The sequence below is a fragment of the Myotis yumanensis genome, unplaced genomic scaffold (genome assembly GCF_028538775.1).
Source record: "Myotis yumanensis isolate MYYU_CA2020_CCGP unplaced genomic scaffold, mMyoYum1.0.hap1 SCAF_16, whole genome shotgun sequence".
Lineage (NCBI taxonomy): Eukaryota > Metazoa > Chordata > Mammalia > Chiroptera > Vespertilionidae > Myotis > Myotis yumanensis.
Window position 1 is genome coordinate 3,483 of NW_027223767.1, and position 72,089 is coordinate 75,571.

Sequence of the window (72,089 nt, forward strand, 5' to 3'; positions counted from 1 at the left end):
TACGGCATTTCAACTGTTTCTTACATGTTTCTAGTCACTTCCTGGACTATCCTAGTGTATTTTAAGAGTTTTTCCAAAATTAGACATTTTTCCAGAAGTAGATACATGAATCTTCAGGATGTAAACTTTGTCATTAAGAAAATGCCAGGCAATTCAGCCTCAATTGTAAATACAAACAGTATTCTCTTCATTGATCAGCCTCATACACATACTCTGAGCTTTAAAAACAGAAATTCCTCATGTTGGAAGCACTTTCTTTGGAAAAAACACCATCTAGAGTAGCCGGAATTGTAAACATTATCATTACTCTCTTCATTTGAGAGTTTTCTACCTCTAATCTCGGTGATTGAACTAGGCCATCAGGATAGAAAGGCTCTATTTGCCCGTATTTAAACTGTTTCTTACATGTCTCTAATCATTTCTGGGACTATCATTGTGTATTTTTAGAGTTTTACCAAAAGTAGACAGTTTTCCCAGAAATATACACATGAATCTTCAAGAGTTAAATTGTGCCATTCAGAAAACGCCAGGCAATTCGGCCTCAGTTGTGAATATAAAAAGTATTCTCTTCATTTCTCAGCTTCATACCCATATTCTCAGCTTTTTAAACGGAAATTCTTAATGTTTGAAAGCACTTTCTTCGGAAATACATCATCTAAAGTAGCCAGAATTGTAAACATTATCTGTACTCTCGTCACTATGCAGCATTCTATCTCTACTCTCCGTGACTGAACATGAACATAAAGATAGAACGGCTCTATGTACCAGCATTTCAACTGTTTCTTACATGTTTCTAGTCATTTCTCGCGACTATCATGGTGTACGTTAAGCGTTTTACCAAAAGTAGACAGTTTTCCTAGAAGTATACACAGGAATCTTCAAGATTTGAAATGAGTCATTCAGAAAACGCCAGTCTAATCAGAATCATGTGTAAATAGAAACAGTATTCTCTTTATTTATCAGCTTCCTACATATTCTGAGCTTTATAAACAGCAATTCTTAATGTTTGAAAGCACATTCTTCGGAAATATGTCATCTAAAGTAGCCAGAATGGTAAACATTATCTGTACTCTCGTCACTATGCAGCATTCTATCTCTAATATCCGTGATTGAATATAAACATAAAGATAGAACGGCTCTATGTACCAGCCTTTCAAGTGTTTCTTACAAGTTTCTAATCATTTCTCGGGACTATCATTGCGTATGTTAAGCGTTTTACCAAAACTAGACAGTTTTTCTAGAAGTATACACAGGAATCTTCAAGGTTTCAAATGAGTCATTCAGAAAACGCCAGTCTAATTACAATCACCTGTAAAAAGAAACAGTATTCTCTTTATTTATCACCTTCCTACATATTCTGAGCTTTATAAACAGCAATTCTTAATGTTTTAAAGCACATTCTTCGAAATATGTCATCTAATGTAGCCAGAATGGTAAATATTATCTGTACTCTCGTCACTATGCAGCATTCTATCTCTAATATCCGTGATTGAACAAAAACATAAAGATAGAACGGCTCTATGTACCAGCATTTCAAGTGTTTCTTACATGTTTCTAATCATTTCTCGGGACTATCATTGCGTATGTTAAGCGTTTTACCAAAAGTAGCGAGTTTTTCTAGAAGTATACACAGCAATCTTCAAGGTTTCAATTGAGTCATTCAGAAAACGCCAGTCTAATCAGAATCACCTGTAAATAGAAACAGTATTCTCTTTATTTATCAGCTTCCTACATATTCTGAGCTTTATAAACAGCAATTCTTAATGTTTGAAAGCACTTTCCTTGGAAAAACAACATCTAGAGTAGCCGCAATTGTAAACTTCATCCTTCCTCTCCTCACTTGAGAGTTTTTTACCTCTAATCTCAGTCATTGAACTAGGCCATAAAGATAGCACGGCTCTATTATACAGCATTTCAAGTGTTTCTTACATGTTTCTAGTCACTTCCTGGACTATCCTAGTGTATTTTAAGAGTTTTTCCAAAATTAGACATTTTTCCAGAAGTAGATACATGAATCTTCAGGATGTAAACTTTGTCATTAAGAAAATGCCAGGCAATTCAGCCTCAATTGTAAATACAAACAGTATTCTCTTCATTGATCAGCCTCATACACATACTCTGAGCTTTAAAAACAGAAATTCCTCATGTTGGAAGCACTTTCTTTGGAAAAACACCATCTAGAGTAGCCAGAATTGTAAACATTATCATTACTCTCTTCATTTGAGAGTTTTCTACCTCTAATCTCGGTGATTGAACTAGGCCATCAGGATAGAAAGGCTCTATTTCCCCGTATTTAAACTGTTTCTTACATGACTCTAATCATTTCTGGGACTATCATTGTGTATTTTTAGAGTTTTACCAAAAGTAGACAGTTTTCCCAGAAGTATACACATGAATCTTCAAGAGTTAAATTGTGCCATTCAGAAAACGCCAGGCAATTCGGCCTCAGTTGTGAATATAAAAAGTATTCTCTTCATTTCTCAGCTTCATACCCATATTCTCAGCTTTTTAAACGGAAATTCTTAATGTTTGAAAGCACTTTCTTCGGAAATACATCATCTAAAGTAGCCAGAATGGTAAACATTATCTGTACTCTCGTCACTATGCAGCATTCTATCTCTACTCTCCGTGACTGAACATGAACATAAAGATAGAACGGCTCTATGTACCAGCATTTCAACTGTTTCTTACATGTTTCTAGTCATTTCTCGCGACTATCATGGTGTACGTTAAGCGTTTTACCAAAAGTAGACAGTTTTCCTAGAAGTATACACAGGAATCTTCAAGATTTGAAATGAGTCATTCAGAAAACGCCAGTCTAATCAGAATCATGTGTAAATAGAAACAGTATTCTCTTTATTTATCAGCTTCCTACATATTCTGAGCTTTATAAACAGCAATTCTTAATGTTTTAAAGCACATTCTTCGGAAATATGTCATCTAAAGTAGCCAGAATGGTAAATATTATCTGTACTCTCGTCACTATGCAGCATTCTATCTCTAATATCCGTGATTGAACATAAACATAAAGATAGAACGGCTCTATGTACCAGCATTTCAAGTGTTTCTTACATGTTTCTAACCATTTCTCGGGACTGTCATGGTGTATGTTAAGCGTTTAACCAAAAGTAGACAGTTTTCCTAGAAGAATACACAGGAATCTTCAAGGTTTCAAATGAGTCATTCAGAAAACGCCAGTCTAATCACAATCACCTGTAAATAGAAACAGTATTCTCTTTATTTATCAGCTTCCTACATATTCTGAGCTTTATAAACACTAATTCTTAATGTTTGACAGCACATTCTTCGGAAATATGTCATCTAAAGTAGCCAGATTGGTAAACATTATCTGTACTCTCGTCACTATGCAGCATTCTATCTCTAATATCCGTGATTGAACATAAACATAAAGATAGAACGGCTCTATGTACCAGCCTTTCAAGTGTTTCTTACAAATTTCTAATCATTTCTCGGGACTATCATTGCGTATGTTAAGCGTTTTACCAAAAGTAGACAGTTTTTCTAGAAGTATACACAGGAATCTTCAAGGTTTCAAGTGAGTCATTCAGAAAACGCCAGTCTAATTACAATCACCTGTAAAAAGAAACAGTATTCTCTTTATTTATCACCTTCTTACATATTCTGAGCTTTATAAACAGCAATTCTTAATGTTTTAAAGCACATTCTTCGGAAATATGTCATCTAAAGTAGCCAGAATGGTAAATATTATCTGTACTCTCGTCACTATGCAGCATTCTATCTCTAATATCCGTGATTGAACATAAACATAAAGATAGAACGGCTCTATGTACCAGCATTTCAAGTGTTTCTTACATGTTTCTAATCATTTCTCGGGACTGTCATGGTGTATGTTAAGCGTTTAACCAAAAGTAGACAGTTTTCCTAGAATAATACACAGGAATCTTCAAGGTTTCAAATGAGTCATTCAGAAAACGCCAGTCTAATCACAATCACCTGTAAATAGAAACAGTATTCTCTTTATTTATCAGCTTCCTACATATTCTGAGCTTTATAAACAGCAATTCTTAATGTTTGAAAGCACATTCTTCGGAAATATGTCATCTAAAGTAGCCAGAATGGTAAACATTATCTGTACTCTCGTCACTATGCAGCATTCTATCTCTAATATCCGTGATTGAATATAAACATAAAGATAGAACGGCTCTATGTACCAGCCTTTCAAGTGTTTCTTACAAGTTTCTAATCATTTCTCGGGACTATCATTGCGTATGTTAAGCGTTTTACCAAAACTAGACAGTTTTTCTAGAAGTATACACAGCAATCTTCAAGGTTTCAATTGAGTCATTCAGAAAACGCCAGTCTAATCAGAATCACCTGTAAATAGAAACAGTATTCTCTTTATTTATCAGCTTCCTACATATTCTGAGCTTTATAAACAGCAATTCTTAATGTTTGAAAGCACTTTCCTTGGAAAAACAACATCTAGAGTAGCCGCAATTGTAAACTTCATCCTTCCTCTCCTCACTTTAGAGTTTTTTACCTCTAATCTCAGTCATTGAACTAGGCCATAAAGATAGCACGGCTCTATTATACGGCATTTCAAGTGTTTCTTACATGATTCTAGTCACTTCCTGGACTATCCTAGTGTATTTTAAGAGTTTTTCCAAAATTAGACATTTTTCCAGAAGTAGATACATGAATCTTCAGGATGTAAACTTTGTCATTAAGAAAATGCCAGGCAATTCAGCCTCAATTGTAAATACAAACAGTATTCTCTTCATTGATCAGCCTCATACACATACTCTGAGCTTTAAAAACAGAAATTCCTCATGTTGGAAGCACTTTCTTTGGAAAAACACCATCTAGAGTAGCCGGAATTGTAAACATTATCATTACTCTCTTCATTTGAGAGTTTTCTACCTCTAATCTCGGTGATTGAACTAGGCCATCAGGATAGAAAGGCTCTATTTGCCCGTATTTAAACTGTTTCTTACATGTCTCTAATCATTTCTGAGACTATCATTGTGTATTTTTAGAGTTTTACCAAAAGTAGACAGTTTTCCCAGAAGTATACACATGAATCTTCAAGAGTTAAATTGTGCCATTCAGAAAACGCCAGGCAATTCGGCCTCAGTTGTGAATATAAAAAGTATTCTCTTCATTTCTCAGCTTCATACCCATATTCTCAGCTTTTTAAACGGAAATTCTTAATGTTTGAAAGCACTTTCTTCGGAAATACATCATCTAAAGTAGCCAGAATGGTAAACATTATCTGTACTCTCGTCACTATGCAGCATTCTATCTCTACTCTCCGTGACTGAACATGAACATAAAGATAGAACGGCTCTATGTACCAGCATTTCAACTGTTTCTTACATGTTTCTAGTCATTTCTCGCGACTATCATGGTGTACGTTAAGCGTTTTACCAAAAGTAGACAGTTTTCCTAGAAGTATACACAGGAATCTTCAAGATTTGAAATGAGTCATTCAGAAAACGCCAGTCTAATCACAATCACCTGTAAATAGAAACAGTATTCTCTTTATTTATCAGCTTCCTACATATTCTGAGCTTTATAAACAGCAATTCTTAATGTTTTAAAGCACATTCTTCGGAAATATGTCATCTAAAGTAGCCAGAATTGTAAATATTATCTGTACTCTCGTCACTATGCAGCATTCTATCTCTAATATCCGTGATTGAACATAAACATAAAGATAGAACGGCTCTATGTACCAGCATTTCAAGTGTTTCTTACATGTTTCTAACCATTTCTCGGGACTGTCATGGTGTATGTTAAGCGTTTAACCAAAAGTAGACAGTTTTCCTAGAAGAATACACAGGAATCTTCAAGGTTTCAAATGAGTCATTCAGAAAACGCCAGTCTAATCACAATCACCTGTAAATAGAAACAGTATTCTCTTTATTTATCAGCTTCCTACATATTCTGAGCTTTATAAACAGCAATTCTTAATGTTTGAAAGCACATTCTTCGGAAATATGTCATCTAAAGTAGCCAGAATGGTAAACATTATCTGTACTCTCGTCACTATGCAGCATTCTATCTCTAATATCCGTGATTGAATATAAACATAAAGATAGAACGGCTCTATGTACCAGCCTTTCAAGTGTTTCTTACAAGTTTCTAATCATTTCTCGGGACTATCATTGCGTATGTTAAGCGTTTTACCAAAACTAGACAGTTTTTCTAGAAGTATACACAGCAATCTTCAAGGTTTCAATTGAGTCATTCAGAAAACGCCAGTCTAATCAGAATCACCTGTAAATAGAAACAGTATTCTCTTTATTTATCAGCTTCCTACATATTCTGAGCTTTATAAACAGCAATTCTTAATGTTTGAAAGCACTTTCCTTGGAAAAACAACATCTAGAGTAGCCGCAATTGTAAACTTCATCCTTCCTCTCCTCACTTTAGAGTTTTTTACCTCTAATCTCAGTCATTGAACTAGGCCATAAAGATAGCACGGCTCTATTATACGGCATTTCAAGTGTTTCTTACATGATTCTAGTCACTTCCTGGACTATCCTAGTGTATTTTAAGAGTTTTTCCAAAATTAGACATTTTTCCAGAAGTAGATACATGAATCTTCAGGATGTAAACTTTGTCATTAAGAAAATGCCAGGCAATTCAGCCTCAATTGTAAATACAAACAGTATTCTCTTCATTGATCAGCCTCATACACATACTCTGAGCTTTAAAAACAGAAATTCCTCATGTTGGAAGCACTTTCTTTGGAAAAACACCATCTAGAGTAGCCGGAATTGTAAACATTATCATTACTCTCTTCATTTGAGAGTTTTCTACCTCTAATCTCGGTGATTGAACTAGGCCATCAGGATAGAAAGGCTCTATTTGCCCGTATTTAAACTGTTTCTTACATGTCTCTAATCATTTCTGAGACTATCATTGTGTATTTTTAGAGTTTTACCAAAAGTAGACAGTTTTCCCAGAAGTATACACATGAATCTTCAAGAGTTAAATTGTGCCATTCAGAAAACGCCAGGCAATTCGGCCTCAGTTGTGAATATAAAAAGTATTCTCTTCATTTCTCAGCTTCATACCCATATTCTCAGCTTTTTAAACGGAAATTCTTAATGTTTGAAAGCACTTTCTTCGGAAATACATCATCTAAAGTAGCCAGAATGGTAAACATTATCTGTACTCTCGTCACTATGCAGCATTCTATCTCTACTCTCCGTGACTGAACATGAACATAAAGATAGAACTGCTCTATGTACCAGCATTTCAACTGTTTCTTACATGTTTCTAGTCATTTCTCGCGACTATCATGGTGTACGTTAAGCGTTTTACCAAAAGTAGACAGTTTTCCTAGAAGTATACACAGGAATCTTCAAGATTTGAAATGAGTCATTCAGAAAACGCCAGTCTAATCACAATCACCTGTAAATAGAAACAGTATTCTCTTTATTTATCAGCTTCCTACATATTCTGAGCTTTATAAACAGCAATTCTTAATGTTTTAAAGCACATTCTTCGGAAATATGTCATCTAAAGTAGCCAGAATTGTAAATATTATCTGTACTCTCGTCACTATGCAGCATTCTATCTCTAATATCCGTGATTGAACATAAACATAAAGATAGAACGGCTCTATGTACCAGCATTTCAAGTGTTTCTTACATGTTTCTAACCATTTCTCGGGACTGTCATGGTGTATGTTAAGCGTTTAACCAAAAGTAGACAGTTTTCCTAGAAGAATACACAGGAATCTTCAAGGTTTCAAATGAGTCATTCAGAAAACGCCAGTCTAATCACAATCACCTGTAAATAGAAACAGTATTCTCTTTATTTATCAGCTTCCTACATATTCTGAGCTTTATAAACAGCAATTCTTAATGTTTGAAAGCACATTCTTCGGAAATATGTCATCTAAAGTAGCCAGAATGGTAAACATTATCTGTACTCTCGTCACTATGCAGCATTCTATCTCTAATATCCGTGATTGAACAAAAACATAAAGATAGAACGGCTCTATGTACCAGCATTTCAAGTGTTTCTTACATGTTTCTAATCATTTCTCGGGACTATCATTGCGTATGTTAAGCGTTTTACCAAAAGTAGCGAGTTTTTCTAGAAGTATACACAGCAATCTTCAAGGTTTCAATTGAGTCATTCAGAAAACGCCAGTCTAATCAGAATCACCTGTAAATAGAAACAGTATTCTCTTTATTTATCAGCTTCCTACATATTCTGAGCTTTATAAACAGCAATTCTTAATGTTTGAAAGCACTTTCCTTGGAAAAACAACATCTAGAGTAGCCGCAATTGTAAACTTCATCCTTCCTCTCCTCACTTGAGAGTTTTTTACCTCTAATCTCAGTCATTGAACTAGGCCATAAAGATAGCACGGCTCTATTATACGGCATTTCAAGTGTTTCTTACATGATTCTAGTCACTTCCTGGACTATCCTAGTGTATTTTAAGAGTTTTTCCAAAATTAGACATTTTTCCAGAAGTAGATACATGAATCTTCAGGATGTAAACTTTGTCATTAAGAAAATGCCAGGCAATTCAGCCTCAATTGTAAATACAAACAGTATTCTCTTCATTGATCAGCCTCATACACATACTCTGAGCTTTAAAAACAGAAATTCCTCATGTTGGAAGCACTTTCTTTGGAAAAACACCATCTAGAGTAGCCGGAATTGTAAACATTATCATTACTCTCTTCATTTGAGAGTTTTCTACCTCTAATCTCGGTGATTGAACTAGGCCATCAGGATAGAAAGGCTCTATTTGCCCGTATTTAAACTGTTTCTTACATGTCTCTAATCATTTCTGAGACTATCATTGTGTATTTTTAGAGTTTTACCAAAAGTAGACAGTTTTCCCAGAAGTATACACATGAATCTTCAAGAGTTAAATTGTGCCATTCAGAAAACGCCAGGCAATTCGGCCTCAGTTGTGAATATAAAAAGTATTCTCTTCATTTCTCAGCTTCATACCCATATTCTCAGCTTTTTAAACGGAAATTCTTAATGTTTGAAAGCACTTTCTTCGGAAATACATCATCTAAAGTAGCCAGAATGGTAAACATTATCTGTACTCTCGTCACTATGCAGCATTCTATCTCTACTCTCCGTGACTGAACATGAACATAAAGATAGAACGGCTCTATGTACCAGCATTTCAACTGTTTCTTACATGTTTCTAGTCATTTCTCGCGACTATCATGGTGTACGTTAAGCGTTTTACCAAAAGTAGACAGTTTTCCTAGAAGTATACACAGGAATCTTCAAGATTTGAAATGAGTCATTCAGAAAACGCCAGTCTAATCACAATCACCTGTAAATAGAAACAGTATTCTCTTTATTTATCAGCTTCCTACATATTCTGAGCTTTATAAACAGCAATTCTTAATGTTTTAAAGCACATTCTTCGGAAATATGTCATCTAAAGTAGCCAGAATTGTAAATATTATCTGTACTCTCGTCACTATGCAGCATTCTATCTCTAATATCCGTGATTGAACATAAACATAAAGATAGAACGGCTCTATGTACCAGCATTTCAAGTGTTTCTTACATGTTTCTAACCATTTCTCGGGACTGTCATGGTGTATGTTAAGCGTTTAACCAAAAGTAGACAGTTTTCCTAGAAGAATACACAGGAATCTTCAAGGTTTCAAATGAGTCATTCAGAAAACGCCAGTCTAATCACAATCACCTGTAAATAGAAACAGTATTCTCTTTATTTATCAGCTTCCTACATATTCTGAGCTTTATAAACAGCAATTCTTAATGTTTGAAAGCACATTCTTCGGAAATATGTCATCTAAAGTAGCCAGAATGGTAAACATTATCTGTACTCTCGTCACTATGCAGCATTCTATCTCTAATATCCGTGATTGAACAAAAACATAAAGATAGAACGGCTCTATGTACCAGCATTTCAAGTGTTTCTTACATGTTTCTAATCATTTCTGGGGACTATCATTGCGTATGTTAAGCGTTTTACCAAAAGTAGCGAGTTTTTCTAGAAGTATACACAGCAATCTTCAAGGTTTCAATTGAGTCATTCAGAAAACGCCAGTCTAATCAGAATCACCTGTAAATAGAAACAGTATTCTCTTTATTTATCAGCTTCCTACATATTCTGAGCTTTATAAACAGCAATTCTTAATGTTTGAAAGCACTTTCCTTGGAAAAACAACATCTAGAGTAGCCGCAATTGTAAACTTCATCCTTCCTCTCCTCACTTGAGAGTTTTTTACCTCTAATCTCAGTCATTGAACTAGGCCATAAAGATAGCACGGCTCTATTATACGGCATTTCAAGTGTTTCTTACATGATTCTAGTCACTTCCTGGACTATCCTAGTGTATTTTAAGAGTTTTTCCAAAATTAGACATTTTTCCAGAAGTAGATACATGAATCTTCAGGATGTAAACTTTGTCATTAAGAAAATGCCAGGCAATTCAGCCTCAATTGTAAATACAAACAGTATTCTCTTCATTGATCAGCCTCATACACATACTCTGAGCTTTAAAAACAGAAATTCCTCATGTTGGAAGCACTTTCTTTGGAAAAACACCATCTAGAGTAGCCGGAATTGTAAACATTATCATTACTCTCTTCATTTGAGAGTTTTCTACCTCTAATCTCGGTGATTGAACTAGGCCATCAGGATAGAAAGGCTCTATTTGCCCGTATTTAAACTGTTTCTTACATGTCTCTAATCATTTCTGAGACTATCATTGTGTATTTTTAGAGTTTTACCAAAAGTAGACAGTTTTCCCAGAAGTATACACATGAATCTTCAAGAGTTAAATTGTGCCATTCAGAAAACGCCAGGCAATTCGGCCTCAGTTGTGAATATAAAAAGTATTCTCTTCATTTCTCAGCTTCATACCCATATTCTCAGCTTTTTAAACGGAAATTCTTAATGTTTGAAAGCACTTTCTTCGGAAATACATCATCTAAAGTAGCCAGAATGGTAAACATTATCTGTACTCTCGTCACTATGCAGCATTCTATCTCTACTCTCCGTGACTGAACATGAACATAAAGATAGAACGGCTCTATGTACCAGCATTTCAACTGTTTCTTACATGTTTCTAGTCATTTCTCGCGACTATCATGGTGTACGTTAAGCGTTTTACCAAAAGTAGACAGTTTTCCTAGAAGTATACACAGGAATCTTCAAGATTTGAAATGAGTCATTCAGAAAACGCCAGTCTAATCAGAATCATGTGTAAATAGAAACAGTATTCTCTTTATTTATCAGCTTCCTACATATTCTGAGCTTTATAAACAGCAATTCTTAATGTTTTAAAGCACATTCTTCGGAAATATGTCATCTAAAGTAGCCAGAATTGTAAATATTATCTGTACTCTCGTCACTATGCAGCATTCTATCTCTAATATCCATGATTGAACATAAACATAAAGATAGAACGGCTCTATGTACCAGCATTTCAAGTGTTTCTTACATGTTTCTAATCATTTCTCGGGACTGTCATGGTGTATGTTAAGCGTTTAACCAAAAGTAGACAGTTTTCCTAGAAGAATACACAGGAATCTTCAAGGTTTCAAATGAGTCATTCAGAAAACGCCAGTCTAATCACAATCACCTGTAAATAGAAACAGTATTCTCTTTATTTATCAGCTTCCTACATATTCTGAGCTTTATAAACACTAATTCTTAATGTTTGACAGCACATTCTTCGGAAATATGTCATCTAAAGTAGCCAGATTGGTAAACATTATCTGTACTCTCGTCACTATGCAGCATTCTATCTCTAATATCCGTGATTGAACATAAACATAAAGATAGAACGGCTCTATGTACCAGCCTTTCAAGTGTTTCTTACAAATTTCTAATCATTTCTCGGGACTATCATTGCGTATGTTAAGCGTTTTACCAAAAGTAGACAGTTTTTCTAGAAGTAAACACAGGAATCTTCAAGGTTTCAAGTGAGTCATTCAGAAAACGCCAGTCTAATTACAATCACCTCTAAAAAGAAACAGTATTCTCTTTATTTATCACCTTCTTACATATTCTGAGCTTTATAAACAGCAATTCTTAATGTTTTAAAGCACATTCTTCGGAAATATGTCATCTAAAGTAGCCAGAATGGTAAATATTATCTGTACTCTCGTCACTATGCAGCATTCTATCTCTAATATCCGTGATTGAACAAAAACGTAAAGATAGAACGGCTCTATGTACCAGCATTTCAAGTGTTTCTTACATGTTTCTAATCATTTCTCGGGACTGTCATGGTGTATGTTAAGCGTTTAACCAAAAGTAGACAGTTTTCCTAGAAGAATACACAGGAATCTTCAAGGTTTCAAATGAGTCATTCAGAAAACGCCAGTCTAATCACAATCACCTGTAAATAGAAACAGTATTCTCTTTATTTATCAGCTTCCTACATATTCTGAGCTTTATAAACAGCAATTCTTAATGTTTGAAAGCACATTCTTCGGAAATATGTCATCTAAAGTAGCCAGAATGGTAAACATTATCTGTACTCTCGACACTATGCAGCATTCTATCTCTAATATCCGTGATTGAATATAAACATAAAGATAGAACGGCTCTATGTACCAGCCTTTCAAGTGTTTCTTACAAGTTTCTAATCATTTCTCGGGACTATCATTGCGTATGTTAAGCGTTTTACCAAAAGTAGCGAGTTTTTCTAGAAGTATACACAGCAATCTTCAAGGTTTCAATTGAGTCATTCAGAAAACGCCAGTCTAATCAGAATCACCTGTAAATAGAAACAGTATTCTCTTTATTTATCAGCTTCCTACATATTCTTAGCTTTATAAACAGCAATTCTTAATGTTTGAAAGCACTTTCCTTGGAAAAACAACATCTAGAGTAGCCGCAATTGTAAACTTCATCCTTCCTCTCCTCACTTGAGAGTTTTTTACCTCTAATCTCAGTCATTGAACTAGGCCATAAAGATAGCACGGCTCTATTATACGGCATTTCAAGTGTTTCTTACATGATTCTAGTCACTTCCTGGACTATCCTAGTGTATTTTAAGAGTTTTTCCAAAATTAGACATTTTTCCAGAAGTAGATACATGAATCTTCAGGATGTAAACTTTGTCATTAAGAAAATGCCAGGCAATTCAGCCTCAATTGTAAATACAAACAGTATTCTCTTCATTGATCAGCCTCATACACATACTCTGAGCTTTAAAAACAGAAATTCCTCATGTTGGAAGCACTTTCTTTGGAAAAACACCATCTAGAGTAGCCGGAATTGTAAACATTATCATTACTCTCTTCATTTGAGAGTTTTCTACCTCTAATCTCGGTGATTGAACTAGGCCATCAGGATAGAAAGGCTCTATTTGCCCGTATTTAAACTGTTTCTTACATGTCTCTAATCATTTCTGAGACTATCATTGTGTATTTTTAGAGTTTTACCAAAAGTAGACAGTTTTCCCAGAAGTATACACATGAATCTTCAAGAGTTAAATTGTGCCATTCAGAAAACGCCAGGCAATTCGGCCTCAGTTGTGAATATAAAAAGTATTCTCTTCATTTCTCAGCTTCATACCCATATTCTCAGCTTTTTAAACGGAAATTCTTAATGTTTGAAAGCACTTTCTTCGGAAATACATCATCTAAAGTAGCCAGAATGGTAAACATTATCTGTACTCTCGTCACTATGCAGCATTCTATCTCTACTCTCCGTGACTGAACATGAACATAAAGATAGAACGGCTCTATGTACCAGCATTTCAACTGTTTCTTACATGTTTCTAGTCATTTCTCGCGACTATCATGGTGTACGTTAAGCGTTTTACCAAAAGTAGACAGTTTTCCTAGAAGTATACACAGGAATCTTCAAGATTTGAAATGAGTCATTCAGAAAACGCCAGTCTAATCAGAATCATGTGTAAATAGAAACAGTATTCTCTTTATTTATCAGCTTCCTACATATTCTGAGCTTTATAAACAGCAATTCTTAATGTTTTAAAGCACATTCTTCGGAAATATGTCATCTAAAGTAGCCAGAATTGTAAATATTATCTGTACTCTCGTCACTATGCAGCATTCTATCTCTAATATCCGTGATTGAACATAAACATAAAGATAGAACGGCTCTATGTACCAGCATTTCAAGTGTTTCTTACATGTTTCTAACCATTTCTCGGGACTGTCATGGTGTATGTTAAGCGTTTAACCAAAAGTAGACAGTTTTCCTAGAAGAATACACAGGAATCTTCAAGGTTTCAAATGAGTCATTCAGAAAACGCCAGTCTAATCACAATCACCTGTAAATAGAAACAGTATTCTCTTTATTTATCAGCTTCCTACATATTCTGAGCTTTATAAACACTAATTCTTAATGTTTGACAGCACATTCTTCGGAAATATGTCATCTAAAGTAGCCAGATTGGTAAACATTATCTGTACTCTCGTCACTATGCAGCATTCTATCTCTAATATCCGTGATTGAACATAAACATAAAGATAGAACGGCTCTATGTACCAGCCTTTCAAGTGTTTCTTACAAATTTCTAATCATTTCTCGGGACTATCATTGCGTATGTTAAGCGTTTTACCAAAAGTAGACAGTTTTTCTAGAAGTATACACAGGAATCTTCAAGGTTTCAAGTGAGTCATTCAGAAAACGCCAGTCTAATTACAATCACCTGTAAAAAGAAACAGTATTCTCTTTATTTATCACCTTCTTACATATTCTGAGCTTTATAAACAGCAATTCTTAATGTTTTAAAGCACATTCTTCGGAAATATGTCATCTAAAGTAGCCAGAATGGTAAATATTATCTGTACTCTCGTCACTATGCAGCATTCTATCTCTAATATCCGTGATTGAACATAAACATAAAGATAGAACGGCTCTATGTACCAGCATTTCAAGTGTTTCTTACATGTTTCTAATCATTTCTCGGGACTGTCATGGTGTATGTTAAGCGTTTAACCAAAAGTAGACAGTTTTCCTAGAATAATACACAGGAATCTTCAAGGTTTCAAATGAGTCATTCAGAAAACGCCAGTCTAATCACAATCACCTGTAAATAGAAACAGTATTCTCTTTATTTATCAGCTTCCTACATATTCTGAGCTTTATAAACAGCAATTCTTAATGTTTGAAAGCACATTCTTCGGAAATATGTCATCTAAAGTAGCCAGAATGGTAAACATTATCTGTACTCTCGTCACTATGCAGCATTCTATCTCTAATATCCGTGATTGAATATAAACATAAAGATAGAACGGCTCTATGTACCAGCCTTTCAAGTGTTTCTTACAAGTTTCTAATCATTTCTCGGGACTATCATTGCGTATGTTAAGCGTTTTACCAAAACTAGACAGTTTTTCTAGAAGTATACACAGCAATCTTCAAGGTTTCAATTGAGTCATTCAGAAAACGCCAGTCTAATCAGAATCACCTGTAAATAGAAACAGTATTCTCTTTATTTATCAGCTTCCTACATATTCTGAGCTTTATAAACAGCAATTCTTAATGTTTGAAAGCACTTTCCTTGGAAAAACAACATCTAGAGTAGCCGCAATTGTAAACTTCATCCTTCCTCTCCTCACTTGAGAGTTTTTTACCTCTAATCTCAGTCATTGAACTAGGCCATAAAGATAGCACGGCTCTATTATACGGCATTTCAAGTGTTTCTTACATGATTCTAGTCACTTCCTGGACTATCCTAGTGTATTTTAAGAGTTTTTCCAAAATTAGACATTTTTCCAGAAGTAGATACATGAATCTTCAGGATGTAAACTTTGTCATTAAGAAAATGCCAGGCAATTCAGCCTCAATTGTAAATACAAACAGTATTCTCTTCATTGATCAGCCTCATACACATACTCTGAGCTTTAAAAACAGAAATTCCTCATGTTGGAAGCACTTTCTTTGGAAAAACACCATCTAGAGTAGCCGGAATTGTAAACATTATCATTACTCTCTTCATTTGAGAGTTTTCTACCTCTAATCTCGGTGATTGAACTAGGCCATCAGGATAGAAAGGCTCTATTTGCCCGTATTTAAACTGTTTCTTACATGTCTCTAATCATTTCTGAGACTATCATTGTGTATTTTTAGAGTTTTACCAAAAGTAGACAGTTTTCCCAGAAGTATACACATGAATCTTCAAGAGTTAAATTGTGCCATTCAGAAAACGCCAGGCAATTCGTCCTCAGTTGTGAATATAAAAAGTATTCTCTTCATTTCTCAGCTTCATACCCATATTCTCAGCTTTTTAAACGGAAATTCTTAATGTTTGAAAGCACTTTCTTCGGAAATACATCATCTAAAGTAGCCAGAATGGTAAACATTATCTGTACTCTCGTCACTATGCAGCATTCTATCTCTACTCTCCGTGACTGAACATGAACATAAAGATAGAACGGCTCTATGTACCAGCATTTCAACTGTTTCTTACATGTTTCTAGTCATTTCTCGCGACTATCATGGTGTACGTTAAGCGTTTTACCAAAAGTAGACAGTTTTCCTAGAAGTATACACAGGAATCTTCAAGATTTGAAATGAGTCATTCAGAAAACGCCAGTCTAATCACAATCACCTGTAAATAGAAACAGTATTCTCTTTATTTATCAGCTTCCTACATATTCTGAGCTTTATAAACAGCAATTCTTAATGTTTGAAAGCACATTCTTCGGAAATATGTCATCTAAAGTAGCCAGAATGGTAAATATTATCTGTACTCTCGTCACTATGAAGCATTCTATCTCTAATATCCGTGATTGAACAAAAACATAAAGATAGAACGGCTCTATGTACCAGCATTTCAAGTGTTTCTTACATGTTTCTAATCATTTCTCGGGACTATCATTGCGTATGTTAAGCGTTTTACCAAAAGTAGCGAGTTTTTCTAGAAGTATACACAGCAATCTTCAAGGTTTCAATTGAGTCATTCAGAAAACGCCAGTCTAATCAGAATCACCTGTAAATAGAAACAGTATTCTCTTTATTTATCAGCTTCCTACATATTCTGAGCTTTATAAACAGCAATTCTTAATGTTTGAAAGCACTTTCCTTGGAAAAACAACATCTAGAGTAGCCGCAATTGTAAACTTCATCCTTCCTCTCCTCACTTGAGAGTTTTTTACCTCTAATCTCAGTCATTGAACTAGGCCATAAAGATAGCACGGCTCTATTATACGGCATTTCAAGTGTTTCTTACATGATTCTAGTCACTTCCTGGACTATCCTAGTGTATTTTAAGAGTTTTTCCAAAATTAGACATTTTTCCAGAAGTAGATACATGAATCTTCAGGATGTAAACTTTGTCATTAAGAAAATGCCAGGCAATTCAGCCTCAATTGTAAATACAAACAGTATTCTCTTCATTGATCAGCCTCATACACATACTCTGAGCTTTAAAAACAGAAATTCCTCATGTTGGAAGCACTTTCTTTGGAAAAACACCATCTAGAGTAGCCGGAATTGTAAACATTATCATTACTCTCTTCATTTGAGAGTTTTCTACCTCTAATCTCGGTGATTGAACTAGGCCATCAGGATAGAAAGGCTCTATTTGCCCGTATTTAAACTGTTTCTTACATGTCTCTAATCATTTCTGAGACTATCATTGTGTATTTTTAGAGTTTTACCAAAAGTAGACAGTTTTCCCAGAAGTATACACATGAATCTTCAAGAGTTAAATTGTGCCATTCAGAAAACGCCAGGCAATTCGTCCTCAGTTGTGAATATAAAAAGTATTCTCTTCATTTCTCAGCTTCATACCCATATTCTCAGCTTTTTAAACGGAAATTCTTAATGTTTGAAAGCACTTTCTTCGGAAATACATCATCTAAAGTAGCCAGAATGGTAAACATTATCTGTACTCTCGTCACTATGCAGCATTCTATCTCTACTCTCCGTGACTGAACATGAACATAAAGATAGAACGGCTCTATGTACCAGCATTTCAACTGTTTCTTACATGTTTCTAGTCATTTCTCGCGACTATCATGGTGTACGTTAAGCGTTTTACCAAAAGTAGACAGTTTTCCTAGAAGTATACACAGGAATCTTCAAGATTTGAAATGAGTCATTCAGAAAACGCCAGTCTAATCACAATCACCTGTAAATAGAAACAGTATTCTCTTTATTTATCAGCTTCCTACATATTCTGAGCTTTATAAACACTAATTCTTAATGTTTGACAGCACATTCTTCGGAAATATGTCATCTAAAGTAGCCAGATTGGTAAACATTATCTGTACTCTCGTCACTATGCAGCATTCTATCTCTAATATCCGTGATTGAACATAAACATAAAGATAGAACGGCTCTATGTACCAGCCTTTCAAGTGTTTCTTACAAATTTCTAATCATTTCTCGGGACTATCATTGCGTATGTTAAGCGTTTTACCAAAAGTAGACAGTTTTTCTAGAAGTAAACACAGGAATCTTCAAGGTTTCAAGTGAGTCATTCAGAAAACGCCAGTCTAATTACAATCACCTGTAAAAAGAAACAGTATTCTCTTTATTTATCACCTTCTTACATATTCTGAGCTTTATAAACAGCAATTCTTAATGTTTTAAAGCACATTCTTCGGAAATATGTCATCTAAAGTAGCCAGAATGGTAAATATTATCTGTACTCTCGTCACTATGCAGCATTCTATCTCTAATATCCGTGATTGAACAAAAACATAAAGATAGAACGGCTCTATGTACCAGCATTTCAAGTGTTTCTTACATGTTTCTAATCATTTCTCGGGACTGTCATGGTGTATGTTAAGCGTTTAACCAAAAGTAGACAGTTTTCCTAGAAGAATACACAGGAATCTTCAAGGTTTCAAATGAGTCATTCAGAAAACGCCAGTCTAATCACAATCACCTGTAAATAGAAACAGTATTCTCTTTATTTATCAGCTTCCTACATATTCTGAGCTTTATAAACAGCAATTCTTAATGTTTGAAAGCACATTCTTCGGAAATATGTCATCTAAAGTAGCCAGAATGGTAAACATTATCTGTACTCTCGACACTATGCAGCATTCTATCTCTAATATCCGTGATTGAATATAAACATAAAGATAGAACGGCTCTATGTACCAGCCTTTCAAGTGTTTCTTACAAGTTTCTAATCATTTCTCGGGACTATCATTGCGTATGTTAAGCGTTTTACCAAAACTAGACAGTTTTTCTAGAAGTATACACAGCAATCTTCAAGGTTTCAATTGAGTCATTCAGAAAACGCCAGTCTAATCAGAATCACCTGTAAATAGAAACAGTATTCTCTCTATTTATCAGCTTCCTACATATTCTGAGCTTTATAAACAGCAATTCTTAATGTTTGAAAGCACTTTCCTTGGAAAAACAACATCTAGAGTAGCCGCAATTGTAAACTTCATCCTTCCTCTCCTCACTTGAGAGTTTTTTACCTCTAATCTCAGTCATTGAACTAGGCCATAAAGATAGCACGGCTCTATTATACGGCATTTCAAGTGTTTCTTACATGATTCTAGTCACTTCCTGGACTATCCTAGTGTATTTTAAGAGTTTTTCCAAAATTAGACATTTTTCCAGAAGTAGATACATGAATCTTCAGGATGTAAACTTTGTCATTAAGAAAATGCCAGGCAATTCAGCCTCAATTGTAAATACAAACAGTATTCTCTTCATTGATCAGCCTCATACACATACTCTGAGCTTTAAAAACAGAAATTCCTCATGTTGGAAGCACTTTCTTTGGAAAAACACCATCTAGAGTAGCCGGAATTGTAAACATTATCATTACTCTCTTCATTTGAGAGTTTTCTACCTCTAATCTCGGTGATTGAACTAGGCCATCAGGATAGAAAGGCTCTATTTGCCCGTATTTAAACTGTTTCTTACATGTCTCTAATCATTTCTGAGACTATCATTGTGTATTTTTAGAGTTTTACCAAAAGTAGACAGTTTTCCCAGAAGTATACACATGAATCTTCAAGAGTTAAATTGTGCCATTCAGAAAACGCCAGGCAATTCGGCCTCAGTTGTGAATATAAAAAGTATTCTCTTCATTTCTCAGCTTCATACCCATATTCTCAGCTTTTTAAACGGAAATTCTTAATGTTTGAAAGCACTTTCTTCGGAAATACATCATCTAAAGTAGCCAGAATGGTAAACATTATCTGTACTCTCGTCACTATGCAGCATTCTATCTCTACTCTCCGTGACTGAACATGAACATAAAGATAGAACGGCTCTATGTACCAGCATTTCAACTGTTTCTTACATGTTTCTAGTCATTTCTCGCGACTATCATGGTGTACGTTAAGCGTTTTACCAAAAGTAGACAGTTTTCCTAGAAGTATACACAGGAATCTTCAAGATTTGAAATGAGTCATTCAGAAAACGCCAGTCTAATCAGAATCATGTGTAAATAGAAACAGTATTCTCTTTATTTATCAGCTTCCTACATATTCTGAGCTTTATAAACAGCAATTCTTAATGTTTTAAAGCACATTCTTCGGAAATATGTCATCTAAAGTAGCCAGAATTGTAAATATTATCTGTACTCTCGTCACTATGCAGCATTCTATCTCTAATATCCGTGATTGAACATAAACATAAAGATAGAACGGCTCTATGTACCAGCATTTCAAGTGTTTCTTACATGTTTCTAACCATTTCTCGGGACTGTCATGGTGTATGTTAAGCGTTTAACCAAAAGTAGACAGTTTTCCTAGAAGAATACACAGGAATTTCAAGGTTTCAAATGAGTCATTCAGAAAACGCCAGTCTAATCACAATCACCTGTAAATAGAAACAGTATTCTCTTTATTTATCAGCTTCCTACATATTCTGAGCTTTATAAACACTAATTCTTAATGTTTGACAGCACATTCTTCGGAAATATGTCATCTAAAGTAGCCAGATTGGTAAACATTATCTGTACTCTCGTCACTATGCAGCATTCTATCTCTAATATCCGTGATTGAACATAAACATAAAGATAGAACGGCTCTATGTACCAGCCTTTCAAGTGTTTCTTACAAATTTCTAATCATTTCTCGGGACTATCATTGCGTATGTTAAGCGTTTTACCAAAAGTAGACAGTTTTTCTAGAAGTAAACACAGGAATCTTCAAGGTTTCAAGTGAGTCATTCAGAAAACGCCAGTCTAATTACAATCACCTGTAAAAAGAAACAGTATTCTCTTTATTTATCACCTTCTTACATATTCTGAGCTTTATAAACAGCAATTCTTAATGTTTTAAAGCACATTCTTCGGAAATATGTCATCTAAAGTAGCCAGAATGGTAAATATTATCTGTACTCTCTTCACTATGCAGCATTCTATCTCTAATATCCGTGATTGAACATAAACATAAAGATAGAACGGCTCTATGTACCAGCATTTCAAGTGTTTCTTACATGTTTCTAATCATTTCTCGGGACTGTCATGGTGTATGTTAAGCGTTTAACCAAAAGTAGACAGTTTTCCTAGAAGAATACACAGGAATCTTCAAGGTTTCAAATGAGTCATTCAGAAAACGCCAGTCTAATCACAATCACCTGTAAATAGAAACAGTATTCTCTTTATTTATCAGCTTCCTACATATTCTGAGCTTTATAAACAGCAATTCTTAATGTTTGAAAGCACATTCTTCGGAAATATGTCATCTAAAGTAGCCAGAATGGTAAATATTATCTGTACTCTCGTCACTATGCAGCATTCTATCTCTAATATCCGTGATTGAACAAAAACATAAAGATAGAACGGCTCTATGTACCAGCATTTCAAGTGTTTCTTACATGTTTCTAATCATTTCTCGGGACTATCATTGCGTATGTTAAGCGTTTTACCAAAAGTAGCGAGTTTTTCTAGAAGTATACACAGCAATCTTCAAGGTTTCAATTGAGTCATTCAGAAAACGCCAGTCTAATCAGAATCACCTGTAAATAGAAACAGTATTCTCTTTATTTATCAGCTTCCTACATATTCTGAGCTTTATAAACAGCAATTCTTAATGTTTGAAAGCACTTTCCTTGGAAAAACAACATCTAGAGTAGCCGCAATTGTAAACTTCATCCTTCCTCTCCTCACTTGAGAGTTTTTTACCTCTAATCTCAGTCATTGAACTAGGCCATAAAGATAGCACGGCTCTATTATACGGCATTTCAAGTGTTTCTTACATGATTCTAGTCACTTCCTGGACTATCCTAGTGTATTTTAAGAGTTTTTCCAAAATTAGACATTTTTCCAGAAGTAGATACATGAATCTTCAGGATGTAAACTTTGTCATTAAGAAAATGCCAGGCAATTCAGCCTCAATTGTAAATACAAACAGTATTCTCTTCATTGATCAGCCTCATACACATACTCTGAGCTTTAAAAACAGAAATTCCTCATGTTGGAAGCACTTTCTTTGGAAAAACACCATCTAGAGTAGCCGGAATTGTAAACATTATCATTACTCTCTTCATTTGAGAGTTTTCTACCTCTAATCTCGGTGATTGAACTAGGCCATCAGGATAGAAAGGCTCTATTTGCCCGTATTTAAACTGTTTCTTACATGTCTCTAATCATTTCTGAGACTATCATTGTGTATTTTTAGAGTTTTACCAAAAGTAGACAGTTTTCCCAGAAGTATACACATGAATCTTCAAGAGTTAAATTTTGCCATTCAGAAAACGCCAGGCAATTCGGCCTCAGTTGTGAATATAAAAAGTATTCTCTTCATTTCTCAGCTTCATACCCATATTCTCAGCTTTTTAAACGGAAATTCTTAATGTTTGAAAGCACTTTCTTCGGAAATACATCATCTAAAGTAGCCAGAATGGTAAACATTATCTGTACTCTCGTCACTATGCAGCATTCTATCTCTACTCTCCGTGACTGAACATGAACATAAAGATAGAACGGCTCTATGTACCAGCATTTCAACTGTTTCTTACGTGTTTCTAGTCATTTCTCGCGACTATCATGGTGTACGTTAAGCGTTTTACCAAAAGTAGACAGTTTTCCTAGAAGTATACACAGGAATCTTCAAGATTTGAAATGAGTCATTCAGAAAACGCCAGTCTAATCAGAATCATGTGTAAATAGAAACAGTATTCTCTTTATTTATCAGCTTCCTACATATTCTGAGCTTTATAAACAGCAATTCTTAATGTTTTAAAGCACATTCTTCGGAAATATGTCATCTAAAGTAGCCAGAATTGTAAATATTATCTGTACTCTCGTCACTATGCAGCATTCTATCTCTACTCTCCGTGACTGAACATGAACATAAAGATAGAACGGCTCTATGTACCAGCATTTCAACTGTTTCTTACATGTTTCTAGTCATTTCTCGCGACTGTCATGGTGTACGTTAAGCGTTTTACCAAAAGTAGACAGTTTTCCTAGAAGAATACACAGGAATCTTCAAGGTTTCAAATGAGTCATTCAGAAAACGCCAGTCTAATCACAATCACCTGTAAATAGAAACAGTATTCTCTTTATTTATCAGCTTCCTACATATTCTGAGCTTTATAAACACTAATTCTTAATGTTTGACAGCACATTCTTCGGAAATATGTCATCTAAAGTAGCCAGATTGGTAAACATTATCTGTACTCTCGTCACTATGCAGCATTCTATCTCTAATATCCGTGATTGAACATAAACATAAAGATAGAACGGCTCTATGTACCAGCCTTTCAAGTGTTTCTTACAAATTTCTAATCATTTCTCGGGACTATCATTGCGTATGTTAAGCGTTTTACCAAAAGTAGACAGTTTTTCTAGAAGTATACACAGGAATCTTCAAGGTTTCAAGTGAGTCATTCAGAAAACGCCAGTCTAATTACAAACACCTGTAAAAAGAAACAGTATTCTCTTTATTTATCACCTTCTTACATATTCTGAGCTTTATAAACAGCAATTCTTAATGTTTTAAAGCACATTCTTCGGAAATATGTCATCTAAAGTAGCCAGAATGGTAAATATTATCTGTACTCTCGTCACTATGCAGCATTCTATCTCTAATATCCGTGATTGAACATAAACATAAAGATAGAACGGCTCTATGTACCAGCATTTCAAGTGTTTCTTACATGTTTCTAATCATTTCTCGGGACTGTCATGGTGTATGTTAAGCGTTTAACCAAAAGTAGACAGTTTTCCTAGAAGAATACACAGGAATCTTCAAGGTTTCAAATGAGTCATTCAGAAAACGCCAGTCTAATCACAATCACCTGTAAATAGAAACAGTATTCTCTTTATTTATCAGCTTCCTACATATTCTGAGCTTTATAAACAGCAATTCTTAATGTTTGAAAGCACATTCTTCGGAAATATGTCATCTAAAGTAGCCAGAATGGTAAACATTATCTGTACTCTCGTCACTATGCAGCATTCTATCTCTAATATCCGTGATTGAACAAAAACATAAAGATAGAACGGCTCTATGTACCAGCATTTCAAGTGTTTCTTACATGTTTCTAATCATTTCTCGGGACTATCATTGCGTATGTTAAGCGTTTTACCAAAAGTAGCGAGTTTTTCTAGAAGTATACACAGCAATCTTCAAGGTTTCAATTGAGTCATTCAGAAAACGCCAGTCTAATCAGAATCACCTGTAAATAGAAACAGTATTCTCTTTATTTATCAGCTTCCTACATATTCTGAGCTTTATAAACAGCAATTCTTAATGTTTGAAAGCACTTTCCTTGGAAAAACAACATCTAGAGTAGCCGCAATTGTAAACTTCATCCTTCCTCTCCTCACTTGAGAGTTTTTTACCTCTAATCTCAGTCATTGAACTAGGCCATAAAGATAGCACGGCTCTATTATACGGCATTTCAAGTGTTTCTTACATGATTCTAGTCACTTCCTGGACTATCCTAGTGTATTTTAAGAGTTTTTCCAAAATTAGACATTTTTCCAGAAGTAGATACATGAATCTTCAGGATGTAAACTTTGTCATTAAGAAAATGCCAGGCAATTCAGCCTCAATTGTAAATACAAACAGTATTCTCTTCATTGATCAGCCTCATACACATACTCTGAGCTTTAAAAACAGAAATTCCTCATGTTGGAAGCACTTTCTTTGGAAAAACACCATCTAGAGTAGCCGGAATTGTAAACATTATCATTACTCTCTTCATTTGAGAGTTTTCTACCTCTAATCTCGGTGATTGAACTAGGCCATCAGGATAGAAAGGCTCTATTTGCCCGTATTTAAACTGTTTCTTACATGTCTCTAATCATTTCTGAGACTATCATTGTGTATTTTTAGAGTTTTACCAAAAGTAGACAGTTTTCCCAGAAGTATACACATGAATCTTCAAGAGTTAAATTGTGCCATTCAGAAAACGCCAGGCAATTCGTCCTCAGTTGTGAATATAAAAAGTATTCTCTTCATTTCTCAGCTTCATACCCATATTCTCAGCTTTTTAAACGGAAATTCTTAATGTTTGAAAGCACTTTCTTCGGAAATACATCATCTAAAGTAGCCAGAATGGTAAACATTATCTGTACTCTCGTCACTATGCAGCATTCTATCTCTACTCTCCGTGACTGAACATGAACATAAAGATAGAACGGCTCTATGTACCAGCATTTCAACTGTTTCTTACATGTTTCTAGTCATTTCTCGCGACTATCATGGTGTACGTTAAGCGTTTTACCAAAAGTAGACAGTTTTCCTAGAAGTATACACAGGAATCTTCAAGATTTGAAATGAGTCATTCAGAAAACGCCAGTCTAATCACAATCACCTGTAAATAGAAACAGTATTCTCTTTATTTATCAGCTTCCTACATATTCTGAGCTTTATAAACAGCAATTCTTAATGTTTGAAAGCACATTCTTCGGAAATATGTCATCTAAAGTAGCCAGAATGGTAAATATTATCTGTACTCTCGTCACTATGCAGCATTCTATCTCTAATATCCGTGATTGAACAAAAACATAAAGATAGAACGGCTCTATGTACCAGCATTTCAAGTGTTTCTTACATGTTTCTAATCATTTCTCGGGACTATCATTGCGTATGTTAAGCGTTTTACCAAAAGTAGCGAGTTTTTCTAGAAGTATCCACAGCAATCTTCAAGGTTTCAATTGAGTCATTCAGAAAACGCCAGTCTAATCAGAATCACCTGTAAATAGAAACAGTATTCTCTTTATTTATCAGCTTCCTACATATTCTGAGCTTTATAAACAGCAATTCTTAATGTTTGAAAGCACTTTCCTTGGAAAAACAACATCTAGAGTAGCCGCAATTGTAAACTTCATCCTTCCTCTCCTCACTTGAGAGTTTTTTACCTCTAATCTCAGTCATTGAACTAGGCCATAAAGATAGCACGGCTCTATTATACGGCATTTCAAGTGTTTCTTACATGATTCTAGTCACTTCCTGGACTATCCTAGTGTATTTTAAGAGTTTTTCCAAAATTAGACATTTTTCCAGAAGTAGATACATGAATCTTCAGGATGTAAACTTTGTCATTAAGAAAATGCCAGGCAATTCAGCCTCAATTGTAAATACAAACAGTATTCTCTTCATTGATCAGCCTCATACACATACTCTGAGCTTTAAAAACAGAAATTCCTCATGTTGGAAGCACTTTCTTTGGAAAAACACCATCTAGAGTAGCCGGAATTGTAAACATTATCATTACTCTCTTCATTTGAGAGTTTTCTACCTCTAATCTCGGTGATTGAACTAGGCCATCAGGATAGAAAGGCTCTATTTGCCCGTATTTAAACTGTTTCTTACATGTCTCTAATCATTTCTGAGACTATCATTGTGTATTTTTAGAGTTTTACCAAAAGTAGACAGTTTTCCCAGAAGTATACACATGAATCTTCAAGAGTTAAATTGTGCCATTCAGAAAACGCCAGGCAATTCGGCCTCAGTTGTGAATATAAAAAGTATTCTCTTCATTTCTCAGCTTCATACCCATATTCTCAGCTTTTTAAACGGAAATTCTTAATGTTTGAAAGCACTTTCTTCGGAAATACATCATCTAAAGTAGCCAGAATGGTAAACATTATCTGTACTCTCGTCACTATGCAGCATTCTATCTCTACTCTCCGTGACTGAACATGAACATAAAGATAGAACGGCTCTATGTACCAGCATTTCAACTGTTTCTTACATGTTTCTAGTCATTTCTCGCGACTATCATGGTGTACGTTAAGCGTTTTACCAAAAGTAGACAGTTTTCCTAGAAGTATACACAGGAATCTTCAAGATTTGAAATGAGTCATTCAGAAAACGCCAGTCTAATCACAATCACCTGTAAATAGAAACAGTATTCTCTTTATTTATCAGCTTCCTACATATTCTGAGCTTTATAAACACTAATTCTTAATGTTTGACAGCACATTCTTCGGAAATATGTCATCTAAAGTAGCCAGATTGGTAAACATTATCTGTACTCTCGTCACTATGCAGCATTCTATCTCTAATATCCGTGATTGAACATAAACATAAAGATAGAACGGCTCTATGTACCAGCCTTTCAAGTGTTTCTTACAAATTTCTAATCATTTCTCGGGACTATCATTGCGTATGTTAAGCGTTTTACCAAAAGTAGACAGTTTTTCTAGAAGTAAACACAGGAATCTTCAAGGTTTCAAGTGAGTCATTCAGAAAACGCCAGTCTAATTACAATCACCTGTAAAAAGAAACAGTATTCTCTTTATTTATCACCTTCTTACATATTCTGAGCTTTATAAACAGCAATTCTTAATGTTTTAAAGCACATTCTTCGGAAATATGTCATCTAAAGTAGCCAGAATGGTAAATATTATCTGTACTCTCGTCACTATGCAGCATTCTATCTCTAATATCCGTGATTGAACAAAAACATAAAGATAGAACGGCTCTATGTACCAGCATTTCAAGTGTTTCTTACATGTTTCTAATCATTTCTCGGGACTGTCATGGTGTATGTTAAGCGTTTAACCAAAAGTAGACAGTTTTCCTAGAAGAATACACAGGAATCTTCAAGGTTTCAAATGAGTCATTCAGAAAACGCCAGTCTAATCACAATCACCTGTAAATAGAAACAGTATTCTCTTTATTTATCAGCTTCCTACATATTCTGAGCTTTATAAACAGCAATTCTTAATGTTTGAAAGCACATTCTTCGGAAATATGTCATCTAAAGTAGCCAGAATGGTAAACATTATCTGTACTCTCGACACTATGCAGCATTCTATCTCTAATATCCGTGATTGAATATAAACATAAAGATAGAACGGCTCTATGTACCAGCCTTTCAAGTGTTTCTTACAAGTTTCTAATCATTTCTCGGGACTATCATTGCGTATGTTAAGCGTTTTACCAAAACTAGACAGTTTTTCTAGAAGTATACACAGCAATCTTCAAGGTTTCAATTGAGTCATTCAGAAAACGCCAGTCTAATCAGAATCACCTGTAAATAGAAACAGTATTCTCTCTATTTATCAGCTTCCTACATATTCTGAGCTTTATAAACAGCAATTCTTAATGTTTGAAAGCACTTTCCTTGGAAAAACAACATCTAGAGTAGCCGCAATTGTAAACTTCATCCTTCCTCTCCTCACTTGAGAGTTTTTTACCTCTAATCTCAGTCATTGAACTAGGCCATAAAGATAGCACGGCTCTATTATACGGCATTTCAAGTGTTTCTTACATGATTCTAGTCACTTCCTGGACTATCCTAGTGTATTTTAAGAGTTTTTCCAAAATTAGACATTTTTCCAGAAGTAGATACATGAATCTTCAGGATGTAAACTTTGTCATTAAGAAAATGCCAGGCAATTCAGCCTCAATTGTAAATACAAACAGTATTCTCTTCATTGATCAGCCTCATACACATACTCTGAGCTTTAAAAACAGAAATTCCTCATGTTGGAAGCACTTTCTTTGGAAAAACACCATCTAGAGTAGCCGGAATTGTAAACATTATCATTACTCTCTTCATTTGAGAGTTTTCTACCTCTAATCTCGGTGATTGAACTAGGCCATCAGGATAGAAAGGCTCTATTTGCCCGTATTTAAACTGTTTCTTACATGTCTCTAATCATTTCTGAGACTATCATTGTGTATTTTTAGAGTTTTACCAAAAGTAGACAGTTTTCCCAGAAGTATACACATGAATCTTCAAGAGTTAAATTGTGCCATTCAGAAAACGCCAGGCAATTCGGCCTCAGTTGTGAATATAAAAAGTATTCTCTTCATTTCTCAGCTTCATACCCATATTCTCAGCTTTTTAAACGGAAATTCTTAATGTTTGAAAGCACTTTCTTCGGAAATACATCATCTAAAGTAGCCAGAATGGTAAACATTATCTGTACTCTCGTCACTATGCAGCATTCTATCTCTACTCTCCGTGACTGAACATGAACATAAAGATAGAACGGCTCTATGTACCAGCATTTCAACTGTTTCTTACATGTTTCTAGTCATTTCTCGCGACTATCATGGTGTACGTTAAGCGTTTTACCAAAAGTAGACAGTTTTCCTAGAAGTATACACAGGAATCTTCAAGATTTGAAATGAGTCATTCAGAAAACGCCAGTCTAATCAGAATCATGTGTAAATAGAAACAGTATTCTCTTTATTTATCAGCTTCCTACATATTCTGAGCTTTATAAACAGCAATTCTTAATGTTTTAAAGCACATTCTTCGGAAATATGTCATCTAAAGTAGCCAGAATTGTAAATATTATCTGTACTCTCGTCACTATGCAGCATTCTATCTCTAATATCCGTGATTGAACATAAACATAAAGATAGAACGGCTCTATGTACCAGCATTTCAAGTGTTTCTTACATGTTTCTAACCATTTCTCGGGACTGTCATGGTGTATGTTAAGCGTTTAACCAAAAGTAGACAGTTTTCCTAGAAGAATACACAGGAATTTCAAGGTTTCAAATGAGTCATTCAGAAAACGCCAGTCTAATCACAATCACCTGTAAATAGAAACAGTATTCTCTTTATTTATCAGCTTCCTACATATTCTGAGCTTTATAAACACTAATTCTTAATGTTTGACAGCACATTCTTCGGAAATATGTCATCTAAAGTAGCCAGATTGGTAAACATTATCTGTACTCTCGTCACTATGCAGCATTCTATCTCTAATATCCGTGATTGAACATAAACATAAAGATAGAACGGCTCTATGTACCAGCCTTTCAAGTGTTTCTTACAAATTTCTAATCATTTCTCGGGACTATCATTGCGTATGTTAAGCGTTTTACCAAAAGTAGACAGTTTTTCTAGAAGTAAACACAGGAATCTTCAAGGTTTCAAGTGAGTCATTCAGAAAACGCCAGTCTAATTACAATCACCTGTAAAAAGAAACAGTATTCTCTTTATTTATCACCTTCTTACATATTCTGAGCTTTATAAACAGCAATTCTTAATGTTTTAAAGCACATTCTTCGGAAATATGTCATCTAAAGTAGCCAGAATGGTAAATATTATCTGTACTCTCTTCACTATGCAGCATTCTATCTCTAATATCCGTGATTGAACATAAACATAAAGATAGAACGGCTCTATGTACCAGCATTTCAAGTGTTTCTTACATGTTTCTAATCATTTCTCGGGACTGTCATGGTGTATGTTAAGCGTTTAACCAAAAGTAGACAGTTTTCCTAGAAGAATACACAGGAATCTTCAAGGTTTCAAATGAGTCATTCAGAAAACGCCAGTCTAATCACAATCACCTGTAAATAGAAACAGTATTCTCTTTATTTATCAGCTTCCTACATATTCTGAGCTTTATAAACAGCAATTCTTAATGTTTGAAAGCACATTCTTCGGAAATATGTCATCTAAAGTAGCCAGAATGGTAAATATTATCTGTACTCTCGTCACTATGCAGCATTCTATCTCTAATATCCGTGATTGAACAAAAACATAAAGATAGAACGGCTCTATGTACCAGCATTTCAAGTGTTTCTTACATGTTTCTAATCATTTCTCGGGACTATCATTGCGTATGTTAAGCGTTTTACCAAAAGTAGCGAGTTTTTCTAGAAGTATACACAGCAATCTTCAAGGTTTCAATTGAGTCATTCAGAAAACGCCAGTCTAATCAGAATCACCTGTAAATAGAAACAGTATTCTCTTTATTTATCAGCTTCCTACATATTCTGAGCTTTATAAACAGCAATTCTTAATGTTTGAAAGCACTTTCCTTGGAAAAACAACATCTAGAGTAGCCGCAATTGTAAACTTCATCCTTCCTCTCCTCACTTGAGAGTTTTTTACCTCTAATCTCAGTCATTGAACTAGGCCATAAAGATAGCACGGCTCTATTATACGGCATTTCAAGTGTTTCTTACATGATTCTAGTCACTTCCTGGACTATCCTAGTGTATTTTAAGAGTTTTTCCAAAATTAGACATTTTTCCAGAAGTAGATACATGAATCTTCAGGATGTAAACTTTGTCATTAAGAAAATGCCAGGCAATTCAGCCTCAATTGTAAATACAAACAGTATTCTCTTCATTGATCAGCCTCATACACATACTCTGAGCTTTAAAAACAGAAATTCCTCATGTTGGAAGCACTTTCTTTGGAAAAACACCATCTAGAGTAGCCGGAATTGTAAACATTATCATTACTCTCTTCATTTGAGAGTTTTCTACCTCTAATCTCGGTGATTGAACTAGGCCATCAGGATAGAAAGGCTCTATTTGCCCGTATTTAAACTGTTTCTTACATGTCTCTAATCATTTCTGAGACTATCATTGTGTATTTTTAGAGTTTTACCAAAAGTAGACAGTTTTCCCAGAAGTATACACATGAATCTTCAAGAGTTAAATTTTGCCATTCAGAAAACGCCAGGCAATTCGGCCTCAGTTGTGAATATAAAAAGTATTCTCTTCATTTCTCAGCTTCATACCCATATTCTCAGCTTTTTAAACGGAAATTCTTAATGTTTGAAAGCACTTTCTTCGGAAATACATCATCTAAAGTAGCCAGAATGGTAAACATTATCTGTACTCTCGTCACTATGCAGCATTCTATCTCTACTCTCCGTGACTGAACATGAACATAAAGATAGAACGGCTCTATGTACCAGCATTTCAACTGTTTCTTACATGTTTCTAGTCATTTCTCGCGACTATCATGGTGTACGTTAAGCGTTTTACCAAAAGTAGACAGTTTTCCTAGAAGTATACACAGGAATCTTCAAGATTTGAAATGAGTCATTCAGAAAACGCCAGTCTAATCAGAATCATGTGTAAATAGAAACAGTATTCTCTTTATTTATCAGCTTCCTACATATTCTGAGCTTTATAAACAGCAATTCTTAATGTTTTAAAGCACATTCTTCGGAAATATGTCATCTAAAGTAGCCAGAATTGTAAATATTATCTGTACTCTCGTCACTATGCAGCATTCTATCTCTACTCTCCGTGACTGAACATGAACATAAAGATAGAACGGCTCTATGTACCAGCATTTCAACTGTTTCTTACATGTTTCTAGTCATTTCTCGCGACTGTCATGGTGTACGTTAAGCGTTTTACCAAAAGTAGACAGTTTTCCTAGAAGAATACACAGGAATCTTCAAGGTTTCAAATGAGTCATTCAGAAAACGCCAGTCTAATCACAATCACCTGTAAATAGAAACAGTATTCTCTTTATTTATCAGCTTCCTACATATTCTGAGCTTTATAAACACTAATTCTTAATGTTTGACAGCACATTCTTCGGAAATATGTCATCTAAAGTAGCCAGATTGGTAAACATTATCTGTACTCTCGTCACTATGCAGCATTCTATCTCTAATATCCGTGATTGAACATAAACATAAAGATAGAACGGCTCTATGTACCAGCCTTTCAAGTGTTTCTTACAAATTTCTAATCATTTCTCGGGACTATCATTGCGTATGTTAAGCGTTTTACCAAAAGTAGACAGTTTTTCTAGAAGTATACACAGGAATCTTCAAGGTTTCAAGTGAGTCATTCAGAAAACGCCAGTCTAATTACAATCACCTGTAAAAAGAAACAGTATTCTCTTTATTTATCACCTTCTTACATATTCTGAGCTTTATAAACAGCAATTCTTAATGTTTTAAAGCACATTCTTCGGAAATATGTCATCTAAAGTAGCCAGAATGGTAAATATTATCTGTACTCTCGTCACTATGCAGCATTCTATCTCTAATATCCGTGATTGAACATAAACATAAAGATAGAACGGCTCTATGTACCAGCATTTCAAGTGTTTCTTACATGTTTCTAATCATTTCTCGGGACTGTCATGGTGTATGTTAAGCGTTTAACCAAAAGTAGACAGTTTTCCTAGAAGAATACACAGGAATCTTCAAGGTTTCAAATGAGTCATTCAGAAAACGCCAGTCTAATCACAATCACCTGTAAATAGAAACAGTATTCTCTTTATTTATCAGCTTCCTACATATTCTGAGCTTTATAAACAGCAATTCTTAATGTTTGAAAGCACATTCTTCGGAAATATGTCATCTAAAGTAGCCAGAATGGTAAACATTATCTGTACTCTCGTCACTATGCAGCATTCTATCTCTAATATCCGTGATTGAACAAAAACATAAAGATAGAACGGCTCTATGTACCAGCATTTCAAGTGTTTCTTACATGTTTCTAATCATTTCTCGGGACTATCATTGCGTATGTTAAGCGTTTTACCAAAAGTAGCGAGTTTTTCTAGAAGTATACACAGCAATCTTCAAGGTTTCAATTGAGTCATTCAGAAAACGCCAGTCTAATCAGAATCACCTGTAAATAGAAACAGTATTCTCTTTATTTATCAGCTTCCTACATATTCTGAGCTTTATAAACAGCAATTCTTAATGTTTGAAAGCACTTTCCTTGGAAAAACAACATCTAGAGTAGCCGCAATTGTAAACTTCATCCTTCCTCTCCTCACTTGAGAGTTTTTTACCTCTAATCTCAGTCATTGAACTAGGCCATAAAGATAGCACGGCTCTATTATACGGCATTTCAAGTGTTTCTTACATGATTCTAGTCACTTCCTGGACTATCCTAGTGTATTTTAAGAGTTTTTCCAAAATTAGACATTTTTCCAGAAGTAGATACATGAATCTTCAGGATGTAAACTTTGTCATTAAGAAAATGCCAGGCAATTCAGCCTCAATTGTAAATACAAACAGTATTCTCTTCATTGATCAGCCTCATACACATACTCTGAGCTTTAAAAACAGAAATTCCTCATGTTGGAAGCACTTTCTTTGGAAAAACACCATCTAGAGTAGCCGGAATTGTAAACATTATCATTACTCTCTTCATTTGAGAGTTTTCTACCTCTAATCTCGGTGATTGAACTAGGCCATCAGGATAGAAAGGCTCTATTTCCCCGTATTTAAACTGTTTCTTACATGTCTCTAATCATTTCTGGGACTATCATTGTGTATTTTTAGAGTTTTACCAAAAGTAGACAGTTTTCCCAGAAGTATACACATGAATCTTCAAGAGTTAAATTGTGCCATTCAGAAAACGCCAGGCAATTCGGCCTCAGTTGTGAATATAAAAAGTATTCTCTTCATTTCTCAGCTTCATACCCATATTCTCAGCTTTTTAAACGGAAATTCTTAATGTTTGAAAGCACTTTCTTCGGAAATACATCATCTAAAGTAGCCAGAATGGTAAACATTATCTGTACTCTCGTCACTATGCAGCATTCTATCTCTACTCTCCGTGACTGAACATGAACATAAAGATAGAACGGCTCTATGTACCAGCATTTCAACTGTTTCTTACATGTTTCTAGTCATTTCTCGCGACTATCATGGTGTACGTTAAGCGTTTTACCAAAAGTAGACAGTTTTCCTAGAAGTATACACAGGAATCTTCAAGATTTGAAATGAGTCATTCAGAAAACGCCAGTCTAATCAGAATCATGTGTAAATAGAAACAGTATTCTCTTTATTTATCAGCTTCCTACATATTCTGAGCTTTATAAACAGCAATTCTTAATGTTTTAAAGCACATTCTTCGGAAATATGTCATCTAAAGTAGCCAGAATGGTAAATATTATCTGTACTCTCGTCACTATGCAGCATTCTATCTCTAATATCCGTGATTGAACATAAACATAAAGATAGAACGGCTCTATGTACCAGCATTTCAAGTGTTTCTTACATGTTTCTAATCATTTCTCGGGACTGTCATGGTGTATGTTAAGCGTTTAACCAAAAGTAGACAGTTTTCCTAGAAGAATACACAGGAATCTTCAAGGTTTCAAATGAGTCATTCAGAAAACGCCAGTCTAATCACAATCACCTGTAAATAGAAACAGTATTCTCTTTATTTATCAGCTTCCTACATATTCTGAGCTTTATAAACAGCAATTCTTAATGTTTGAAAGCACATTCTTCGGAAATATGTCATCTAAAGTAGCCAGAATGGTAAACATTATCTGTACTCTCGTCACTATGCAGCATTCTATCTCTAATATCCGTGATTGAATATAAACATAAAGATAGAACGGCTCTATGTACCAGCCTTTCAAGTGTTTCTTACAAGTTTCTAATCATTTCTCGGGACTATCATTGCGTATGTTAAGCGTTTTACCAAAACTAGACAGTTTTTCTAGAAGTATACACAGGAATCTTCAAGGTTTCAAATGAGTCATTCAGAAAACGCCAGTCTAATTACAATCACCTGTAAAAAGAAACAGTATTCTCTTTATTTATCACCTTCCTACATATTCTGAGCTTTATAAACAGCAATTCTTAATGTTTTAAAGCACATTCTTCGAAATATGTCATCTAATGTAGCCAGAATGGTAAATATTATCTGTACTCTCGTCACTATGCAGCATTCTATCTCTAATATCCGTGATTGAACATAAACATAAAGATAGAACGGCTCTATGTACCAGCATTTCAAGTGTTTCTTACATGTTTCTAATCATTTCTCGGGACTATCATTGCGTATGTTAAGCGTTTTACCAAAAGTAGAGAGTTTTTCTAGAAGTATACACAGCAATCTTCAAGGTTTCAATTGAGTCATTCAGAAAACGCCAGTCTAATCAGAATCACCTGTAAATAGAAACAGTATTCTCTTTATTTATCAGCTTCCTACATATTCTGAGCTTTATAAACAGCAATTCTTAATGTTTGAAAGCACTTTCCTTGGAAAAACAACATCTAGAGTAGCCGCAATTGTAAACTTCATCCTTCCTCTCCTCACTTGAGAGTTTTTTACCTCTAATCTCAGTCATTGAACTAGGCCATAAAGATAGCACGGCTCTATTATACGGCATTTCAACTGTTTCTTACATGTTTCTAGTCACTTCCTGGACTATCCTAGTGTATTTTAAGAGTTTTTCCAAAATTAGACATTTTTCCAGAAGTAGATACATGAATCTTCAGGATGTAAACTTTGTCATTAAGAAAATGCCAGGCAATTCAGCCTCAATTGTAAATACAAACAGTATTCTCTTCATTGATCAGCCTCATACACATACTCTGAGCTTTAAAAACAGAAATTCCTCATGTTGGAAGCACTTTCTTTGGAAAAACACCATCTAGAGTAGCCGGAATTGTAAACATTATCATTACTCTCTTCATTTGAGAGTTTTCTACCTCTAATCTCGGTGATTGAACTAGGCCATCAGGATAGAAAGGCTCTATTTGCCCGTATTTAAACTGTTTCTTACATGTCTCTAATCATTTCTGGGACTATCATTGTGTATTTTTAGAGTTTTACCAAAAGTAGACAGTTTTCCCAGAAATATACACATGAATCTTCAAGAGTTAAATTGTGCCATTCAGAAAACGCCAGGCAATTCGGCCTCAGTTGTGAATATAAAAAGTATTCTCTTCATTTCTCAGCTTCATACCCATATTCTCAGCTTTTTAAACGGAAATTCTTAATGTTTGAAAGCACTTTCTTCGGAAATACATCATCTAAAGTAGCCAGAATGGTAAACATTATCTGTACTCTCGTCACTATGCAGCATTCTATCTCTACTCTCCGTGACTGAACATGAACATAAAGATAGAACGGCTCTATGTACCAGCATTTCAACTGTTTCTTACATGTTTCTAGTCATTTCTCGCGACTATCATGGTGTACGTTAAGCGTTTTACCAAAAGTAGACAGTTTTCCTAGAAGTATACACAGGAATCTTCAAGATTTGAAATGAGTCATTCAGAAAACGCCAGTCTAATCAGAATCATGTGTAAATAGAAACAGTATTCTCTTTATTTATCAGCTTCCTACATATTCTGAGCTTTATAAACAGCAATTCTTAATGTTTGAAAGCACATTCTTCGGAAATATGTCATCTAAAGTAGCCAGAATGGTAAACATTATCTGTACTCTCGTCACTATGCAGCATTCTATCTCTAATATCCGTGATTGAATATAAACATAAAGATAGAACGGCTCTATGTACCAGCCTTTCAAGTGTTTCTTACAAGTTTCTAATCATTTCTCGGGACTATCATTGCGTATGTTAAGCGTTTTACCAAAACTAGACAGTTTTTCTAGAAGTATACACAGGAATCTTCAAGGTTTCAAATGAGTCATTCAGAAAACGCCAGTCTAATTACAATCACCTGTAAAAAGAAACAGTATTCTCTTTATTTATCACCTTCCTACATATTCTGAGCTTTATAAACAGCAATTCTTAATGTTTTAAAGCACATTCTTCGAAATATGTCATCTAATGTAGCCAGAATGGTAAATATTATCTGTACTCTCGTCACTATGCAGCATTCTATCTCTAATATCCGTGATTGAACAAAAACATAAAGATAGAACGGCTCTATGTACCAGCATTTCAAGTGTTTCTTACATGTTTCTAATCATTTCTCGGGACTATCATTGCGTATGTTAAGCGTTTTACCAAAAGTAGCGAGTTTTTCTAGAAGTATACACAGCAATCTTCAAGGTTTCAATTGAGTCATTCAGAAAACGCCAGTCTAATCAGAATCACCTGTAAATAGAAACAGTATTCTCTTTATTTATCAGCTTCCTACATATTCTGAGCTTTATAAACAGCAATTCTTAATGTTTGAAAGCACTTTCCTTGGAAAAACAACATCTAGAGTAGCCGCAATTGTAAACTTCATCCTTCCTCTCCTCACTTGAGAGTTTTTTACCTCTAATCTCAGTCATTGAACTAGGCCATAAAGATAGCACGGCTCTATTATACAGCATTTCAAGTGTTTCTTACATGTTTCTAGTCACTTCCTGGACTATCCTAGTGTATTTTAAGAGTTTTTCCAAAATTAGACATTTTTCCAGAAGTAGATACATGAATCTTCAGGATGTAAACTTTGTCATTAAGAAAATGCCAGGCAATTCAGCCTCAATTGTAAATACAAACAGTATTCTCTTCATTGATCAGCCTCATACACATACTCTGAGCTTTAAAAACAGAAATTCCTCATGTTGGAAGCACTTTCTTTGGAAAAACACCATCTAGAGTAGCCAGAATTGTAAACATTATCATTACTCTCTTCATTTGAGAGTTTTCTACCTCTAATCTCGGTGATTGAACTAGGCCATCAGGATAGAAAGGCTCTATTTCTCCGTATTTAAACTGTTTCTTACATGACTCTAATCATTTCTGGGACTATCATTGTGTATTTTTAGAGTTTTACCAAAAGTAGACAGTTTTCCCAGAAGTATACACATGAATCTTCAAGAGTTAAATTGTGCCATTCAGAAAACGCCAGGCAATTCGGCCTCAGTTGTGAATATAAAAAGTATTCTCTTCATTTCTCAGCTTCATACCCATATTCTCAGCTTTTTAAACGGAAATTCTTAATGTTTGAAAGCACTTTCTTCGGAAATACATCATCTAAAGTAGCCAGAATGGTAAACATTATCTGTACTCTCGTCACTATGCAGCATTCTATCTCTACTCTCCGTGACTGAACATGAACATAAAGATAGAACGGCTCTATGTACCAGCATTTCAACTGTTTCTTACATGTTTCTAGTCATTTCTCGCGACTATCATGGTGTACGTTAAGCGTTTTACCAAAAGTAGACAGTTTTCCTAGAAGTATACACAGGAATCTTCAAGATTTGAAATGAGTCATTCAGAAAACGCCAGTCTAATCAGAATCATGTGTAAATAGAAACAGTATTCTCTTTATTTATCAGCTTCCTACATATTCTGAGCTTTATAAACAGCAATTCTTAATGTTTTAAAGCACATTCTTCGGAAATATGTCATCTAAAGTAGCCAGAATGGTAAATATTATCTGTACTCTCGTCACTATGCAGCATTCTATCTCTAATATCCGTGATTGAACATAAACATAAAGATAGAACGGCTCTATGTACCAGCATTTCAAGTGTTTCTTACATGTTTCTAATCATTTCTCGGGACTGTCATGGTGTATGTTAAGCGTTTAACCAAAAGTAGACAGTTTTCCTAGAAGAATACACAGGAATCTTCAAGGTTTCAAATGAGTCATTCAGAAAACGCCAGTCTAATCACAATCACCTGTAAATAGAAACAGTATTCTCTTTATTTATCAGCTTCCTACATATTCTGAGCTTTATAAACAGCAATTCTTAATGTTTGAAAGCACATTCTTCGGAAATATGTCATCTAAAGTAGCCAGAATGGTAAATATTATCTGTACTCTCGTCACTATGCAGCATTCTATCTCTAATATCCGTGATTGAACAAAAACATAAAGATAGAACGGCTCTATGTACCAGCATTTCAAGTGTTTCTTACATGTTTCTAATCATTTCTCGGGACTATCATTGCGTATGTTAAGCGTTTTACCAAAAGTAGCGAGTTTTTCTAGAAGTATACACAGCAATCTTCAAGGTTTCAATTGAGTCATTCAGAAAACGCCAGTCTAATCAGAATCACCTGTAATAGAAACAGTATTCTCTTTATTTATCAGCTTCCTACATATTCTGAGCTTTATAAACAGCAATTCTTAATGTTTGAAAGCACTTTCCTTGGAAAAACAACATCTAGAGTAGCCGCAATTGTAAACTTCATCCTTCCTCTCCTCACTTGAGAGTTTTTTACCTCTAATCTCAGTCATTGAACTAGGCCATAAAGATAGCACGGCTCTATTATACGGCATTTCAAGTGTTTCTTACAGGTTTCTAGTCACTTCCTGGACTATCCTAGTGTATTTTAAGAGTTTTTCCAAAATTAGACATTTTTCCAGAAGTAGATACATGAATCTTCAGGATGTAAACTTTGTCATTAAGAAAATGCCAGGCAATTCAGCCTCAATTGTAAATACAAACAGTATTCTCTTCATTGATCAGCCTCATACACATACTCTGAGCTTTAAAAACAGAAATTCCTCATGTTGGAAGCACTTTCTTTGGAAAAACACCATCTAGAGTAGCCGGAATTGTAAACATTATCATTACTCTCTTCATTTGAGAGTTTTCTACCTCTAATCTCGGTGATTGAACTAGGCCATCAGGATAGAAAGGCTCTATTTGCCCGTATTTAAACTGTTTCTTACATGTCTCTAATCATTTCTGGGACTATCATTGTGTATTTTTAGAGTTTTACCAAAAGTAGACAGTTTTCCCAGAAGTATACACATGAATCTTCAAGAGTTAAATTGTGCCATTCAGAAAACGCCAGGCAATTCGGCCTCAGTTGTGAATATAAAAAGTATTCTCTTCATTTCTCAGCTTCATACCCATATTCTCAGCTTTTTAAACGGAAATTCTTAATGTTTGAAAGCACTTTCTTCGGAAATACATCATCTAAAGTAGCCAGAATGGTAAACATTATCTGTACTCTCGTCACTATGCAGCATTCTATCTCTACTCTCCGTGACTGAACATGAACATAAAGATAGAACGGCTCTATGTACCAGCATTTCAACTGTTTCTTACATGTTTCTAGTCATTTCTCGCGACTATCATGGTGTACGTTAAGCGTTTTACCAAAAGTAGACAGTTTTCCTAGAAGTATACACAGGAATCTTCAAGATTTGAAATGAGTCATTCAGAAAACGCCAGTCTAATCAGAATCATGTGTAAATAGAAACAGTATTCTCTTTATTTATCAGCTTCCTACATATTCTGAGCTTTATAAACAGCAATTCTTAATGTTTTAAAGCACATTCTTCGGAAATATGTCATCTAAAGTAGCCAGAATGGTAAATATTATCTGTACTCTCGTCACTATGCAGCATTCTATCTCTACTCTCCGTGACTGAACATGAACATAAAGATAGAACGGCTCTATGTACCAGCATTTCAAGTGTTTCTTACATGTTTCTAATCATTTCTCGGGACTGTCATGGTGTATGTTAAGCGTTTAACCAAAAGTAGACAGTTTTCCTAGAAGAATACACAGGAATCTTCAAGGTTTCAAATGAGTCATTCAGAAAACGCCAGTCTAATCACAATCACCTGTAAATAGAAAACAGTATTCTCTTTATTTATCAGATTCCTACATATTCTGAGCTTTATAAACAGCAATTCTTAATGTTTGAAAGCACATTCTTCGGAAATATGTCATCTAAAGTAGCCAGAATGGGTAAACATTATCTGTACTCTCGTCACTATGCAGCATTCTATCTCTAATATCCGTGATTGAATATAAACATAAAGATAGAACGGCTCTATGTACCAGCCTTTCAAGTGTTTCTTACAAGTTTCTAATCATTTCTCGGGACTATCATTGCGTATGTTAAGCGTTTTACCAAAACTAGACAGTTTTTCTAGAAGTATACACAGGAATCTTCAAGGTTTCAAATGAGTCATTCAGAAAACGCCAGTCTAATTACAATCACCTGTAAAAAGAAACAGTATTCTCTTTATTTATCACCTTCCTACATATTCTGAGCTTTATAAACAGCAATTCTTAATGTTTTAAAGCACATTCTTCGAAATATGTCATCTAATGTAGCCAGAATGGTAAATATTATCTGTACTCTCGTCACTATGCAGCATTCTATCTCTAATATCCGTGATTGAACAAAAACATAAAGATAGAACGGCTCTATGTACCAGCATTTCAAGTGTTTCTTACATGTTTCTAATCATTTCTCGGGACTATCATTGCGTATGTTAAGCGTTTTACCAAAAGTAGAGAGTTTTTCTAGAAGTATACACAGCAATCTTCAAGGTTTCAATTGAGTCATTCAGAAAACGCCAGTCTAATCAGAATCACCTGTAAATAGAAACAGTATTCTCTTTATTTATCAGCTTCCTACATATTCTGAGCTTTATAAACAGCAATTCTTAATGTTTGAAAGCACTTTCCTTGGAAAAACAACATCTAGAGTAGCCGCAATTGTAAACTTCATCCTTCCTCTCCTCACTTGAGAGTTTTTTACCTCTAATCTCAGTCATTGAACTAGGCCATAAAGATAGCACGGCTCTATTATACGGCATTTCAACTGTTTCTTACATGTTTCTAGTCACTTCCTGGACTATCCTAGTGTATTTTAAGAGTTTTTCCAAAATTAGACATTTTTCCAGAAGTAGATACATGAATCTTCAGGATGTAAACTTTGTCATTAAGAGAATGCCAGGCAATTCAGCCTCAATTGTAAATACAAACAGTATTCTCTTCATTGATCAGCCTCATACACATACTCTGAGCTTTAAAAACAGAAATTCCTCATGTTGGAAGCACTTTCTTTGGAAAAACACCATCTAGAGTAGCCGGAATTGTAAACATTATCATTACTCTCTTCATTTGAGAGTTTTCTACCTCTAATCTCGGTGATTGAACTAGGCCATCAGGATAGAAAGGCTCTATTTGCCCGTATTTAAACTGTTTCTTACATGTCTCTAATCATTTCTGGGACTATCATTGTGTATTTTTAGAGTTTTACCAAAAGTAGACAGTTTTCCCAGAAATATACACATGAATCTTCAAGAGTTAAATTGTGCCATTCAGAAAACGCCAGGCAATTCGGCCTCAGTTGTGAATATAAAAAGTATTCTCTTCATTTCTCAGCTTCATACCCATATTCTCAGCTTTTTAAACGGAAATTCTTAATGTTTGAAAGCACTTTCTTCGGAAATACATCATCTAAAGTAGCCAGAATGGTAAACATTATCTGTACTCTCGTCACTATGCAGCATTCTATCTCTACTCTCCGTGACTGAACATGAACATAAAGATAGAACGGCTCTATGTACCAGCATTTCAACTGTTTCTTACATGTTTCTAGTCATTTCTCGCGACTATCATGGTGTACGTTAAGCGTTTTACCAAAAGTAGACAGTTTTCCTAGAAGTATACACAGGAATCTTCAAGATTTGAAATGAGTCATTCAGAAAACGCCAGTCTAATCAGAATCATGTGTAAATAGAAACAGTATTCTCTTTATTTATCAGCTTCCTACATATTCTGAGCTTTATAAACAGCAATTCTTAATGTTTGAAAGCACATTCTTCGGAAATATGTCATCTAAAGTAGCCAGAATGGTAAACATTATCTGTACTCTCGTCACTATGCAGCATTCTATCTCTAATATCCGTGATTGAATATAAACATAAAGATAGAACGGCTCTATGTACCAGCCTTTCAAGTGTTTCTTACAAGTTTCTAATCATTTCTCGGGACTATCATTGCGTATGTTAAGCGTTTTACCAAAACTAGACAGTTTTTCTAGAAGTATACACAGGAATCTTCAAGGTTTCAAATGAGTCATTCAGAAAACGCCAGTCTAATTACAATCACCTGTAAAAAGAAACAGTATTCTCTTTATTTATCACCTTCCTACATATTCTGAGCTTTATAAACAGCAATTCTTAATGTTTTAAAGCACATTCTTCGAAATATGTCATCTAATGTAGCCAGAATGGTAAATATTATCTGTACTCTCGTCACTATGCAGCATTCTATCTCTAATATCCGTGATTGAACAAAAACATAAAGATAGAACGGCTCTATGTACCAGCATTTCAAGTGTTTCTTACATGTTTCTAATCATTTCTCGGGACTATCATTGCGTATGTTAAGCGTTTTACCAAAAGTAGCGAGTTTTTCTAGAAGTATACACAGCAATCTTCAAGGTTTCAATTGAGTCATTCAGAAAACGCCAGTCTAATCAGAATCACCTGTAAATAGAAACAGTATTCTCTTTATTTATCAGCTTCCTACATATTCTGAGCTTTATAAACAGCAATTCTTAATGTTTGAAAGCACTTTCCTTGGAAAAACAACATCTAGAGTAGCCGCAATTGTAAACTTCATCCTTCCTCTCCTCACTTGAGAGTTTTTTACCTCTAATCTCAGTCATTGAACTAGGCCATAAAGATAGCACGGCTCTATTATACAGCATTTCAAGTGTTTCTTACATGTTTCTAGTCACTTCCTGGACTATCCTAGTGTATTTTAAGAGTTTTTCCAAAATTAGACATTTTTCCAGAAGTAGATACATGAATCTTCAGGATGTAAACTTTGTCATTAAGAAAATGCCAGGCAATTCAGCCTCAATTGTAAATACAAACAGTATTCTCTTCATTGATCAGCCTCATACACATACTCTGAGCTTTAAAAACAGAAATTCCTCATGTTGGAAGCACTTTCTTTGGAAAAACACCATCTAGAGTAGCCGGAATTGTAAACATTATCATTACTCTCTTCATTTGAGAGTTTTCTACCTCTAATCTCGGTGATTGAACTAGGCCATCAGGATAGAAAGGCTCTATTTCCCCGTATTTAAACTGTTTCTTACATGTCTCTAATCATTTCTGGGACTATCATTGTGTATTTTTAGAGTTTTACCAAAAGTAGACAGTTTTCCCAGAAGTATACACATGAATCTTCAAGAGTTAAATTGTGCCATTCAGAAAACGCCAGGCAATTCGGCCTCAGTTGTGAATATAAAAAGTATTCTCTTCATTTCTCAGCTTCATACCCATATTCTCAGCTTTTTAAACGGAAATTCTTAATGTTTGAAAGCACTTTCTTCGGAAATACATCATCTAAAGTAGCCAGAATGGTAAACATTATCTGTACTCTCGTCACTATGCAGCATTCTATCTCTACTCTCCGTGACTGAACATGAACATAAAGATAGAACGGCTCTATGTACCAGCATTTCAACTGTTTCTTACATGTTTCTAGTCATTTCTCGCGACTATCATGGTGTACGTTAAGCGTTTTACCAAAAGTAGACAGTTTTCCTAGAAGTATACACAGGAATCTTCAAGATTTGAAATGAGTCATTCAGAAAACGCCAGTCTAATCAGAATCATGTGTAAATAGAAACAGTATTCTCTTTATTTATCAGCTTCCTACATATTCTGAGCTTTATAAACAGCAATTCTTAATGTTTTAAAGCACATTCTTCGGAAATATGTCATCTAAAGTAGCCAGAATGGTAAATATTATCTGTACTCTCGTCACTATGCAGCATTCTATCTCTAATATCCGTGATTGAACATAAACATAAAGATAGAACGGCTCTATGTACCAGCATTTCAAGTGTTTCTTACATGTTTCTAATCATTTCTCGGGACTGTCATGGTGTATGTTAAGCGTTTAACCAAAAGTAGACAGTTTTCCTAGAAGAATACACAGGAATCTTCAAGGTTTCAAATGAGTCATTCAGAAAACGCCAGTCTAATCACAATCACCTGTAAATAGAAACAGTATTCTCTTTATTTATCAGCTTCCTACATATTCTGAGCTTTATAAACAGCAATTCTTAATGTTTGAAAGCACATTCTTCGGAAATATGTCATCTAAAGTAGCCAGAATGGTAAACATTATCTGTACTCTCGTCACTATGCAGCATTCTATCTCTAATATCCGTGATTGAATATAAACATAAAGATAGAACGGCTCTATGTACCAGCCTTTCAAGTGTTTCTTACAAGTTTCTAATCATTTCTCGGGACTATCATTGCGTATGTTAAGCGTTTTACCAAAACTAGACAGTTTTTCTAGAAGTATACACAGGAATCTTCAAGGTTTCAAATGAGTCATTCAGAAAACGCCAGTCTAATTACAATCACCTGTAAAAAGAAACAGTATTCTCTTTATTTATCACCTTCCTACATATTCTGAGCTTTATAAACAGCAATTCTTAATGTTTTAAAGCACATTCTTCGAAATATGTCATCTAATGTAGCCAGAATGGTAAATATTATCTGTACTCTCGTCACTATGCAGCATTTTATCTCTAATATCCGTGATTGAACAAAAACATAAAGATAGAACGGCTCTATGTACCAGCATTTCAAGTGTTTCTTACATGTTTCTAATCATTTCTCGGGACTGTCATGGTGTATGTTAAGCGTTTAACCAAAAGTAGACAGTTTTCCTAGAAGAATACACAGGAATCTTCAAGGTTTCAAATGAGTCATTCAGAAAACGCCAGTCTAATCACAATCACCTGTAAATAGAAACAGTATTCTCTTTATTTATCAGCTTCCTACATATTCTGAGCTTTATAAACAGCAATTCTTAATGTTTGAAAGCACTTTCCTTGGAAAAACAACATCTAGAGTAGCCGCAATTGTAAACTTCATCCTTCCTCTCCTCACTTGAGAGTTTTTTACCTCTAATCTCAGTCATTGAACTAGGCCATAAAGATAGCACGGCTCTATTATACGGCATTTCAAGTGTTTCTTACAGGTTTCTAGTCACTTCCTGGACTATCCTAGTGTATTTTAAGAGTTTTTCCAAAATTAGACATTTTTCCAGAAGTAGATACATGAATCTTCAGGATGTAAACTTTGTCATTAAGAAAATGCCAGGCAATTCAGCCTCAATTGTAAATACAAACAGTATTCTCTTCATTGATCAGCCTCATACACATACTCTGAGCTTTAAAAACAGAAATTCCTCATGTTGGAAGCACTTTCTTTGGAAAAACACCATCTAGAGTAGCCGGAATTGTAAACATTATCATTACTCTCTTCATTTGAGAGTTTTCTACCTCTAATCTCGGTGATTGAACTAGGCCATCAGGATAGAAAGGCTCTATTTGCCCGTATTTAAACTGTTTCTTACATGTCTCTAATCATTTCTGGGACTATCATTGTGTATTTTTAGAGTTTTACCAAAAGTAGACAGTTTTCCCAGAAGTATACACATGAATCTTCAAGAGTTAAATTGTGCCATTCAGAAAACGCCAGGCAATTCGGCCTCAGTTGTGAATATAAAAAGTATTCTCTTCATTTCTCAGCTTCATACCCATATTCTCAGCTTTTTAAACGGAAATTCTTAATGTTTGAAAGCACTTTCTTCGGAAATACATCATCTAAAGTAGCCAGAATGGTAAACATTATCTGTACTCTCGTCACTATGCAGCATTCTATCTCTACTCTCCGTGACTGAACATGAACATAAAGATAGAACGGCTCTATGTACCAGCATTTCAACTGTTTCTTACATGTTTCTAGTCATTTCTCGCGACTATCATGGTGTACGTTAAGCGTTTTACCAAAAGTAGACAGTTTTCCTAGAAGTATACACAGGAATCTTCAAGATTTGAAATGAGTCATTCAGAAAACGCCAGTCTAATCAGAATCATGTGTAAATAGAAACAGTATTCTCTTTATTTATCAGCTTCCTACATATTCTGAGCTTTATAAACAGCAATTCTTAATGTTTTCAAGCACATTCTTCGGAAATATGTCATCTAAAGTAGCCAGAATGGTAAATATTATCTGTACTCTCGTCACTATGCAGCATTCTATCTCTAATATCCGTGATTGAACATAAACATAAAGATAGAACGGCTCTATGTACCAGCATTTCAAGTGTTTCTTACATGTTTCTAATCATTTCTCGGGACTGTCATGGTGTATGTTAAGCGTTTAACCAAAAGTAGACAGTTTTCCTAGAAGAATACACAGGAATCTTCAAGGTTTCAAATGAGTCATTCAGAAAACGCCAGTCTAATCACAATCACCTGTAAATAGAAACAGTATTCTCTTTATTTATCAGCTTCCTACATATTCTGAGCTTTATAAACAGCAATTCTTAATGTTTGAAAGCACATTCTTCGGAAATATGTCATCTAAAGTAGCCAGAATGGTAAACATTATCTGTACTCTCGTCACTATGCAGCATTCTATCTCTAATATCCGTGATTGAATATAAACATAAAGATAGAACGGCTCTATGTACCAGCCTTTCAAGTGTTTCTTACAAGTTTCTAATCATTTCTCGGGACTATCATTGCGTATGTTAAGCGTTTTACCAAAACTAGACAGTTTTTCTAGAAGTATACACAGGAATCTTCAAGGTTTCAAATGAGTCATTCAGAAAACGCCAGTCTAATTACAATCACCTGTAAAAAGAAACAGTATTCTCTTTATTTATCACCTTCCTACATATTCTGAGCTTTATAAACAGCAATTCTTAATGTTTTAAAGCACATTCTTCGAAATATGTCATCTAATGTAGCCAGAATGGTAAATATTATCTGTACTCTCGTCACTATGCAGCATTCTATCTCTAATATCCGTGATTGAACAAAAACATAAAGATAGAACGGCTCTATGTACCAGCATTTCAAGTGTTTCTTACATGTTTCTAATCATTTCTCGGGACTATCATTGCGTATGTTAAGCGTTTTACCAAAAGTAGCGAGTTTTTCTAGAAGTATACACAGCAATCTTCAAGGTTTCAATTGAGTCATTCAGAAAACGCCAGTCTAATCAGAATCACCTGTAAATAGAAACAGTATTCTCTTTATTTATCAGCTTCCTACATATTCTGAGCTTTATAAACAGCAATTCTTAATGTTTGAAAGCACTTTCCTTGGAAAAACAACATCTAGAGTAGCCGCAATTGTAAACTTCATCCTTCCTCTCCTCACTTGAGAGTTTTTTACCTCTAATCTCAGTCATTGAACTAGGCCATAAAGATAGCACGGCTCTATTATACGGCATTTCAAGTGTTTCTTACAGGTTTCTAGTCACTTCCTGGACTATCCTAGTGTATTTTAAGAGTTTTTCCAAAATTAGACATTTTTCCAGAAGTAGATACATGAATCTTCAGGATGTAAACTTTGTCATTAAGAAAATGCCAGGCAATTCAGCCTCAATTGTAAATACAAACAGTATTCTCTTCATTGATCAGCCTCATACACATACTCTGAGCTTTAAAAACAGAAATTCCTCATGTTGGAAGCACTTTCTTTGGAAAAACACCATCTAGAGTAGCCGGAATTGTAAACATTATCATTACTCTCTTCATTTGAGAGTTTTCTACCTCTAATCTCGGTGATTGAACTAGGCCATCAGGATAGAAAGGCTCTATTTCCCCGTATTTAAACTGTTTCTTACATGTCTCTAATCATTTCTGGGACTATCATTGTGTATTTTTAGAGTTTTACCAAAAGTAGACAGTTTTCCCAGAAGTATACACATGAATCTTCAAGAGTTAAATTGTGCCATTCAGAAAACGCCAGGCAATTCGGCCTCAGTTGTGAATATAAAAAGTATTCTCTTCATTTCTCAGCTTCATACCCATATTCTCAGCTTTTTAAACGGAAATTCTTAATGTTTGAAAGCACTTTCTTCGGAAATACATCATCTAAAGTAGCCAGAATGGTAAACATTATCTGTACTCTCGTCACTATGCAGCATTCTATCTCTACTCTCCGTGACTGAACATGAACATAAAGATAGAACGGCTCTATGTACCAGCATTTCAACTGTTTCTTACATGTTTCTAGTCATTTCTCGCGACTATCATGGTGTACGTTAAGCGTTTTACCAAAAGTAGACAGTTTTCCTAGAAGTATACACAGGAATCTTCAAGATTTGAAATGAGTCATTCAGAAAACGCCAGTCTAATCAGAATCATGTGTAAATAGAAACAGTATTCTCTTTATTTATCAGCTTCCTACATATTCTGAGCTTTATAAACAGCAATTCTTAATGTTTTAAAGCACATTCTTCGGAAATATGTCATCTAAAGTAGCCAGAATGGTAAATATTATCTGTACTCTCGTCACTATGCAGCATTCTATCTCTAATATCCGTGATTGAACATAAACATAAAGATAGAACGGCTCTATGTACCAGCATTTCAAGTGTTTCTTACATGTTTCTAATCATTTCTCGGGACTGTCATGGTGTATGTTAAGCGTTTAACCAAAAGTAGACAGTTTTCCTAGAAGAATACACAGGAATCTTCAAGGTTTCAAATGAGTCATTCAGAAAACGCCAGTCTAATCACAATCACCTGTAAATAGAAACAGTATTCTCTTTATTTATCAGCTTCCTACATATTCTGAGCTTTATAAACAGCAATTCTTAATGTTTGAAAGCACATTCTTCGGAAATATGTCATCTAAAGTAGCCAGAATGGTAAACATTATCTGTACTCTCGTCACTATGCAGCATTCTATCTCTAATATCCGTGATTGAATATAAACATAAAGATAGAACGGCTCTATGTACCAGCCTTTCAAGTGTTTCTTACAAGTTTCTAATCATTTCTCGGGACTATCATTGCGTATGTTAAGCGTTTTACCAAAACTAGACAGTTTTTCTAGAAGTATACACAGGAATCTTCAAGGTTTCAAATGAGTCATTCAGAAAACGCCAGTCTAATTACAATCACCTGTAAAAAGAAACAGTATTCTCTTTATTTATCACCTTCCTACATATTCTGAGCTTTATAAACAGCAATTCTTAATGTTTTAAAGCACATTCTTCGAAATATGTCATCTAATGTAGCCAGAATGGTAAATATTATCTGTACTCTCGTCACTATGCAGCATTCTATCTCTAATATCCGTGATTGAACAAAAACATAAAGATAGAACGGCTCTATGTACCAGCATTTCAAGTGTTTCTTACATGTTTCTAATCATTTCTCGGGACTATCATTGCGTATGTTAAGCGTTTTACCAAAAGTAGAGAGTTTTTCTAGAAGTATACACAGCAATCTTCAAGGTTTCAATTGAGTCATTCAGAAAACGCCAGTCTAATCAGAATCACCTGTAAATAGAAACAGTATTCTCTTTATTTATCAGCTTCCTACATATTCTGAGCTTTATAAACAGCAATTCTTAATGTTTGAAAGCACTTTCCTTGGAAAAACAACATCTAGAGTAGCCGCAATTGTAAACTTCATCCTTCCTCTCCTCACTTGAGAGTTTTTTACCTCTAATCTCAGTCATTGAACTAGGCCATAAAGATAGCACGGCTCTATTATACGGCATTTCAACTGTTTCTTACATGTTTCTAGTCACTTCCTGGACTATCCTAGTGTATTTTATGAGTTTTTCCAAAATTAGACATTTTTCCAGAAGTAGATACATGAATCTTCAGGATGTAAACTTTGTCATTAAGAAAATGCCAGGCAATTCAGCCTCAATTGTAAATACAAACAGTATTCTCTTCATTGATCAGCCTCATACACATACTCTGAGCTTTAAAAACAGAAATTCCTCATGTTGGAAGCACTTTCTTTGGAAAAACACCATCTAGAGTAGCCGGAATTGTAAACATTATCATTACTCTCTTCATTTGAGAGTTTTCTACCTCTAATCTCGGTGATTGAACTAGGCCATCAGGATAGAAAGGCTCTATTTGCCCGTATTTAAACTGTTTCTTACATGTCTCTAATCATTTCTGGGACTATCATTGTGTATTTTTAGAGTTTTACCAAAAGTAGACAGTTTTCCCAGAAATATACACATGAATCTTCAAGAGTTAAATTGTGCCATTCAGAAAACGCCAGGCAATTCGGCCTCAGTTGTGAATATAAAAAGTATTCTCTTCATTTCTCAGCTTCATACCCATATTCTCAGCTTTTTAAACGGAAATTCTTAATGTTTGAAAGCACTTTCTTCGGAAATACATCATCTAAAGTAGCCAGAATGGTAAACATTATCTGTACTCTCGTCACTATGCAGCATTCTATCTCTACTCTCCGTGACTGAACATGAACATAAAGATAGAACGGCTCTATGTACCAGCATTTCAACTGTTTCTTACATGTTTCTAGTCATTTCTCGCGACTATCATGGTGTACGTTAAGCGTTTTACCAAAAGTAGACAGTTTTCCTAGAAGTATACACAGGAATCTTCAAGATTTGAAATGAGTCATTCAGAAAACGCCAGTCTAATCAGAATCATGTGTAAATAGAAACAGTATTCTCTTTATTTATCAGCTTCCTACATATTCTGAGCTTTATAAACAGCAATTCTTAATGTTTTAAAGCACATTCTTCGGAAATATGTCATCTAAAGTAGCCAGAATGGTAAATATTATCTGTACTCTCGTCACTATGCAGCATTCTATCTCTAATATCCGTGATTGAACATAAACATAAAGATAGAACGGCTCTATGTACCAGCATTTCAAGTGTTTCTTACATGTTTCTAATCATTTCTCGGGACTGTCATGGTGTATGTTAAGCGTTTAACCAAAAGTAGACAGTTTTCCTAGAAGAATACACAGGAATCTTCAAGGTTTCAAATGAGTCATTCAGAAAACGCCAGTCTAATCACAATCACCTGTAAATAGAAACAGTATTCTCTTTATTTATCAGCTTCCTACATATTCTGAGCTTTATAAACAGCAATTCTTAATGTTTGAAAGCACATTCTTCGGAAATATGTCATCTAAAGTAGCCAGAATGGTAAACATTATCTGTACTCTCGTCACTATGCAGCATTCTATCTCTAATATCCGTGATTGAATATAAACATAAAGATAGAACGGCTCTATGTACCAGCCTTTCAAGTGTTTCTTACAAGTTTCTAATCACTTCTCGGGACTATCATTGCGTATGTTAAGCGTTTTACCAAAACTAGACAGTTTTTCTAGAAGTATACACAGGAATCTTCAAGGTTTCAAATGAGTCATTCAGAAAACGCCAGTCTAATTACAATCACCTGTAAAAAGAAACAGTATTCTCTTTATTTATCACCTTCCTACATATTCTGAGCTTTATAAACAGCAATTCTTAATGTTTTAAAGCACATTCTTCGAAATATGTCATCTAATGTAGCCAGAATGGTAAATATTATCTGTACTCTCGTCACTATGCAGCATTCTATCTCTAATATCCGTGATTGAACAAAAACATAAAGATAGAACGGCTCTATGTACCAGCATTTCAAGTGTTTCTTACATGTTTCTAATCATTTCTCGGGACTATCATTGCGTATGTTAAGCGTTTTACCAAAAGTAGCGAGTTTTTCTAGAAGTATACACAGCAATCTTCAAGGTTTCAATTGAGTCATTCAGAAAAACGCCAGTCTAATCAGAATCACCTGTAAATAGAAACAGTATTCTCTTTATTTATCAGCTTCCTACATATTCTGAGCTTTATAAACAGCAATTCTTAATGTTTGAAAGCACTTTCCTTGGAAAAACAACATCTAGAGTAGCCGCAATTGTAAACTTCATCCTTCCTCTCCTCACTTGAGAGTTTTTTACCTCTAATCTCAGTCATTGAACTAGGCCATAAAGATAGCACGGCTCTATTATACGGCATTTCAAGTGTTTCTTACAGGTTTCTAGGCACTTCCTGGACTATCCTAGTGTATTTTAAGAGTTTTTCCAAAATTAGACATTTTTCCAGAAGTAGATACATGAATCTTCAGGATGTAAACTTTGTCATTAAGAAAATGCCAGGCAATTCAGCCTCAATTGTAAATACAAACAGTATTCTCTTCATTGATCAGCCTCATACACATACTCTGAGCTTTAAAAACAGAAATTCCTCATGTTGGAAGCACTTTCTTTGGAAAAACACCATCTAGAGTAGCCGGAATTGTAAACATTATCATTACTCTCTTCATTTGAGAGTTTTCTACCTCTAATCTCGGTGATTGAACTAGGCCATCAGGATAGAAAGGCTCTATTTCCCCGTATTTAAACTGTTTCTTACATGTCTCTAATCATTTCTGGGACTATCATTGTGTATTTTTAGAGTTTTACCAAAAGTAGACAGTTTTCCCAGAAGTATACACATGAATCTTCAAGAGTTAAATTGTGCCATTCAGAAAACGCCAGGCAATTCGGCCTCAGTTGTGAATATAAAAAGTATTCTCTTCATTTCTCAGCTTCATACCCATATTCTCAGCTTTTTAAACGGAAATTCTTAATGTTTGAAAGCACTTTCTTCGGAAATACATCATCTAAAGTAGCCAGAATGGTAAACATTATCTGTACTCTCGTCACTATGCAGCATTCTATCTCTACTCTCCGTGACTCAACATGAACATAAAGATAGAACGGCTCTATGTACCAGCATTTCAACTGTTTCTTACATGTTTCTAGTCATTTCTCGCGACTATCATGGTGTACGTTAAGCGTTTTACCAAAAGTAGACAGTTTTCCTAGAAGTATACACAGGAATCTTCAAGATTTGAAATGAGTCATTCAGAAAACGCCAGTTCTAATCAGAATCATGTGTAAATAGAAACAGTATTCTCTTTATTTATCAGCTTCCTACATATTCTGAGCTTTATAAACAGCAATTCTTAATGTTTTAAAGCACATTCTTCGGAAATATGTCATCTAAAGTAGCCAGAATGGTAAATATTATCTGTACTCTCGTCACTATGCAGCATTCTATCTCTAATATCCGTGATTTGAACATAAACATAAAGATAGAACGGCTCTATGTACCAGCATTTCAAGTGTTTCTTACATGTTTCTAATCATTTCTCGGGACTGTCATGGTGTATGTTAAGCGTTTAACCAAAAGTAGACAGTTTTCCTAGAAGAATACACAGGAATCTTCAAGGTTTCAAATGAGTCATTCAGAAAACGCCAGTCTAATCACAATCACCTGTAAATAGAAACAGTATTCTCTTTATTTATCAGCTTCCTACATATTCTGAGCTTTATAAACAGCAATTCTTAATGTTTGAAAGCACATTCTTCGGAAATATGTCATCTAAAGTAGCCAGAATGGTAAACATTATCTGTACTCTCGTCACTATGCAGCATTCTATCTCTAATATCCGTGATTGAATATAAACATAAAGGATAGAACGGCTCTATGTACCAGCCTTTCAAGTGTTTCTTACAAGTTTCTAATCATTTCTCGGGACTATCATTGCGTATGTTAAGCGTTTTACCAAACTAGACAGTTTTTCTAGAAGTATACACAGGAATCTTCAAGGTTTCAAATGAGTCATTCAGAAAACGCCAGTCTAATTACAATCACCTGTAAAAAGAAACAGTATTCTCTTTATTTATCACCTTCCTACATATTCTGAGCTTTATAAACAGCAATTCTTAATGTTTTAAAGCACATTCTTCGAAATATGTCATCTAATGTAGCCAGAATGGTAAATATTATCTGTACTCTCGTCACTATGCAGCATTCTATCTCTAATATCCGTGATTGAACAAAAACATAAAGATAGAACGGCTCTATGTACCAGCATTTCAAGTGTTTCTTACATGTATCTAATCATATCTCGGGACTATCATTGCGTATGTTAAGCGTTTTACCAAAAGTAGAGAGTTTTTCTAGAAGTATACACAGCAATCTTCAAGGTTTCAATTGAGTCATTCAGAAAACGCCAGTCTAATCAGAATCACCTGTAAATAGAAAGCAGTATTCTCTTTATTTATCAGCTTCCTACATATTCTGAGCTTTATAAACAGCAATTCTTAATGTTTGAAAGCACTTTCCTTGGAAAAACAACATCTAGAGTAGCCGCAATTGTAAACTTCATCCTTCACTCCTCACTTGAGAGTTTTTTACCTCTAATCTCAGTCCATTGAACTAGGCCATAAAGATAGCACGGCTCTATTATACGGCATTTCAAGTGTTTCTTACAGGTTTCTAGTCACTTCCTGGACTATCCTAGTGTATTTTAAGAGTTTTTCCAAAATTAGACATTTTTCCAGATGTAGATACATGAATCTTCAGGATGTAAAACTTTGTCATTAAGAAAATGCCAGGGCAATTCAGCCTCAATTGTAAATACAAACAGTATTCTCTTCATTGATCAGCCTCATACACATACTCTGAGCTTTTAAAAACAGAAATTCCTCATGTTGGAAGCACTTTCTTTGGAAAAACACCATCTAGAGTAGCCGGAATTGTAAACATTATCATTACTCTCTTCATTTGAGAGTTTTCTACCTCTAATCTCGGTGATTGAACTAGCCATCAGATAGAAAGGCTCTATTTCCCCGTATTTAAACTGTTTCTTACATGTCTCTAATCATTTCTGGGACTATCATTGTGTATTTTTAGAGTTTTACCAAAAGTAGACAAGTTTTCCCAGAAGTATACACATGAATCTTCAAGAGTTAAATTGTGCCATTCAGAAACGCCAGGCAATTCGGCCTCAGTTGTGAATATAAAAAGTATTCTCTTCATTTCTCAGCTTCATACCCATATTCTCAGCTTTTTAAACGGAAATTCTAATGTTTTGAAAGCACTTTCTTCGAAATACATCATCTAAAGTAGCCAGAATGGTAACATTATCTGTACTCTCGTCACTATGCAGCATTCTAATCTCTACTCTCCGTGACTGAACATGAACATAAAGATAGAACGGCTCTATGTACCAGCATTTCAACTGTTTCTTACATGTTTCTAGTCATTTCTCGCGGACTATCATGGTGTACGTTAAGCGTTTTACCAAAAGTAGACAGTTTTTCCTAGAAGTATACACAGGAATCTTCAAGATTTGAAATGAGTCATTCAGAAAACGCCAGTCTAATCAGAATCATGTGTAAATAGAAACAGTATTCTCTTTATTTATCAGCTTCCTACATATTCTGAGCTTTATAAACAGCAATTCTTAATGTTTTAAAGCACATTCTTCGGAAATATGTCATCTAAAGTAGCCAGAATGGTAAATATTATCTGTACTCTCGTCACTATGCAGCATTCTATCTCTAATATCCGTGATTGAACATAAACATAAAGATAGAACGGCTCTAGTGTACCAGCATTTCAAGTGTTTCTTACATGTTTCTAATCATTTCTCGGGACTGTCATGGTGTATGTTAAGCGTTTAACCAAAAGTAGACAGTTTTTCCTAGAAGAATACACAGGAATCTTCAAGGTTTCAAATGAGTCATTCAGAAAACGCCAGTCTAATCACAATCACCTGTAAAATAGAAACAGTATTCTCTTTATTTTATCAGCTTCCTACATATTCTGAGCTTTATAAACAGCAATTCTTAATGTTTGAAAGCACATTCATATGTCATCTAAAGTAGCCAGAATGGTAAACATTATCTGTACTCTCGTCACTATGCAGCATTCTATCTCTAATATCTGTGATTGAATATAAACATAAAGATAGAACGGCTCTATGTACCAGCCTTTCAAGTGTTTCTTACAAGTTTCTAATCATTTCTCGGGACTATCATTGCGTATGTTAAGCGTTTTACCAAAACTAGACAGTTTTACTAGAAGTATACACAGGAATCTTCAAGGTTTCAAATGAGTCATTCAGAAAACGCCAGTCTAATTACAATCACCTGTAAAAAGAAACAGTATTCTCTTTATTTATCACCTTACTACATATTCTGAGCTTTATAAACAGCAATTCTTAATGTTTTAAAGCACATTCTTCGAAATATGTCATCTAATGTAGCCAGAATGGTAAATATTATCTGTACTCTCGTCACTATGCAGCATTCTATCTCTAATATCCGTGATTGAACAAAAACATAAAGATAGAACGGCTCTATGTACCAGCATTTCAAGTGTTTCTTACATGTTTCTAATCATTTCTCGGGACTATCATTGCGTATGTTAAGCGTTTTACCAAAAGTAGAGAGTTTTTCTAGAAGTATACACAGCAATCTTCAAGGTTTCAATTGAGTCATTCAGAAAAACGCCAGTCTAATCAGAATCACCTGTAAATAGAAACAGTATTCTCTTTATTTATCAGCTTCCTACATATTCTGAGCTTTATAAACAGCAATTCTTAATGTTTGAAAGCACTTTCCTTGGAAAAACAACATCTAGAGTAGCCGCAATTGTAAACTTCATCCTTCCTCTCCTCACTTGAGAGTTTTTACCTCTAATCTCAGTCATTGAACTAGGCCATAAAGATAGCACGGCTCTATTATACGGCATTTCAACTGTTTCTTACATGTTTCTAGTCACTTCCTGGACTATCCTAGTGTATTTTATGAGTTTTTCCAAAATTAGACATTTTTCCAGAAGTAGATACATGAATCTTCAGGATGTAAACTTTGTCATTAAGAAAATGCCAGGCAATTCAGCCTCAATTGTAAATACAAACAGTATTCTCTTCATTGATCAGCCTCATACACATACTCTGAGCTTTAAAAACAGAAATTCCTCATGTTGGAAGCACTTTCTTTGGAAAAACACCATCTAGAGTAGCCGGAATTGTAAACATTATCATTACTCTCTTCATTTGAGAGTTTTCTACCTCTAATCTCGGTGATTGAACTAGGCCATCAGGATAGAAAGGCTCTATTTGCCCGTATTTAAACTGTTTCTTACATGTCTCTAATCATTTCTGGGACTATCATTGTGTATTTTTAGAGTTTTACCAAAAGTAGACAGTTTTCCCAGAAATATACACATGAATCTTCAAGAGTTAAATTGTGCCATTCAGAAAACGCCAGGCAATTCGGCCTCAGTTGTGAATATAAAAAGTATTCTCTTCATTTCTCAGCTTCATACCCATATTCTCAGCTTTTTAAACGGAAATTCTTAATGTTGAAAGCACTTTCTTCGGAAATACATCATCTAAAGTAGCCAGAATGGTAAACATTATCTGTACTCTCGTCACTATGCAGCATTCTATCTCTACTCTCCGTGACTGAACATGAACATAAAGATAGAACGGCTCTATGTACCAGCATTTCAACTGTTTCTTACATGTTTCTAGTCATTTCTCGCGACTATCATGGTGTACGTTAAGCGTTTTACCAAAAGTAGACAGTTTTCCTAGAAGTATACACAGGAATCTTCAAGATTTGAAATGAGTCATTCAGAAAACGCCAGTCTAATCAGAATCATGTGTAAATAGAAACAGTATTCTCTTTATTTATCAGCTTCCTACATATTCTGAGCTTTATAAACAGCAATTCTTAATGTTTTAAAGCACATTCTTCGGAAATATGTCATCTAAAGTAGCCAGAATGGTAAATATTATCTGTACTCTCGTCACTATGCAGCATTCTATCTCTAATATCCGTGATTGAACATAAACATAAAGATAGAACGGCTCTATGTACCAGCATTTCAAGTGTTTCTTACATGTTTCTAATCATTTCTCGGGACTGTCATGGTGTATGTTAAGCGTTTAACCAAAAGTAGACAGTTTTCCTAGAAGAATACACAGGAATCTTCAAGGTTTCAAATGAGTCATTCAGAAAACGCCAGTCTAATCACAATCACCTGTAAATAGAAACAGTATTCTCTTTATTTATCAGCTTCCTACATATTCTGAGCTTTATAAACAGCAATTCTTAATGTTTGAAAGCACATTCTTCGGAAATATGTCATCTAAAGTAGCCAGAATGGTAAACATTATCTGTACTCTCGTCACTATGCAGCATTCTATCTCTAATATCCGTGATTGAATATAAACATAAAGATAGAACGGCTCTATGTACCAGCCTTTCAAGTGTTTCTTACAAGTTTCTAATCACTTCTCGGGACTATCATTGCGTATGTTAAGCGTTTTACCAAAACTAGACAGTTTTTCTAGAAGTATACACAGGAATCTTCAAGGTTTCAAATGAGTCATTCAGAAAACGCCAGTCTAATTACAATCACCTGTAAAAAGAAACAGTATTCTCTTTATTTATCACCTTCCTACATATTCTGAGCTTTATAAACAGCAATTCTTAATGTTTTAAAGCACATTCTTCGAAATATGTCATCTAATGTAGCCAGAATGGTAAATATTATCTGTACTCTCGTCACTATGCAGCATTCTATCTCTAATATCCGTGATTGAACAAAAACATAAAGATAGAACGGCTCTATGTACCAGCATTTCAAGTGTTTCTTACATGTTTCTAATCATTTCTCGGGACTATCATTGCGTATGTTAAGCGTTTTACCAAAAGTAGCGAGTTTTTCTAGAAGTATACACAGCAATCTTCAAGGTTTCAATTGAGTCATTCAGAAAACGCCAGTCTAATCAGAATCACCTGTAAATAGAAACAGTATTCTCTTTATTTATCAGCTTCCTACATATTCTGAGCTTTATAAACAGCAATTCTTAATGTTTGAAAGCACTTTCCTTGGAAAAACAACATCTAGAGTAGCCGCAATTGTAAACTTCATCCTTCCTCTCCTCACTTGAGAGTTTTTTACCTCTAATCTCAGTCATTGAACTAGGCCATAAAGATAGCACGGCTCTATTATACGGCATTTCAAGTGTTTCTTACAGGTTTCTAGGCACTTCCTGGACTATCCTAGTGTATTTTAAGAGTTTTTCCAAAATTAGACATTTTTCCAGAAGTAGATACATGAATCTTCAGGATGTAAACTTTGTCATTAAGAAAATGCCAGGCAATTCAGCCTCAATTGTAAATACAAACAGTATTCTCTTCATTGATCAGCCTCATACACATACTCTGAGCTTTAAAAACAGAAATTCCTCATGTTGGAAGCACTTTCTTTGGAAAAACACCATCTAGAGTAGCGGAATTGTAAACATTATCATTACTCTCTTCATTTGAGAGTTTTCTACCTCTAATCTCGGTGATTGAACTAGGCCATCAGGATAGAAAGGCTCTATTTCCCCGTATTTAAACTGTTTCTTACATGTCTCTAATCATTTCTGGGACTATAATTGTGTATTTTTAGAGTTTTACCAAAAGTAGACAGTTTTCCCAGAAGTATACACATGAATCTTCAAGAGTTAAATTGTGCCATTCAGAAAACGCCAGGCAATTCGGCCTCAGTTGTGAATATAAAAAGTATTCTCTTCATTCTCTGCTTCATACCCATATTCTCAGCTTTTTAAAACGGAAATTCTTAATGTTTGAAAGCACTTTCTTCGGAAATACATCATCTAAAGTAGCCAGAATGGTAAACATTATCTGTACTCTCGTCACTATGCAGCATTCTATCTCTACTCTCCGTGACTCAACATGAACATAAAGATAGAACGGCTCTATGTACCAGCATTTCAACTGTTTCTTACATGTTTCTAGTCATTTCTCGCGACTATCATGGTGTACGTTAAGCGTTTTACCAAAAGTAGACAGTTTTCCTAGAAGTATACACAGGAATCTTCAAGATTTGAAATGAGTCATTCAGAAAACGCCAGTCTAATCAGAATCATGTGTAAATAGAAACAGTATTCTCTTTATTTATCAGCTTCCTACATATTCTGAGCTTTATAAACAGCAATTCTTAATGTTTTAAAGCACATTCTTCGGAAATATGTCATCTAAAGTAGCCAGAATGGTAAATATTATCTGTACTCTCGTCACTATGCAGCATTCTATCTCTACTCTCCGTGACTGAACATGAACATAAAGATAGAACGGCTCTATGTACCAGCATTTCAAGTGTTTCTTACATGTTTCTAATCATTTCTCGGGACTGTCATGGTGTATGTTAAGCGTTTAAACCAAAAGTAGACAGTTTTCCTAGAAGAATACACAGGAATCTTCAAGGTTTCAAATGAGTCATTCAGAAAACGCCAGTCTAATCACAATCACCTGTAAATAGAAACAGTATTCTCTTTATTTATCAGCTTCCTACATATTCTGAGCTTTATAAACAGCAATTCTTAATGTTTGAAAGCACATTCTTCGGAAATATGTCATCTAAAGTAGCCAGAATGGTAAACATTATCTGTACTCTCGTCACTATGCAGCATTCTATCTCTAATATCCGTGATTGAATATAAACATAAAGATAGAACGGCTCTATGTACCAGCCTTTCAAGTGTTTCTTACAAGTTTCTAATCATTTCTCGGGACTATCATTGCGTATGTTAAGCGTTTTACCAAAACTAGACAGTTTTTCTAGAAGTATACACAGGAATCTTCAAGGTTTCAAATGAGTCATTCAGAAAACGCCAGTCTAATTACAATCACCTGTAAAAAGAAACAGTATTCTCTTTATTTATCACCTTCCTACATATTCTGAGCTTTATAAACAGCAATTCTTAATGTTTTAAAGCACATTCTTCGAAATATGTCATCTAATGTAGCCAGAATGGTAAATATTATCTGTACTCTCGTCACTATGCAGCATTCTATCTCTAATATCCGTGATTGAACAAAAACATAAAGATAGAACGGCTCTATGTACCAGCATTTCAAGTGTTTCTTACATGTTTTAATCATTTCTCGGGACTATCATTGCGTATGTTAAGCGTTTTACCAAAAGTAGCGAGTTTTTCTAGAAGTATACACAGCAATCTTCAAGGTTTCAATTGAGTCATTCAGAAAACGCCAGTCTAATCAGAATCACCTGTAAATAGAAACAGTATTCTCTTTATTTATCAGCTTCCTACATATTCTGAGCTTTATAAACAGCAATTCTTAATGTTTGAAAGCACTTTCCTTGGAAAAACAACATCTAGAGTAGCCGCAATTGTAAACTTCATCCTTCCTCTCCTCACTTGAGAGTTTTTTACCTCTAATCTCAGTCATTGAACTAGGCCATAAAGATAGCACGGCTCTATTATACGGCATTTCAAGTGTTTCTTACAGGTTTCTAGGCACTTCCTGGACTATCCTAGTGTATTTTAAGAGTTTTTCCAAAATTAGACATTTTTCCAGAAGTAGATACATGAATCTTCAGGATGTAAACTTTGTCATTAAGAAAATGCCAGGCAATTCAGCCTCAATTGTAAATACAAACAGTATTCTCTTCATTGATCAGCCTCATACACATACTCTGAGCTTTAAAAACAGAAATTCCTCATGTTGGAAGCACTTTCTTTGGAAAAACACCATCTAGAGTAGCCGGAATTGTAAACATTATCATTACTCTCTTCATTTGAGAGTTTTCTACCTCTAATCTCGGTGATTGAACTAGGCCATCAGGATAGAAAGGCTCTATTTCCCCGTATTTAAACTGTTTCTTACATGTCTCTAATCATTTCTGGGACTATCATTGTGTATTTTTAGAGTTTTACCAAAGTAGACAGTTTTCCCAGAAGTATACACATGAATCTTCAAGAGTTAAATTGTGCCATTCAGAAAACGCCAGGCAATTCGGCCTCAGTTGTGAATATAAAAAGTATTCTCTTCATTTCTCAGCTTCATACCCATATTCTCAGCTTTTTAAACGGAAATTCTTAATGTTTGAAAGCACTTTCTTCGGAAATACATCATCTAAAGTAGCCAGAATGGTAAACATTATCTGTACTCTCGTCACTATGCAGCATTCTATCTCTACTCTCCGTGACTCAACATGAACATAAAGATAGAACGGCTCTATGTACCAGCATTTCAACTGTTTCTTACATGTTTCTAGTCATTTCTCGCGACTATCATGGTGTACGTTAAGCGTTTTACCAAAAGTAGACAGTTTTCCTAGAAGTATACACAGGAATCTTCAAGATTTGAAATGAGTCATTCAGAAAACGCCAGTCTAATCAGAATCATGTGTAAATAGAAACAGTATTCTCTTTATTTATCAGCTTCCTACATATTCTGAGCTTTATAAACAGCAATTCTTAATGTTTTAAAGCACATTCTTCGGAAATATGTCATCTAAAGTAGCCAGAATGGTAAATATTATCTGTACTCTCGTCACTATGCAGCATTCTATCTCTAATATCCGTGATTGAACATAAACATAAAGATAGAACGGCTCTATGTACCAGCATTTCAAGTGTTTCTTACATGTTTCTAATCATTTCTCGGGACTGTCATGGTGTATGTTAAGCGTTTAACCAAAAGTAGACAGTTTTCCTAGAAGAATACACAGGAATCTTCAAGGTTTCAAATGAGTCATTCAGAAAACGCCAGTCTAATCACAATCACCTGTAAATAGAAACAGTATTCTCTTTATTTATCAGCTTCCTACATATTCTGAGCTTTATAAACAGCAATTCTTAATGTTTGAAAGCACATTCTTCGGAAATATGTCATCTAAAGTAGCCAGAATGGTAAACATTATCTGTACTCTCGTCACTATGCAGCATTCTATCTCTAATATCCGTGATTGAATATAAACATAAAGATAGAACGGCTCTATGTACCAGCCTTTCAAGTGTTTCTTACAAGTTTCTAATCATTTCTCGGGACTATCATTGCGTATGTTAAGCGTTTTACCAAAACTAGACAGTTTTTCTAGAAGTATACACAGGAATCTTCAAGGTTTCAAATGAGTCATTCAGAAAACGCCAGTCTAATTACAATCACCTGTAAAAAGAAACAGTATTCTCTTTATTTATCACCTTCCTACATATTCTGAGCTTTATAAACAGCAATTCTTAATGTTTTAAAGCACATTCTTCGAAATATGTCATCTAATGTAGCCAGAATGGTAAATATTATCTGTACTCTCGTCACTATGCAGCATTCTATCTCTAATATCCGTGATTGAACAAAAACATAAAGATAGAACGGCTCTATGTACCAGCATTTCAAGTGTTTCTTACATGTTTCTAATCATTTCTCGGGACTATCATTGCGTATGTTAAGCGTTTTACCAAAAGTAGCGAGTTTTTCTAGAAGTATACACAGCAATCTTCAAGGTTTCAATTGAGTCAATTCAGAAAACGCCAGTCTAATCAGAATCACCTGTAAATAGAAACAGTATTCTCTTTATTTATCAGCTTCCTACATATTCTGAGCTTTATAAACAGCAATTCTTAATGTTTGAAAGCACTTTCCTTGGAAAAACAACATCTAGAGTAGCCGCAATTGTAAACTTCATCCTTCCTCTCCTCACTTGAGAGTTTTTTACCTCTAATCTCAGTCATTGAACTAGGCCATAAAGATAGCACGGCTCTATTATACGGCATTTCAAGTGTTTCTTACAGGTTTCTAGTCACTTCCTGGACTATCCTAGTGTATTTTAAGAGTTTTTCCAAATTAGACATTTTTCCAGAAGTAGATACATGAATCTTCAGGATGTAAACTTTGTCATTAAGAAAATGCCAGGCAATTCAGCCTCAATTGTAAATACAAACAGTATTCTCTTCATTGATCAGCCTCATACACATACTCTGAGCTTTAAAACAGAAATTCCTCATGTTGGAAGCACTTTCTTTGGAAAAACACCATCTAGAGTAGCCGGAATTGTAAACATTATCATTACTCTCTTCATTTGAGAGTTTTCTACCTCTAATCTCGGTGATTGAACTAGGCCATCAGGATAGAAAGGCTCTATTTCCCCGTATTTAAACTGTTTCTTACATGTCTCTAATCATTTCTGGGACTATCATTGTGTATTTTTAGAGTTTTACCAAAAGTAGACAGTTTTCCCAGAAGTATACACATGAATCTTCAAGAGTTAAATTGTGCCATTCAGAAAACGCCAGGCAATTCGGCCTCAGTTGTGAATATAAAAAGTATTCTCTTCATTTCTCAGCTTCATACCCATATTCTCAGCTTTTTAAACGGAAATTCTTAATGTTTGAAAGCACTTTCTTCGGAAATACATCATCTAAAGTAGCCAGAATGGTAAACATTATCTGTACTCTCGTCACTATGCAGCTTCTATCTCTACTCTCCGTGACTGAACATGAACATAAAGATAGAACGGCTCTATGTACCAGCATTTCAACTGTTTCTTACATGTTTCTAGTCATTTCTCGCGACTATCATGGTGTACGTTAAGCGTTTTACCAAAAGTAGACAGTTTTCCTAGAAGTATACACAGGATCTTCAAGATTTGAAATGAGTCATTCAGAAAACGCCAGTCTAATCAGAATCATGTGTAAATAGAAACAGTATTCTCTTTATTTATCAGCTTCCTACATATTCTGAGCTTTATAAACAGCAATTCTTAATGTTTTAAAGCACATTCTTCGGAAATATGTCATCTAAAGTAGCCAGAATGGTAAATATTATCTGTACTCTCGTCACTATGCAGCATTCTATCTCTAATATCCGTGATTGAACATAAACATAAAGATAGAACGGCTCTATGTACCAGCATTTCAAGTGTTTCTTACATGTTTCTAATCATTTCTCGGGACTGTCATGGTGTATGTTAAGCGTTTAACCAAAGTAGACAGTTTTCCTAGAAGAATACACAGGAATCTTCAAGGTTTCAAATGAGTCATTCAGAAAAACGCCAGTCTAATCACAATCACCTGTAAATAGAAACAGTATTCTCTTTATTTATCAGCTTCCTACATATTCTGAGCTTTATAAACAGCAATTCTTAATGTTTGAAAGCACATTCTTCGGAAATATGTCATCTAAAGTAGCCAGAATGGTAAACATTATCTGTACTCTCGTCACTATGCAGCATTCTATCTCTAATATCCGTGATTGAATATAAACATAAAGATAGAACGCTCTATGTACCAGCCTTTCAAGTGTTTCTTACAAGTTTCTAATCATTTCTCGGGACTATCATTGCGTATGTTAAGCGTTTTACCAAAACTAGACAGTTTTTTCTAGAAGTATACACAGGAATCTTCAAGGTTTCAAATGAGTCATTCAGAAAACGCCAGTCTAATTACAATCACCTGTAAAAAGAAACAGTATTCTCTTTATTTATCACCTTCCTACATATTCTGAGCTTTATAAACAGCAATTCTTAATGTTTTAAAGCACATTCTTCGAAATATGTCATCTAATGTAGCCAGAATGGTAAATATTATCTGTACTCTCGTCACTATGCAGCATTCTATCTCTAATATCCGTGATTGAACAAAAACATAAAGATAGAACGGCTCTATGTACCAGCATTTCAAGTGTTTCTTACATGTTTCTAATCATTTCTCGGACTATCATTGCGTATGTTAAGCGTTTTACCAAAAGTAGAGAGTTTTTCTAGAAGTATACACAGCAATCTTCAAGGTTTCAATTGAGTCATTCAGAAAACGCCAGTCTAATCAGAATCACCTGTAAATAGAAACAGTATTCTCTTTATTTATCAGCTTCCTACATATTCTGAGCTTTATAAACAGCAATTCTTAATGTTTGAAAGCACTTTCCTTGGAAAAACAACATCTAGAGTAGCCGCAATTGTAAACTTCATCCTTCCTCTCCTCACTTGAGAGTTTTTTACCTCTAATCTCAGTCATTGAACTAGGCCATAAAGATAGCACGGCTCTATTATACGGCATTTCAACTGTTTCTTACATGTTTCTAGTCACTTCCTGGACTATCCTAGTGTATTTTATGAGGTTTTTCCAAAATTAGACATTTTTCCAGAAGTAGATACATGAATCTTCAGGATGTAAACTTTGTCATTAAGAAAATGCCAGGCAATTCAGCCTCAATTGTAAATACAAACAGTATTCTCTTCATTGATCAGCCTCATACACATACTCTGAGCTTTAAAAACAGAAATTCCTCATGTTGGAAGCACTTTCTTTGGAAAAACACCATCTAGAGTAGCCGGAATTGTAACATTATCATTACTCTCTTCATTTGAGAGTTTTCTACCTCTAATCTCGGTGATTGAACTAGGCCATCAGGATAGAAAGGCTCTATTTGCCCGTATTTAAACTGTTTCTTACATGTCTCTAATCATTTCTGGGACTATCATTGTGTATTTTTAGAGTTTTACCAAAAGTAGACAGTTTTCCCAGAAATATACACATGAATCTTCAAGAGTTAAATTGTGCCATTCAGAAAACGCCAGGCAATTCGGCCTCAGTTGTGAATATAAAAAGTATTCTCTTCATTTCTCAGCTTCATACCCATATTCTCAGCTTTTTAAACGGAAATTCTTAATGTTTGAAAGCACTTTCTTCGGAAATACATCATCTAAAGTAGCCAGAATGGTAAACATTATCTGTACTCTCGTCACTATGCAGCATTCTATCTCTACTCTCCGTGACTGAACATGAACATAAAGATAGAACGGCTCTATGTACCAGCATTTCAACTGTTTCTTACATGTTTCTAGTCATTTCTCGCGACTATCATGGTGTACGTTAAGCGTTTTACCAAAAGTAGACAGTTTTCCTAGAAGTATACACAGGAATCTTCAAGATTTGAAATGAGTCATTCAGAAAACGCCAGTCTAATCAGAATCATGTGTAAATAGAAACAGTATTCTCTTTATTTATCAGCTTCCTACATATTCTGAGCTTTATAAACAGCAATTCTTAATGTTTTAAAGCACATTCTTCGGAAATATGTCATCTAAAGTAGCCAGAATGGTAATATTATCTGTACTCTCGTCACTATGCAGCATTCTATCTCTAATATCCGTGATTGAACATAAACATAAAGATAGAACGGCTCTATGTACCAGCATTTCAAGTGGTTTCTTACATGTTTCTAATCATTTCTCGGGACTGTCATGTGTATGTTAAGCGTTTAACCAAAAGTAGACAGTTTTCCTAGAAGAATACACAGGAATCTTCAAGGTTTCAAATGAGTCATTCAGAAAACGCCAGTCTAATCACAATCACCTGTAAATAGAAACAGTATTCTCTTTATTTATCAGCTTCCTACATATTCTGAGCTTTATGAACAGCAATTCTTAATGTTTGAAATCACATTCTTCGGAAATATGTCATCTAAAGTAGCCAGAATGGTAAACATTATCTGTACTCTCGTCACTATGCAGCATTCTATCTCTAATATCCGTGATTGAATATAAACATAAAGATAGAACGGCTCTATGTACCAGCCTTTCAAGTGTTTCTTACAAGTTTCTAATCATTTCTCGGGACTATCATTGCGTATGTTAAGCGTTTTACCAAAACTAGACAGTTTTTCTAGAAGTATACACAGGAATCTTCAAGGTTTCAAATGAGTCATTCAGAAAACGCCAGTCTAATTACAATCACCTGTAAAAAGAAACAGTAGTATTCTCTTTATTTATCACCTTCCTACATATTCTGAGCTTTATAAACAGCAATTCTTAATGTTTTAAAGCACATTCTTCGAAATATGTCATCTAATGTAGCCAGAATGGTAAATATTATCTGTACTCTCGTCACTATGCAGCATTCTATCTCTAATATCCGTGATTGAACAAAAACATAAAGATAGAACGGCTCTATGTACCAGCATTTCAAGTGTTTCTTACATGTTTCTAATCATTTCTCGGGACTATCATTGCGTATGTTAAGCGTTTTACCAAAAGTAGCGAGTTTTTCTAGAAGTATACACAGCAATCTTCAAGGTTTCAATTGAGTCATTCAGAAAACGCCAGTCTAATCAGAATCACCTGTAAATAGAAACAGTATTCTCTTTATTTATCAGCTTCCTACATATTCTGAGCTTTATAAACAGCAATTCTTAATGTTTGAAAGCACTTTCCTTGGAAAAACAACATCTAGAGTAGCCGCAATTGTAAACTTCATCCTTCCTCTCCTCACTTGAGAGTTTTTTACCTCTAATCTCAGTCATTGAACTAGGCCATAAAGATAGCACGGCTCTATTATACGGCATTTCAAGTGTTTCTTACAGGTTTCTAGGCACTTCCTGGACTATCCTAGTGTATTTTAAGAGTTTTTCCAAAATTAGACATTTTTCCAGAAGTAGATACATGAATCTTCAGGATGTAAACTTTGTCATTAAGAAAATGCCAGCAATTCAGCCTCAATTGTAAATACAAACAGTATTCTCTTCATTGATCAGCCTCATACACATACTCTGAGCTTTAAAAACAGAAATTCCTCATGTTGGAAGCACTTTCTTTGGAAAAACACCATCTAGAGTAGCCGGAATTGTAAACATTATCATTACTCTCTTCATTTGAGAGTTTTCTACCTCTAATCTCGGTGATTGAACTAGGCCATCAGGATAGAAAGGCTCTATTTCCCGTATTTAAACTGTTTCTTACATGTCTCTAATCATTTCTGGGACTATCATTGTGTATTTTTAGAGTTTTACCAAAAGTAGACAGTTTTCCCAGAAGTATACACATGAATCTTCAAGAGTTAAATTGTGCCATTCAGAAAACGCCAGGCAATTCGGCCTCAGTTGTGAATATAAAAAGTATTCTCTTCATTTCTCAGCTTCATACCCATATTCTCAGCTTTTTAAACGGAAATTCTTAATGTTTGAAAGCACTTTCTTCGGAAATACATCATCTAAAGTAGCCAGAATGGTAAACATTATCTGTACTCTCGTCACTATGCAGCATTCTATCAGCATTCTATCTCTACTCTCCGTGACTCAACATGAACATAAAGATAGAACGGCTCTATGTACCAGCATTTCAACTGTTTCTTACATGTTTCTAGTCATTTCTCGCGACTATCATGGTGTACGTTAAGCGTTTTACCAAAAGTAGACAGTTTTCCTAGAAGTATACACAGGAATCTTCAAGATTTGAAATGAGTCATTCAGAAAACGCCAGTCTAATCAGAATCATGTGTAAATAGAAACAGTATTCTCTTTATTTATCAGCTTCCTACATATTCTGAGCTTTATAAACAGCAATTCTTAATGTTTTAAAGCACATTCTTCGGAAATATGTCATCTAAAGTAGCCAGAATGGTAAATATTATCTGTACTCTCGTCACTATGCAGCATTCTATCTCTACTCTCCGTGACTGAACATGAACATAAAGATAGAACGGCTCTATGTACCAGCATTTCAAGTGTTTCTTACATGTTTCTAATCATTTCTCGGGACTGTCATGGTGTATGTTAAGCGTTTAACCAAAAGTAGACAGTTTTCCTAGAAGAATACACAGGAATCTTCAAGGTTTCAAATGAGTCATTCAGAAAACGCCAGTCTAATCACAATCACCTGTAAATAGAAACAGTATTCTCTTTATTTATCAGCTTCCTACATATTCTGAGCTTTATAAACAGCAATTCTTAATGTTTGAAAGCACATTCTTCGGAAATATGTCATCTAAAGTAGCCAGAATGGTAAACATTATCTGTACTCTCGTCACTATGCAGCATTCTATCTCTAATATCCGTGATTGAATATAAACATAAAGATAGAACGGCTCTATGTACCAGCCTTTCAAGTGTTTCTTACAAGTTTCTAATCATTTCTCGGGACTATCATTGCGTATGTTAAGCGTTTTACCAAAACTAGACAGTTTTTCTAGAAGTATACACAGGAATCTTCAAGGTTTCAAATGAGTCATTCAGAAAACGCCAGTCTAATTACAATCACCTGTAAAAAGAAACAGTATTCTCTTTATTTATCACCTTCCTACATATTCTGAGCTTTATAAACAGCAATTCTTAATGTTTTAAAGCACATTCTTCGAAATATGTCATCTAATGTAGCCAGAATGGTAAATATTATCTGTACTCTCGTCACTATGCAGCATTCTATCTCTAATATCCGTGATTGAACAAAAACATAAAGATAGAACGGCTCTATGTACCAGCATTTCAAGTGTTTCTTACATGTTTCTAATCATTTCTCGGGACTATCATTGCGTATGTTAAGCGTTTTACCAAAAGTAGCGAGTTTTTCTAGAAGTATACACAGCAATCTTCAAGGTTTCAATTGAGTCATTCAGAAAACGCCAGTCTAATCAGAATCACCTGTAAATAGAAACAGTATTCTCTTTATTTATCAGCTTCCTACATATTCTGAGCTTTATAAACAGCAATTCTTAATGTTTGAAAGCACTTTCCTTGGAAAAACAACATCTAGAGTAGCCGCAATTGTAAACTTCATCCTTCCTCTCCTCACTTGAGAGTTTTTTACCTCTAATCTCAGTCATTGAACTAGGCCATAAAGATAGCACGGCTCTATTATACGGCATTTCAAGTGTTTCTTACAGGTTTCTAGTCACTTCCTGGACTATCCTAGTGTATTTTAAGAGTTTTTCCAAAATTAGACATTTTTCCAGAAGTAGATACATGAATCTTCAGGATGTAAACTTTGTCATTAAGAAAATGCCAGGCAATTCAGCCTCAATTGTAAATACAAACAGTATTCTCTTCATTGATCAGCCTCATACACATACTCTGAGCTTTAAAAACAGAAATTCCTCATGTTGGAAGCACTTTCTTTGGAAAAACACCATCTAGAGTAGCCGGAATTGTAAACATTATCATTACTCTCTTCATTTGAGAGTTTTCTACCTCTAATCTCGGTGATTGAACTAGGCCATCAGGATAGAAAGGCTCTATTTCCCCGTATTTAAACTGTTTCTTACATGTCTCTAATCATTTCTGGGACTATCATTGTGTATTTTTAGAGTTTTACCAAAAGTAGACAGTTTT